This window comes from Dromaius novaehollandiae, chromosome 4, assembly GCF_036370855.1.
Source record: "Dromaius novaehollandiae isolate bDroNov1 chromosome 4, bDroNov1.hap1, whole genome shotgun sequence".
Classification (NCBI taxonomy): domain Eukaryota; kingdom Metazoa; phylum Chordata; class Aves; order Casuariiformes; family Dromaiidae; genus Dromaius; species Dromaius novaehollandiae.
Window position 1 is genome coordinate 66,705,237 of NC_088101.1, and position 72,089 is coordinate 66,777,325.

At 35.3% G+C, this 72,089-nt stretch overlaps 1 long non-coding RNA gene across 1 annotated transcript; it reads left to right on the forward strand.

Moving 5' to 3' along the window:
* The first annotated feature begins 17,796 nt into the window (after positions 1 to 17,796).
* LOC135328403 (uncharacterized) lies at positions 17,797 to 53,950 on the forward strand. The gene is made up of 3 exons (XR_010389236.1): positions 17,797 to 17,887; positions 42,437 to 42,757; positions 53,817 to 53,950. It is a non-coding gene; the product is annotated as an uncharacterized LOC135328403 (long non-coding RNA).
* Positions 53,951 to 72,089: the final 18,139 nt, after the last annotated feature.

Genomic DNA, 72,089 nt, shown 5'->3' on the forward strand with positions numbered 1-72,089 from the left:
CATGCAAGTCTATCTGTCTTGTGGGGGGAGAGGAAAAACAAAACCAAACTCTTTGAATTTTATGGTGCGTGTGATTATTCACCTTTATCATTAGAAGGCTAGTGCAGTCTTTGTTTTCTATAAACATTATTCAGTGCCACATTCTGGATAAGACAAACTTCTGGAAGTTAGATAATTGCTCTATTAGAGCAATTAATCATAAAACTTCTAGACACTTACATATGCAAACTTTTCAGTCTTTCTAAAATACTGTGTTATTAGGCATTATTCTATTAGAGCTAGAATAAACTGCTGACCAATTATCCACAATATTCACTGGATGCTTCTGCCCTTTGGCAAAAGTTAGCTGTGCTAGCATTTTACATCTTTGTTTTTTTTTAATGTGCATGAAAATGCCAAGCCCTATACATAAGGTTTTCTACAAGAAAAAAATGTCATTTTATAATTAGGCATATTTAAACTTTTCAATATTATTAGGGAAGATACTCTTAGTGACTGTTCATATGTAAAGTGGGGTCAAACACATGCATTTTATAATACATTCATGTTACAGTCACATGATTAGACAAATATAAAATTGATCTCTCCCTTAAAGGTTACATTGTAAATTAAATGGAAAGAATAAAACAAAGGGAGAGAAACATTTATGTGAAGACAGCAAATATTGCATTTGACAGCTAAGTGTTTGGGACACTATATATCTTTTCTCTATGTTCTAATAAATATAATATCAGGATGTTTTAATGGCTGAGATGAAGGTGAATTTATTTATTATGTCAATTTTAATTGTGATATAAGATGAAATCACTGAAGCGGTCACCTAAAATATTACCTAAGTAGGCTACTTGCTTGATGTAGTGGTTTATTAGTCTCCATTGTTACAGAGACTTTGTAACTTCAGGACCATTGCGATAAATTTAACTACCACATTTTTCAATGTACTAACTTCCTAGATTTTAAGGCTGGAAGGAACAGTTATAATTTTTTTCCTTATGAATAACATGCTATAAAATTTTACTCGGTAACTTGTGCATCAAACCCATAACTTCTACTTGATTGTCTTTCTAAAATATATGTTCTAGTTCAATTGTGAATCAAAGACTTCAAGTGACAGAACTTCTGTCACACCCTTAGATAAAGTTATTCCTACAGCTAATTATGTCCACTGAGGACATTTCTGGTTTATTTCCAGATTTCTCCCTACTGTTGTATTTTGGCTGCAAGGTGCCTACCCTATCAGAATTCAATTTCCCATGAAGACAGATACAGAACGTAATCAATTCCTACCTCTCAAAGAAAAGAATAAATTGAGCTTGTTTCATTTCTCTTGAAAGGAAGGTTTTCCAAGTCTTGAATAACTGCTGTACTGTTTCTGAACCATTTTATTTTTTTTCTTAAATCTTTTTTAGTTATAGATTAATGGGAAATAATTCTGATATATATCACTAAATTGAGCAGCATATCCTATGTGTTAAAGATCATGACAGTATTTGGGAAACATCACTGAGGCATATCTGAAAGGAAATGAATGAATTCAGAAACATGCTGGGGGTGGAGGAGATGAGATTGGTCAAGTCAGCCACAGTATGTTTTGCATCTTGCTCTTTAGGGTAAGCAGCTTGGTTGGATAACTTCTACTTAGAAGTTTCGTGATTTCTTTTGGAAAGGCTATGTTTTACCAAAGGTCTATGATTTTAGCATATAGAAGATAGTCTGATTGTAGAACCCATTCCGTAAGGTGGAAGAGAGTAATGAAACATCTAAATGTCTGCAATGTTTAAGTAGATGCATTTAAGGGGAAAATATTTAAATTTTCTGTTTTTCCAGAAAGCTGAAAATCAGCATTGGATTTGTTTTTTTCACTAGTGATATTGCTATGCAATACCAAGAGGCCTAATTTTAGGGGAGTCTAAGTCAATGACATTTACATTTTATTTGCAGGAATTGATTAAGATCCAATTCTCATTAAAATTGTGATATAACTAACTTAATGAGAACTAAATGAGATTCATTATGAACCAACTTGAAATATTGAAAAAATGTGCTATATGAACATATAGTTATAAAATGTCAATAAGGTCCATCAACTCTATATGCTTTTCTGATGCTTTATCTTGATTGCCACTGGGGAATTGAGTGTTTCTTCTGAATTAAGCATTATTTATCAATTTATTTTTTCTATCATCCCTTTTCCCTAAAACTAAGCTAAATCACTGGAAATCAGGAAGTCTAATCTTATGAATCAAAATATTAATAGCACATTATTATTGTGCTAAGCTCTGCATTTGACAAATATCTGTTGACATCTAACTAAATATATCAACTCTGGAGTATAAATAATTACATCAATTTCTTAATGTATTTTAAAATGTGAGTCTTATGCACTTTGTATGACTTAATATTCTCATTTTGTCGATTCAGTGATATCAAAGCACCCAGAGTAACATTTTTATTAAGGTATAGCCCTATTTGCAATTCAGCTCAGGTCCATAAATCAGATCAAAGGTCAGAAATCAGATCAAAGGGAACACATTCTTGCAGTAATTTCTTAAAGTATTTGCTGCATAGATAAATATATAAAGTATGAGAGAACCTGGTCAGATCCTGCATTCTCCATTTATGTTTTTATTTTCAGAGCCTTGGTACTTTTTAAAGCCTTTAATGTTTTGCCTGAACTGTTCTACAGTATTATGAATTTTGCTCAAATGCATATGAGCAGAAGCTATTTACAGCAATGTAAATGATATGTTTAATACCACTCTTTCATAATGTAGATAAGTGTATCCACACCGCTCTTCCCATATTCCTTCCTACTTTGCTGCTGAAAGAGCTAATAACATTGTGGTCCAGAAAAATCTAGAGGTGGAGAGCATGAGCAAGCAGGGAAGCAATCTGTTATGTAGGACCATTTGGAATATGGTGCAAATATCATCACTATATTCTTTATACTCAAATTTTAAGAGGATTCATTTTGTGTATTTTTTGACAATGGGTGACTACTTTACCTATGCCTATTCAAAGGAAGTATTTATCTTAGGATGCAGATATTCTATATAAGCTAAAACTTAAGTCTTGTACATTTTTCCCTTAAATATGTAACACATTTTCTTAGATTTTTCTATGATTTTTTTTTTTAATTTTAGTAACAATGAAAGAAGAATAACTGAGCATCAGGAATCCATCTGGCTAAGCCTGTGGCTACAGCAAGTCACTTGATAAAACTTTGCATGCATTGATGTTATGATGATATGATATAAAATATATGAATAATGCACTATACTGTTTTTCAATCTATTAGAAAATTGAGTTCTATGTAATTATACATGTTCTAACCTTTTAGAAATGGAAAACATATTGCCTGAGAATTGTCACAGCTTCTAAAGGTTTATCCTTTTATGTTATTATATGAGAGCTTTAAAACAAGTACAAGGAGCAGCTTCTTTTTAGATTAACATGGATGTACTGAACCAGGAAGATAGAAAGAGTCATTTTCTAGAGTCCTCTTTCTCCTCTGCTTCACTTTGGTCATTTGACCTATAACTCATAATACAATTCTTCAATTCTACTTCCTGAAATAAAGTTCTTGCACTTAGAGGAAGAGAAACTGTCCAGCACTCTTCTCTAGCCACAGAAACCGTAACGCCTTTAACAGAAAAGTTAAGGTCATGTTTCTGTCTTCGCTTTGCCTGCAAAGCAAAACCATATGAAACTGTTCATGTGGTTTTACTTTATAATTGAAATAGGTTAAAGGGTACCTGAAAACTGCCTAAAGGATGTTTTTTGTCTTCAATAATTAAGACAACTAATACAATGAAAGAAATTGGTCTCAAAGTTTTATCTGTTTCTGTGTCACTAACATAAGAAGATGCATTCGGTAAGGCATAGATTGCTGAGAAAGAATTCCATTTCTGCAGGGAAAGCAAGGTTCAACAGAGACCCTTTCCAAATAAAGAATATGTAATTTTGACTTAGTGATTACTGTTTCCAATAACTTTAAATTCCAAAGTCCCTAGCTAGAGCAATGACCATTTTTCTTTGCTTATTTGATGTTCAGTAGACAATGTCAGTTCTTACTAGTTCTAAACATAATGAACTGTGATTGAGTATTTGGTGTATTTATCTAGATTTTTCTGTTATTTCTGTTTGGCACTTTGCATAAGTATTTTCGCTTTAATCTGAGGTGTAAAGATTGTGTGTTGTTTCAGATGCTAGTGGGGACTAAATGCCATTCTTGGAAAGATATGCTTTTGAACTGACAGGGAGAGAATAAGTGGCACTGAGAATACGTAGTTTTTATGTCAAGGTTGTCAAACCTATTTTGCTGCCAGCTCTTGGCTAGAATTCTACTTAACACCAGATGGCATTGTTTTTTAGATGTTCTTGAATAGAGTAGATCATTAATTCCCCCTGGATTTGCTCAGACACCTTGTATGGTGAAATTTCCTGCCCACATGCCTGTGCACTCTGTATAAATCTGTTTCTTTCTTTTCATTATACAAACAGCATTCATTCTTAGAAAATATATTCTATATAAGCTATGCAGCAAACTTCACACGTTTTAATTTTTGAAGGAGTGTTTTACTGTTTCCACACACAATTATTTGTAGGCACAGTTGGCACTATTTGGACACCTAACAGCACACCTAATTACCTGATTGTTCCTACAATCAGATGGCAAAGAGGCTTACAGATATGAAAGATCCTTTCAGCTGTGTGAATAGACAGTTATCTTCCAGCATAAGAGTTGGCACAAATCGAATGACTGATCTGGTCTCTTCAGTTCAGGCTGCCTGAGACTGCTTCTCCAATGCTTCATGCATTGTATATTCGCACTTGGCTTACTCAGTATTGGATTGTAATAGTGAATTCCCAGATTTAGAGGCCATGAAGAGGGCTTTTGGTAGAAATGGTAGCAATTGGTAGCAAGGTTTCCTTTGCCAAGAAAGCACGCAGTTCAAATTAGCTAAAGGGCCCAGCGATTTTGCCAAGGTAGGCACTAAATTACTTATACTACTGGAGGAGTTTTAATAACAAAAGTTGTCTTTTTCTTTACAAATTATTGATGGAAATGTAGGAATGGAAAAGTACTCCCCCTTGAAGGGGAGTGGTAACAAACAAAACCAATTGAACACTGAAAAACAAAATGGTTTGTAACAATTTCCAAATATTACCAGCAGAGATAACTGTTTCTCTTACAAGATGGTCCATAACCACCTTCAAGATCAATCCCCTAGTCTGGTAGGTAATGGAAGGGCTTCACTTGCTATTTTCTGTTCTTCGAGGCTTACAAGTTGTACAATCCCTGCTTCAGTTTTCTGTATCACCCATTGCCATTTGTAATCTGGTGGTTTGTTTTTACCTCCAGCTAGGTCTAAAACAGTCTCCACATTTTTAACTAACATCCCACCTATTTCTCTAAGTTTCAGGAAGTGTCTGGCCTTAGAGGAGCTCAGGGACGGTGCATAAACACAAAGCTCAAAATAGGGAGCAACCTGGGAAAGCCAGAACAAAATCTACCTTGCTACTTCTCCAAGATAGCTTCTGCAGATGAGTGGAAGTATCCGAGCATGACCTTCAGGTCATTGTCTTTAATCAGGTCACTATCTCAGAAGTCTCCCCAGTCATTTCTCCCCTCTAGAATAAGAGCATACTGTCCTTCACAGCCAGCTTTCTACAGCTCTTCTTTAGAGACTCCTGTTGTTCAGGTCAAATGGGTAGGAATATTTGAATAGATTTTGCCAGTCCCTAGACCCTTAAAATATGCTAAGATGCGTGACAAGATATTGTTTCTGCCAAAGGGATTTTTTAATCTAAATTGACAAAAGAAAAAAGAACCTCTGATTCTTCATCTTATATCTAGCAGTTGAAGTCCTTTCCAACCTCAGCTATTCTGTGATTACTCTCCAATTCCGATACCACAGAATTTGGCTTCCGCTTCCTTTTTTAAAGCACTTAGTCTAGTATACCAAGGAAAGAAGTAAGACAGTGGACAATGCTGAATTTTGTATAGTCACACTTGCTGCCTTTTGAATGATAAGTTTTTTAAATACCTGATGATTTCTATTCAAAATCTCAAAGACTGTACCAAGGAGGCTACTTGACAGTCTTAAGCACGCACTAATTTATGAGCAGCTGTTTACTTCCAGTCTGTATCAAATGAGGTTTAATGGAGAGAAAGAGTCTGAGCATCTTGTGAAAGATATAAAAAGTCTTGAATAAAATTCTTTCTTGATTTCAGAAGAAAATTTAGTAGCATCTGAGGGATTTTAGGCACCCCAAGCACGCAACATTCTGCAAACAACTCAGGGTACCTCTAAGAGAACACTTTGCTGTAACAGCATCATAATCCTTTCAGTGAACAGAATATACTTTTTTTTTTGCCCTTTCACATATGCACACATTAGAACTATGTTAATTTGGAGAAAACAAATCAAAGAAAAGCTTCATCTTCATTCATTTTTCTCTTTTGGATTCCTCTGTTAGATACAGCTATGCTTTTTGGCAGAGGTTTTTCCTCAGGCAGTCTTCAGGGATATAAATGTGATGGTTTCACCCAGTTTTCTTCTTGTAAGTCCAACCATCCTGAGCTGTATGTTTTAAACTTCATTTAAAACATTAAATATGGTGTCATGTCTCTGGCAAGGCCAATGCATATTGAAAAGTAAAATGCTAGAACTGCATCATTCTGAAGTGTGAGAGATGGCTGGGAGGGAGGAGGAATGCAGAGATACCTCTGTCTGCTCTGAGGCGTAGGAGAAGGCTAGCAGTGCTGGCCATATTGAGTTCCACTGTGATGGTTCCAGTTTAGGAGACAGATAAGTTCCCCATGTTTTTTTTTGTTTGTTTGTTTATTTTTTTGATATCTCAGTACCACAAGAAAAGCTTTGTTTGAGAGAAAATCCATTTAATAAAGCAAGAGAAGAATAATCATATGCATATATTTAAATTCTAAATGGATAGTTGCATTCTAACATCTTGTGCATGTCTGTTTCAAACTCACTAATACCATTAACAGCTGCAATAGCCAACCGTCATCCCAGTATCTCCACCTACTCAGTTATGAGTCTCTTTTGCACACATTAATACACAGAATAATTCTACCACCAACTATTCATTTTGGTATTTCCAAGGTACCAACCTTAGTCATCCTTTTGTGAAATTGTAATTTAGAAAATATTTCCAATGAGGTATCCTTATCAGACAAAAGAAGAGTGAAAAAGAGAGGGTAGTTTTACCATAATGTACTACTTTTAATCTCAGTTAAATTTAAAGTCTTTTGAAATACAAAAGCATACAGAGATTTGGAAAAATAATTTCACAAGATTTGAACATTTCTAAGATCATCTTGGTCAGTTCAGGCTACCAGTTCCATTGCTCCATCTTGCTAGCCAGGATCATGAGCATTTTCCGTAACCCCTTCCCACGTGGGCTCTTGCAGTGCAGCCCTGGTAAGACGGAGAGGAGCTGACAGAGCTCTTGCTACAGAAGCAGCTCTCTTCAGCACTGCCAGGGAAAGTAAAGGCCCCAAAAGATGATGTTTGTTCTGCATTACTGCAGAGGGTCTCCTTCTGTCCTCTTTGGCAGGTGGAGTGGGTGTCTTCACCCTTCAGCCCCGTAAGCACCTTGTCATCTCTAGCATTCGTCCTTGGACTCATCCTTTAAGCCTGCAGGCTTGAGACAGCAGTCTGCAATTACGTTACCACTCCCTGCAGTAATTGTAAAGCTGACATAATGCCTAGCAAATTCTTTTGACACAACTTGATTTGAAATACCTGTATGTATTTAGCTAACAGCATCAGCTGGTGCAATATTGTGAATGATACCCTAATGGCTATGGCAGGAATATTTTAAAGAAAGAAAAGAAAGAAAAAACTAAGAAAGCATTCAAAGAGAGATGACAGAGTAAAGAATGTAAGTGCAAAGACCAAGACCCAGTAAGACTTAAATGAGGCAATTGATGCCTTATAAAACAGTTTATTTTCCTTGTTGTCTTGGAATGTTTTAATCATAATTAATAGATTATTTCATCTTCCCTTGCTAAGTCAGTTCCTTGCTTCATATACATGGATTAGATTAGATTTTTTTTTAATGAACTCTACTCTGGAAAAAAAAATTTTCACGTGCTAGAAAGTCGGTCTTCATTCTAATAACTTTGGCTGATCTTAGCTAACACTGTTATTCCCCCCACCCACCCCCAGAAATGGAAAGCCATATACCCAGGAAAAATGTTTACTCCGTTGTAGTAATAATAATAATAAAAAAAAACTTACCAATTTTAAAAAGTATAATTATTATTTTTATCTTTAATATTTTATGTGAAATAGACATAAAGAAACAGATTTAATAAACCAGTCATTCTGAATAAAACTTTCATATTCTTAATGTTGTTGATAAATGATACAGAACATCAAAGAGATTTGGTAATACATCAGTTTAATGTATTCTTATAATGGAAACTCTTATTCACTAGTATTATTTTTGTAGCATGTCTTGTTCCTTCAATAGCTGTCATTTAAACATGAAAGGTTCCTGCAGTGTATTGCCTTAGGATATGATTTTCCAGTTTTATAAATAAATGATATCCAGACTAAAGTGATGGACTATTGGGCAAATGGAGGAAAATGCTTATGGAGTACTGTCAGTTTAAAAAAATGGCAGTAGATAAAATCTGCATGGGTAAAATATATTAATTTAAAATAGAATATAAGTGTTCATGATTTAAAAATGGAATTTGAAATGGAGAACTTCAGATATTAAAAATGTTTATTATTTTATCCAGCTACATGTTGTTCAGGTTTTTTTCACTGTCTTCCTCTGCTTTTCAGTAGTTGCAGGACAAAGTATTTCAAAACTCACTAGTACTAGATTAATGTGTGTCAGAAATCTGCTATACCTTAGCTGCTGTGGCACATATAACATGAAACATCATTTTTTTATGTCATTCAGGGCTTAGATTTAAGACCCTTATTTTTGCTGTGACTTCATCCTAGCTTAATTAGATGGGTGTGCTGTTCTAAATGCTCACAATTTCACATGTCCCTACAGCTAGCATTATATTCAAAATGTATGTATTACTTTGAAAAAGTTCACAGGAATTTTGCTGCCACTTCGGAACAGACTTTTAAAGGAACTACAAGGTTCAACGTTAGAATGAGAGGACTTGTGGTGCATCTAAATTAGTGTTTTAGTTTGGACTAGAAATGTGTGTTTGAAACAGGCTTCCTAATTGTCCCCACTTACTGTGCTGCAGTGATCAGAACCAAACAGTCTGAGTGCATGAGCTGGATTCCCTTTGAATGAAACTAAACTGGGAAATGTGCTCCAGGAGCACACCTAGTGCATTCCAGCCACAACTGGACATTCAGACCAAGGGATCAGATCAGGGAGAGTCCAAAGTTTAAGAGAAGAAAAACAAAAACCAGAGATGTGCGTCTGTCAGGTTCTCAACACCAGCTACTCTGCTTTATAGATCTGCTCCTGTTGATCTGCAGCATTTGCTAAAGTAAACACAGAGTAGTGTCAGCTCATGTCTTTCATGCGATATTCAGGTCTTTAAGGCATTTTATTGAACACTGACCCATTTGCATACAGCTAATTCAAGGCCTGCTGTTGTGCAAGTTTACAGAAGAGATGGAGCAGGATGTAGGCGGATTCTGTCTAATTGGCTGTCCTGCTCAAGGGCAGTCGAAACAACATGGGCCACGGTTTAGGCTGTTAGATATTTCTTCGCTCTGAAGACTCTGTGGACAAGACAGGAAAATGGTGAGAGTTTTTCACAGTAGGGAAAGCTATCTGTATTATTCAAGGAAATGGCTTACAGTGAATATTTTTTTGTGTGCACCAAACACTTCTAGCACAGCTTTGAATAGACAGCTCTGGCCCAAAACATTTCCAGCTGCCCAAATTCATGGGCAGTTTATGCAACTGAGTTCATAACTTTTCAAACTGTAAAAAGTGAACTACAACATTTCTACTGTCAGCTTAATGGGAAGATAGTGCACAGTTACTCTAAAACCCTCTTCTTTAAATTTCCTATACTTTGGTAATATCTAAACAGTACCATATAGTACTAGAAGAATTAAAATCACTGTGTAGTAAAATGAGCAATGTACTAGTTTTCTTAGTTGTCTTCATGGTCTTGTGGGAGGTCATGAAAACACCTGAAAGGCAGATACAACCAGAGTGAAGGCTCATTTGGATACAAAGTTTTGTACCGTCTCAGACAATTTCTGAAAGCATATGCCTAGGAAAGAATATAAGAACAGAGTAAGAAAATATATATACACACACACACTATTGAACTAAGTGAAAGAAAGAAAAAACTGATGAGGATTGGGCTAATTTGAATGTTTAAATAAATCCTGAAAGAATTATTATCTTATATTTGAGAACACTTTCTATTAAAAGCAAAACTTCTATCATAATGGGACCTGCACACTAACTTAAACCATAACAAAACAAACCACTAAGAATAGCCTTCACATAGCCAGAAGACCTGCAATTAGGTTTCTTGTCTGGGATATCAGAGACCCAGATTTAAATTGCTTTCCTGAATAATTTGGTGACTGTATTTGCAATGCAGCTTGCATTTCTGTGAAAGGACCTACAGAGTTGTACAGGTTTTTTTTTTGGGGGGGGGGGGTTCTATTTCGGTAACTAACTCAATTGAGCTTCATTGTGGACACTGAGATTGAAGGCAAATGTATGCCTCATAATTCAGGAGGATAAGTAACTTGTCATTCCTATGCAAAAGCAGGAAATGTGGAAAAGTGAAGTTTTCCATCAAAGAAGAAATTTTGGTTCCCATATATCCCTAACACTGAATAATACTGGCTGTGTAGTAGCTACAAACGTATAGCCAAGTGACTGAGAAAAGGCACTTTATCCTACGCTATAGAATGGGCTAAGAGCTTGGAGATAAAATAAAGAAAGGGAAAAAAAGTCAGCAAATCTCTGGAAAGCTCATAGGAAGTTAACTCCTCAAACAGCACGCTTTTTAACTAGCCTGTTGTATGGCTTAGCTGAAGATTTTTGTCTAGTAAGTCGCCCATTATATGCCTTTTAAAAAGACAGTATTTTTATTTTTCTTTATAGATAGAAAAATATAAACATATCTTTCTTACTATATTTTTCATAGAAGAAATGGTAAGTTTGCATCATGTCTAGTAAAAGGCACTATGTTTCTGGTATCACTATGTTCCATGGAAGTTTGACATAGATGCTATTGACAATAGTATTACATGAGGACAGAAAGGCAAAATGATAGGAAAACCGTCTTGTTTCATTCTTGTTTAATTCTTTTTGGAATTAACAAAACATTCAAGAAACAAACTTTGGGCTGCAGGGTCACCCTGTGGAGTCCAAAGGGGTCCCAGGGCTGTGTCCTGTGCAGACATGGACATGAGCAGCCTTTTAAAGGAGAGTAGAGCAGAAGCCTGGCTATGGGCTTCTTTAATTCAGCCATACAGGCACAACCAATGGAGTTAACTGGCCTGGCAGATATACTGAGCCTCCTTAAAGGCCTTGGGAGAGTCTGCAGAGATATACTGACAAGAAAAAGTAGCTAGCAATATTTTACTTCTGCCAGCGAACATCGTTCTTTCTGCACACGTTTGCCTTGGGTCTATACACGCTTTCTATGCTTGTTCTTGTAGTGCAGCTTTACAAGTGACACGTTTCATATGACAGTGTTTTCACTTTTTTTTTTTTTTTTGCTTCTGACCAGGAACCTGAAGCATGATTGGCAATCTCTTCATTTTCACTTTAGAAATTAAAATTTGCCTGTTTGCACAGAAAATACTCATTTAATTTAAAATGAGACTGATTAAGAAGCAGGGGAGAGAAGGTACCCTCTGAATATAGAACATATGTGCAGAACACATGAAAATGTCAAAAAATACAATGACATTAGAGATTTAGTTACAATTGATAACAGGCAATGCCTTTCCTATCGAAGAAATCTTTCTTATCTCTCAGTCATTTGCAGCAACTTTCCAGTTTGTCCAATCTTAAATAACCTCTTAGTTTAAATTTTTCACTCTTTTCCCTTTAAAGGTCTGATCATTGTAATATCTGACACCCTCATCAAATTGTTTATATGTATGTATTTTCTGAGAAGATTATTGGCTTTTCTTGTTAAATGTTTATTAAAATTGTTCTCTGCTATGAAGCTTGACAACTCAGTATGGCATTTTCTTTCTTCTGTTACCTTTATTCTTCAGATTTTTACTAACTGTTTGTCCACATTTTAGCTGGCTTCTCAGCATGGATTGGTATTTCTCTGTCTTTTGACAGATAACTTGTTGGGAGTAACTCTTCAGATGCTAATTAACCTCCTGTCTTGATGACAATGCAGTCGTCAGCTGCTTATTTGCCTGGATTCATCATCATACTAGATGCATGTATTTTTTTTAATGTATTTTTTCTATTTTATCTAGAGTTTGTACTCTAGATAAAATACAGATCAATAGTATGTATAGAACCAATCTGCCATTCCCTAAAAAAACCAAACATTACTTTGCTGATTGTAAAGCCGCAATAAAACCTAATTCCTAGGTCTCTCACAACTGGATATGCTTGCGTGGGGAAAGGTAAAAATTTCATTTTCAAACTGAGAAACATACTCTGTGTAAAGATTATCTGCAATGTCATTGCATAAAAGTTGAGTTGTAGTAGGTGGTATAAATATGCTACAAAAGTTGAGAGCCACTTGATGGGGGATAGAAAAGAAAAAAGAGTAATGGCAACCAATGTTAATGTGTACAAACATAAGAAGCTTTACTGAATTTTGAACTCAAACCTGTGACTTATTGTAGTGCTATAGAGGAAAAAACATTTGCAAATGCGAATAGACTGAAAAAGAAGTTGAGAGCCTTTCAAATACTGGTGGCTACTATAAGTTAATCTGTATACTCCTTGGAATTGTCTTGGCCTATAAGCAAAAAAGCCACTGGAAAAAATGGAAATCATTTTGCAAACAGGTACGTCTTAGAGTGGACAAAGTAGAAATTGTGGATGGAAATTGTCCCATTGGTCCACGTCTCATGAATTACATAAGAATTATGTTAAACACTCCCAGAAGTACCTCTTGGTGTGATAGCAGCATAGAGGAGACAAATGCATTCCCTTACACAATCAGATATTAGCTGTCCAAAACATATAAGCAAACAAAGAAACAAATCTTTCTACTTGTATTTGTGCCACCACTTCAAGTTCATTCACTTTGGGTAATATTTACTTCCTTTGCATGTAATTCATTTTTACATTTGAGTTATGAGACTTGGATATTACTAATTTTTAGATTCAATTAGCAAAAGAAGGCATTTAGAATGTAATAATATCGCATCAAAAGTTTTTCTTGTTTTTTTCTGTGCTTCCATCATTGCCATTTCTGCTTTGCTCTTGTTCTCATTATCTAGAAAATAATGAACTCATTCTAATTATTTTCACCTTTTCCCTGATACAAATTTTCCAAATGCAAAAGCAACTAAATATAAGTATTATGCTGTTTATCCACTACTACAACATAATAAACTCACTTAGAGTCCTCTCAAAAGCCAATGTTTTTACCATTTGTGACTGTAATTTTGTTGGTCATTGACCACTAGTTTAATCTTGGTATTTGAATGTGAGGCTGTAAACCGCAGACAACTGAGGAGCAATTTCTGAATCTAAATTATTTTTAGAGCTATTATTGAGCTGTCCAGCACTTCATGTCATATTTATGTAATCAGCTATGAAGCAATTTCCAGTGCTTATTCCCAGGTCCCGTTTTAATGACAGACTCTGAAGATTGTTTTTGGAGCCTAGAACTACTGCTAGGAGAAGACTATGTCTTCCCTGACAAAATATGTGCATTTACAGACTAATAATTCTGCAAACTAGAATTCAGCAATTCAGTAGAGTGGACTGTGTATGTCACAAAGCAATTCAATCACCCTTTAGTAATGCCTAGGTTTTAAAGAGCTAATTACTCTTTTCTTAGGTAATCTTTACATTATTCTCCTTCTCCAGAAAATGTATTTTTCCACAGATGTTAATATATATTATCCTGGAATGCCTAATAATATATTAATAACTACCAGCAGTTGAACATTAAAAAAAAATTAGAAATACTTATTTAAGAAAAACTGAATTTATGAGTTTTTGGAAAGGAAAATAATGATGCTGGTTAGACGACACAATTATTTAATAGAAGCATTTAAAGACAATTTATCAAAAGGAAAATAAAGGGGAAAAATCAGGTGTCAGTTTCTAATAATATTTGCAGGTAACATTAAGTAATGCCTGATATATATTCCCATAAGATAAGTTCTAAATGAGTCTCTTAGATCAAAAATAATGGAGGAAGAGAACTACAATAGTTCAAGAAAAGACATCAGCATAGTTTATTTTGGTAGGGAATAGGATTACCAGGTTTTTAGGTGATATATAAATAATGTTATTTGTTCAATTGGAGAATTAATGGTCAGCTGACTTTGCTTAAGCTTTGAGTACAAGAGGTCATTAGAAGTCTTACCCTAGCAGCCCATAACAGCTTGAGACATAGAAACGTAGGATTTGTAAAGACATGCTTGTGACAAAAGTAAAAATGACAGTTGAAAAGCTAGTGGGGTTCAAGAACTCTATGAATCTCCATTTCTTTAATATGAGAAGGAATTGGTTTCTAGGCTGCTCCTAGAGTGATGATGGCTTAAGCTGGCTTTGCATACAGAAAATTCAGGATGGCTGTATGTCGTCTTGTGCCTGGGCCAGGATATTTTTATGCGGCCATTATAATGCATGAACGGACTGGACTGTAGCTTAGCATTCAAACAGCAATATTGCTTTATTGAATTTTTTCTATAATGACAACTGTCACAACCGAGCAAGATCATTCATTGCCTAAGGGTATGTCAAGATGTACCTGAAATGTGGTATGCTATGGACTTCCCTTAATACACTATCTTCTACAGATTCATTGTCATGAAAACTGATGTAAGAACAAGCTGTCAAAAATCTTGACTTCTGCTTTAGCCTGCGTTTTTGGAGCAGTATATGGTATGTAGTAGTCACTGGTATGTTCAAGGTATAACTACTACAATCGTGTTTAAAAAAAAAAAAAAAAAAAGCGTTATGATTGTTGTTTTGAATGTGTCCATTACAATGTAATCTGAGGTTTTCTGTGCAGCAGCATTGAAGGCAGAAGTCTATCATTGTCTCCTAGCTTTAGAAAAGGTGTAAGCCAGCTTCCAGCATCTTTCATTGTAAAGTTTAGTCTTTTCACAGAAATGGGTCCTTTTCTGCATTAAGAGTTCCTATCAATGTTTGCATTTCTGTCTGGAGTCATTACTTCAGTCTTGACAGAGATTTTACAGTATTCTTCCTCTTAGCCTTTATTTCAAGCATTTTATGTACTCCTGGACAATGTAAAACTGCTTACAATCCTGACTAAGAGTTGCATAATTTAAAATACTAGAAGGACTCGTCAGTTAACTTCAGCTATACTTAGAATGTCCAGTTAAGTGTGTTAGCTATTAACACAAACATTCCTGTGCCACTCACACTGTGAATATTTATTTTCTTTTCTCTTCTTCAAATGATCATTTCTTAGTCTGTATAACTGAAGTGAACTTCACAGGCATCTCAAGTTTTGTCATTATTTTCATTTTAAGTTGTTTATCCTATTTTCTTATATATATTTTAAGAACAGCCTTATTGACCAATAATATTATTTTAAATTACTCTGTAATAATATATAACATATAATAATGCCTGTGCTGTAACTGCTATAACTTCTGCTTACATTCTGTTTTTCAAAAAACACATCTCACCGTATGTGTTAGACTAATTATTAGTTACAGTGCAACCAGCAGGTACTTTCAGGTATATCAGGTGCGAGCACTGCAAGGGAGGCTGTAATGGTACTGACAAGTTATAGCATATGCAGGAATTTCTCAGATTTTTACAATATATTTATTTTGGCTAGCCTAGGTTTGTGTCTATACCATAAATTTGCCTCATTTCTTTTTTTTCCTTGAGAATGTTACAATTTAGCAGAAAAATCTCCTGCACAATGAAATGCACAGCATACTATTATGAACAGTCATAACTGTTGAATCAAAGGTGGTTTTCAGCAGAATCCTCAAATGCCTTCTACTTCCACAACAAATTTAATCTCCCTATCCCCAACCATTTTAGTTGTAGAGCTGTTCATAAAGTGCTCGCAAGATTTTTTTTTTCATAATGGAAAAATATATATTGTTCACTTTATAGACAGAAGAACTCTGAAACTTTGTTGATTCCACTTTCCAAAAAATTCAGCTCCAGGCAAAGACCAGTCATAGACAACTGTAAGTTGAAAATTTCAGAAGTTACAGCAAATGAAAACAGATTATTTAGATCCTCAACTGTTACCCAGTGTTAACTGTAGTGATCACTGTCATGTCTATACATGTGACTTTCTGAATAATAAAATGCAAAAAGATATAAAATGGGATTTTCATATAACTTTTCAAATAGTGCACATACTTTTAAAAAAGTCTTTAATATGCTCCATTTTCTTCAGATGAAGCATTTCTGCTTTTTAAAATACTTGTATGTAGGAGTCTCATTTGAGCTCTTGTCTGACAGAAACAGTCAGAATAAAAGAGGAAGCAGCAATAGCTGGAGGGTAGCCAATAGGGAAAAGAAAAGAAAATATATGCAATTTCATAAAATGTGTTTTCAAGACAGAGATGGCTAGAAAGTGATAATACAGGCACAAAAGTATACATTACTAAGAAATATTCCCACCTTCTTGTTCTCCCAATTTTTTTCCTCATACAGTTTTCTTTGCTATCCCTCCTTCAGCTGCTGTATCTATTGCTGTGTTCCTCTGCTGCTTTATGTAAAATTCATACTTTACTTCATCCTTCCTTCTCTCTCTTGTTTTCTACTGCACTCATCAGTCACCTCACCATCTCTGCTGAGGTTTCAATAGATATCATTTTCATTGCCAAAATTACCTTAAGATCTACTACTATCACTCTACTCCACACCTTTGCTATCAAGCTTTGTTGGTTCATGTCTTGCAAAAGGGCAATATTCAATTTACCCTCTGAAGCTCTGGAAGCTAGGTGCTGGAAGCACTCAAATCAACTAGCTTGTGACTAAACTCTGCATTTTAACTAGGACTTCTTGTTTCTCTGTTTTCTCTATAAAAGATTTCTTGGTTTAAAAAAAAAAGAAAGAGAATGCTTCTCTCAGAATACATAATCTGAATGCCAGATATTAAATGTTTATTACATTGGGGTGGGGGGAAGATACAGCATTTTTGGTTGAGTATCATACAGTCATAGTATATCATTACAAATACAGATTTGCTTGTGATTTCCTCTGTATTCCTAATATGTAGATGTAAATATTGCAGGTAATTATATCTAGAAACTAAGAAACTCAGGAAAAGGAAAGGCTGGATGAAGGGCAGTAATGCAAAGAAGACAACATTACTTAGCAGTAAGCACATCTGTGTTATTTAGTTAGCAACACAACTTGTTATATGTAGAGCATTGCAAGTTATAAGCTTTGCTGTCCTTCCTGACTTCCCTTTGAATGTGAAGTCTAGTTCAAGGTCTCTGCTCTGATATTCATTGCCCCTGGATGAGATTGGCTTCAACTGACTGAGAAATTGGTTTTTTCTTCCATGACCCACCAAAGACTTGAGGTCAGAAGAAGCCAAACTTCCTCAGAAGTGAGGCAGAAACTTTGTTCAGAAGTGAGGATGGAGCCAGCCACTGGAGGAGTTTAATAAGCATCTGTTTTGCAGGTGGGAGTGTGAGAGAAAGAGCTACCTATGATACCTAAGGCCATTCAAAGATTCACTTGCCTCGGGGGATTCTTGGACAGACTGAAAAACTTGAAAAAAGAGGTTTGTTCTCATGTACCATTTTGATATTACTGAATTTCTATATGTTGGCAGGGATCTTGCAAGAAATTTCTACAAGCATTTGGTATTATGTGGATGGTGTGTGTCTGTTTATAGATAGTGGGGAACTCAGAATGTGAGCTTGGGCCCAAGGGAAAACAAGGAACCTATTTCTGAACAACAAAGTACTTCAGAAAATGGATTTCATATTAATTTTGAAAAAAAACAAATAAATGAAAAATAATGTAATTTACACTTCATTAACAAATATAAAACCAGTATCATTTCGATAAACTTAGGATAAGGAAAGAATCTTAATGCAAATTCTGGGTTGCTGTAAAAATTGCAAAGATGCTAGTAAAAAACTAATAATTGGACAGCCTATTAAAGATAATTTTCTTCCAGACTTTAGATGTCAAGTGCAAGGGTCTCTTTGCACCACCAGGTGTGAACCTCAGTAAGAACATGACCCTCAGCATTAACAAGTTTATTATTAATTACTCGCTGATACAAATCTGCATCATTACCAATAGGATAAATAAATAATAGCAGTCTATATTTAATATAGATCATTTAAAATTACAAGTAGAGAAGTTTTGTTCTATTTTTTTATTTAGTAATTTGAATCTGGCTGACCTTCTTTTATGAGCAGTTTTTATTGTGGATTTGAGAAAGGTATTCCCCTTCTGGAGATTTTCATGTCTGACAATTTCCCTTGATTTTTCTTCCCTTGACAATCCTGTTTGTAACTTATAGAGCATTCAAAGGTCTACTAGAAGGTTTTCAAAAGTTTTTTTGTTTTGTTTTGGGGCTTTTTTTAGTATTATTGCAGCTCCTCTAGCATACACTGTATATATCTCCTATTTGTTCTTTAGGATAGGATTAGTCTTTTTACTCAGGGCAACATCTAGCATAATAATGTTTTGATCTATAGCTTGAACACCTAGGTATTGTTAGAAGACTTCAACAGTAGTATCGTATGGGTCTTATTGATTTTTCCTGATGTAAACAGACTTTAAAAAGCATGTTTGTTATCTTTGTGATATTATGTCATTGTTATCTTACCCAGAAAGCTTTGCAAAATTGATGGTGGTGAAATGATGGATGCAAGATTTATACTGGATACATGAATTGCACATATTAGACTCATATAGAGTTTCTTTTTGAGTGTGGTTGCTGTTTGCTTGTAGTGCTGACTTTTTTCTGAATTTTTGTCTACACATGGAGATGAGCAATGCTGGTTAAAACACTGTTAAGTACATTCTCAGCTCTAGCTTAAGTAGTTCTGTGATAATAAATAGTACCTGGAACATGTCCATATTTAGAGCAGTAGCTGGTAATTTTCCTACTTAGAATTGAAGGTAGGTGAATTATAAAAGGGAAAAATATTTGCAAACATCTCTTTGAATTTTATAATGAATTTTGCTCTTTATGCACACTCTTTTATCTGCCATATGTGAAAAGTACCATTAGAACAGAAAGCTGTTTCTTTTGCCCCATAAATTCCTGAAATGAGATTCTCATGTTCTGCTCGTGCTTTATATGCAAAACAAATAGATCTCTTTGCTGGCTCTGTGCAGAGCACAGCGGAAGGTTGAAATGCTCCCATGTTAGGGAAAGGCAAAAAATCCACTTTTACTTGGATCCTGTGACCACAGCTCGTGTAGCTGAATTTTTCTGACTGGATTTTCAGAGTAAGTTTCCTTTCACAGTGTCTCTAATTTCCACCTATGTGAAGTCCTTTTGCACTAAATAATATTTTGACAAAATTAATGTTTGAATAAAATGCAACTAAAATTTTGTTTAAAAAGTGGAAGGTTTAGTTTGAAAAGTTGGTATTATGCCTTCAGAGAACAAATAATTTCACTTGAAGGAGCTAAAGGTTGCCTTCCAAATAAAACATGGGACTAGCACAGTTCTAGGGCTTTACCCTTGACTATGCCCATGACTTCCTGTGTGAACAGGACTGCACTTAATGCAAAACAGGTGTCCTCTATTTAACTTATAAACACACTGGTGAAAACATTGTCCCTTATTATGTATGTGTATAAGATGTAGTGCAATGTGGCTATCGTTTTAGCTGCAGCCTCTAGTTTATTTGCCAACAAAAATGAAAATAAATGATTTATAATAAAACACAGTCTGGATTTCATAACACTAATAGCTTATGAATATTAAAAAAGTTTCCATAATTCAGGGTGTTATTTTGGGTTGGATATTTTTTGTTTGTTTTGTTTTACACAATATATATATTTTTTTCAAATAATGAAAATGTTGGATAGAGTCACAAGTAATTCACACACTTTGGGGTAATCAATTAGTGATCACAGCTTTATTTGGTGAACTGCTTTTAGATATATTGATAAAATACTTTTATCTTGTGTTTTACTAGTAGTACTTGGCAAAGATTGACACTTTACAAATAATTTATTTTCTTAAACAGTAAGTCTTTGATCCAACTTGACTTTTCTAAAATTCTTTTTAATTATAATGTTTATATTTTGATTGATGGGAATTAATACCAAATTGCTCTCTTAAAAAAAAAATCAGTCATGTGATATATGATGGAAGGTTAACAAAGTGTCCACAGCTTGCAGCCATCAGCATTTTAACAACCTGGTCTTTTGTCAGTCCTTATCAACTGGTGAACAATACTGACAGAAAAAAAGTGATAAAATTTTGGAGCAGTGGTAAGTCTGATCATTTCTTATGAATAACTTGTTTATCCTAGTTTGTGTTTCAAGCATAAAAACTAGATAGACTAGCAATTTTTTGGACTCCAGGAGAGACAGTAAAGGTGTGATTATAGAGCAGCAATTGAGTCTACTCTCAAACTAGCTTTACCATGCTGCTTAGTGTTCTTAATGCTTCATTGGCATTTAACAAGGATAGACTGTCAAAATACTGTATGTGATGTGGTAACTCACACTTTCGTGAGCTGAATTTTTGCAATACTGAATACACTGCTCTGAAAAAATAACACTATATGCATGAGAGATTCTCTTGTTGCTTGTTCATGAGAGTAGGAATCTGTGTTATAGCCAGGCTGTTTTCTGAAATACTACAAATGTGAGGGGAAAAGAGAAGCAGGCTTTTATAAAAGTGGAAAGCTAGATCCATATTTGATAGGGTAACACTGGTGTAGTTCCACTGATTTTAGTTAGGCAACTCCAACTTCTGCCACTCTGCATCTTAGGTATCTTGCTCAGTTGCTTACCTAAGCAGTTGCTCAATCAAAGAAATTCTGTGTACAGCCTTTAAAAAGCAGCTCTGTGGGAGATCAATGGAAACAGGTTAGCGGTCTGGATTTACAACTTCAATGTTGTATTTTGTTTTGGGTTTTAATGAAAACATTTTGTATCGTTTAATCAACTGAAATTCACAATCTCTTTTGTCTTAACTTTGCTTTCAGTGCGAGCTCATAATTTTAATACACTGTTTCTGTTCTCTAAATGCTGTTTCTAATTTTTGGATTAAGCTTGAAAATACTTGGGGATAGCAGATGATGTATTTGCTTTGTAAATTTAAAACATCCTTTACCTAAACTTAAAGCTGCCACATAAACCTGACTGCATTCTAACATACTGCATAGAAATTAAAATTCTGAAGATATGCTGGACAAATTTCAAGTTGCTTCAGGAGTACACTGAGATTGCTTATTAATAAAAGCTCTTATTTGAACCCAAGAAGTTCCAATAAAAATTTCACTTCAGAATTTTTTTCTTTAAGAATGTGTGCAATTTTTAGTGTTTAATTCAATGGAATTATTACAGATAGACTTGCTTGTAGTATCCGTTTTATTTTCAAACCATTGTTATATTTACTCTATTTTGTGCCATTGTCATACTTCTACTGTCCCTTTAGCAGATATGCTAAATTTATTTCTAAAGTGTTCCAAGACCCATTTTAGGTTTGGACAGTCAGTTTCTTTTCCTTGAAAAAAACCTTCTTGCTTTCTTTCCTTCTGTTTGAAGACTTTTCCTTAAAGAGAAAAAAAGTGCAGGGAGCTATGAGCTAAAACTCGTTGAATGTGTCCGTTTCACCCATGGAGAATGTGGATGTGGAATGAGCACATGAAATAACTAAGTAAGAAAAATTTTCACTGATGGAGGTTGGTGAAGTTGAAGTGATGTTCTCAGGTTTATTTTTTTCTGGAAGTAAAGTTTACGTGATTGGAATTTGAATTGTGCTCCTACATAGATATCAATAACTTAGAAAACTGATTAATCAGAGGACTTTCAAGTCCATGTGAGAGTATTCACTTGGTTTAAATAGAATGGTATTTATTATAAATCCTACTTGTGATTATTGTGTCAAATGCAGACTACAGTAGAATGGCGTATCACAAAACATAGACTTCTTATTTCACATAAAGTCAAATAGAGTGATGATACTGCCTTAAAAGTTTTTAAATTTATTTTCACTCAAATTAGTTATAACACCTAAAAATAATTATTCTAACAATATCACAGGGCTTGGGGGGAGGGGAGGTGCTTGTGTTGGGATGTTTTCAGTGTAGGGAGAACTCAGAATTGATGCTGGAATACTTTATAAATGTTGACATAACAGGGCATGGAGAGACAATGACACACAGCTAATCAAATCATAATCCATACCCATACAGAGAAGTTACTATTCTTGGGGTCCTATTTTGGCCTTTTGTATTGCTGGTCATATTATTTCTTACTGAAATTATATTTATCTGCTCCATTTTATGCAAAATGTGTTCTCATGCAGATTTGAAAGGGCAGTGCTTCTAGTGGAATGAAGCTTCCTGAGAGTTGCACTTCTGTACTGCTTTCAAGAAAACAAGAAGGTATTGCAATAGAAATTATGCTAAGAAAATACTTTATTCCATTCTGCCACAGGCTAAAAACTGATTTGCAACTCCCAAGTCATGGCTAAAAATTTTTCAGAAATTAATGTTGTCTTTAAATAAGTTAATGAATAATTTCATAAGCAAGAGACTTCCAAGATTTGGAATTGTTTTCATATTTAATTCAAAAGCAGTGGCTCAGAGAAATTGGATTTTTTTGTGACAAAATGAAGGAACCTTCACAGCCTTCAAAATTTTAAATCACAAATATTTGTTTCTATACTCAATGCTGCTGAAAAAAAGCATTATCTGTATTTTAGGATATATCATTTGCTCGTGAAAACTTTCTTCTCTCCTTTCTCATTGTCCAATATTATTGTCTGAGCACAGGTGATAAATATTATTTGCATAAAAGCCATAATGTTAAGCTTAATAGAAAAAAAAATCCTATAGTATGAGGTTCATTTTTTTATTAAATGGTAATTTTTAAGTATTTCACATGAATCAGGAAGGATTAAATCTAACTCCTTGCTAGAACTCCAAACACTCACTGATGAGTGAACTCCATGATGGGTTCTTTGCTAATTACTTGCTTTACTTGTTAAGGAAGTTAAATTTTGTAGCTCATGTTCATCATTTGTTTTTCATAAAAGTACACCTTTTATGAAATAGGGAAATCATAAGCTGCTATAAGTATGTAATGTGGCCTGAGCAGCAGATGAGAAAGGTCATGAATAATTGTGCATGAAAAATATTCCTGTATGGGGAAAAAAAAAATATTAGATGCGCCATGATTTCACAGCTGGGAGAAGGGATAAAATATTATCACAAGATATAGTTTATGTAAAATAGTAGTGTTCTTCTTTTCATGATCCTCTCTGACAATAGGTGAGGAGAGTGTCACAGGGAAAAGTAATATTTTTCTAAGACCAGATGATGTAATCAGGGGAAGAAAAGTAAAACAAAACAACCACCTAACCAATTTAAGAGGACTTTGTGTACTAAGAAGCATCTGTCTATTCTTTCCAGGTACAATAGTTAGTTTAATAAGATACTACTTTTCTGAAGCCTTGCTTGCTTTAAATATTTTATTTGCCATCTAAGAACCTAATCAGGTTTTTACATACCTAAAATAGAAAGTATTTTTATTCAGCAGTTATTGCCAGTAAAGTGTTTATATTATTTTTATCTTCACAACAGTAAGAGTATAGTTTACTATATAGTGATAGTTTGGGAAGGACTTGTTTCTTCTCTGTCTTGGGGAGTGAGCTGGTTTAATTTTTAGCTCAAAAACATCTAAGGCAGCTTTTCTAAGTCCTTCTCAATAAATTTCAATTTTAAATTTCATCCAGGATCAACAAAAGTGAGCTGAAAGGATGACTGAGGAAAAAATAAATGGAAAAAGTAGCTGGCAATTAAAAAGCAAACACTTAAATACAAAACAACACTGCTGTATTGTCAGAATAAATTTACTGAACTTGTGTGTATATGAAAAGGAGAGGAAGGATTTTAATGGAAAAGGAAAGACTGAAGTAACCTAGCTATTTTGGACATAATTCATTAGAGCTTCAAGGGAAGGATCTGTAGTTGCAAGATGTTAAGTTGATGAGCACAGATATGTCTTTAGACAAGTGAATTCTCGGACAGTGACATTCTCGTCTGATGTTGTGTAATCTATACCCATGGAGGATTATAACTGATGGCTGGTGAAAGGAAAAAAGCAAGGAAGAACGTTAATCTCACCTGTCTCCATCTCCTTTGAAAAGATTCCTGCTGGAAACAGCAGTAGGTTGGGATGTTTCAAATTTCACAAGCTAATTATGAATTGTAACTCAGGAGGCTGAGTTCTTTGGGTGCTTTATGCAGTTTGCCTGCTTACTACTCCATGGAAGGCCAAACACACTCTGCCATAACTACCTTAATAAGGACGTCATGTTTTTCTGGATTGAATTCCCTTTTACCTTCACAGACACAAGTGCTGGTTTCAACCCTACGCACTCAAAATCCTGTTATGGGCAAAAACAAACAAACAAAATTTTTATGCAAAGCCAGGAAATTTTTAATGTAATGGAAATCTAGAGTCTAACCAAAGAGATATGAGTACAGATGTAAGTATTGCAGAAAAAGTTAAAAAAAATCCAATATTACACAAAAAATCTAAATAATACAGTTAAAATTGTTATGCACTCACTTCCAGTTTCTACCCCTTTTTGTCACTGTTCTGCTGCCCTGCAGGATCTCAATGTCGATGTCTTCCGTCAGGTGTGGTGGGGTGCAGTGCGCAATCAGTTTTCCATGTCCCTCCCTAGGTGGAATATATTGAGAATTTCTTCCTCCTCCTCCTAGAATCTGGCTTGGGGTCATTTTTCTGTTCTTGCTAACACACTTCTATACCTTACTTTGTTGATTTACAAGTTCCTGTTACACCTGAATTCAACACATATGGTGCATTTTATATGTGTTAGATCCTCATCCTTTGTTCTCTGTGGCACCCCTAAAACTGGTGTTGTCCAGCTCTAGGTTTGCATTTCTTGAGCTGACCATGAGTGAGTTGCTTACTGCTGTGGAGTCTCCAGCGGCAGCCTGTGCCCCATCCCTTATCATCCGTGGCCTGAGCTCCTCCACGCCTCATCCTGCTTCTCTGCTTCTCACAGCTTCAGCTGTCGTACAGGGCCTGCATTTCTCTACTCTGCACCATTATTAGTTGTAAATACCCCATTCTACACACAGCAGGCTTAGCCATGTTACAATTAGAAAAATTGCGGCTACAGATAAGCCAATTTAAAAAAAAAAAAAAAATCACCCAGCAGTCCAAGACAATTTCAGACAAAGCAAGCCTGACAAGCCTCCATCCTGAGGCCTTGCAAACTCAGGGCAACACCTGTGGCCTGTTACTAAAAATGGCAGTACTGTATTGACTGGGCTACAGAGCTACAAAGTATTTTGTTTTATAAGGTTTTCTTGTCTATTTTAAGTTTTACATAATTCTTGTTCTTGCTTTCATACAGAAGGTTATAAATGGATTTTTTTTCAATAAGAAACTTTTTCTTGACTAAAACTCATCTTCTCTGTTTCAGAGCAAGTCAGAATGTAAATACTCCTTTCTTGCAAGTCTGTCAGAAGTGTTGTTGATGAAAGATGCAGTTGCACTTTCAGGCTTCACTTCTTGTATAGATTACACTTAAATGAAGGGATGCAGTATGCTTGAAAGGCATTGGTTCAGTGATTTTTAAATTTTAAAAAATACAATTTCAACATATCTGGTAGAAGAATTCCTGTTATTTTTTTCCTCTATGTACATGTTAGTGCTGTGCAGATGAGGACACTGGGTACTTTGTCTTTCTGTTAAGTTTTTTAAAACAGTTCCAAAGAATTGCACCATTAAGAATTACATTTAGACTTTTTTTGCTGTGTTTAATAATACATGTTAATAATGTATTTTCATAAGCATAAACTAAAAAAGGTATCAGTTTGGCAGGGAGCTTAGGTTACTTTCGATTGTATTAGTTTTACAGACATAAATAACTTATTTCTTCATGATCTGATGTATCTGTAGTCTCACTTAAAAAAGCAGGAACTATGTGTAAACAGCAAATGTGAGGTTATCTAAGTATAGTACTGTCTGTTCAGTTGTCTTGTTAACAAAGCCTTTACGTGCCTAAACATGCAAGTAGAAGAAGAGAACCTGGTATATGCACTTCTACGCTTCCCAAATAAATTCTACCAAGAAGGGAAAGGCATGATTTTACGTATTCCTCTAATTCTAAATTGCACTGAGGTCTACCAGTCTGCTCTTCTCCTGCAGGCATATTTGGGAGGTTAGTAAAATCAAAATGTGTATTTTCTTAAGAAAAAGACCATACTCATTTGGATTCGTTTCATTCCCAGTATATCTCCAAGAGGGTACTAATCTGAATAACACTTGTCCAAATTTTCTTGGGGAATGGTAGGGTAATCTGCTCTTTTTTGTTGTTAATGTTTCACTGCAGAACTGAGAAATAGTAAATATACTCAGAAAAATTTAATAGAAAATTTGAATGGCAATTTACAGTCTCATGTTATATCAAAAACATATATGGGAGTATTCAAAAAAAATCTATAGGTTCTTATGCCCAAAATTTCAAATTTTCTGGATCCCATATTTTGTTCTAATCAGTTCTAAAACCTAGGAACACTTATGAAGTCTACCTGACTGCTGTTTTTTCTAAAATTCAAGGCTTCATCAGTTTTGATTTGGAACATCTGTTTAAAAAAAAGAAATGAACATTCCCTGCTTCATAGTATTATAATTTTTACCATTCATTTTCTTGAAGCTCCATCAGGGCTCAGCCTAGTCATAGATGAAGAGACAATGAACTGTTGAATTTTCCTGAGGAAAAGTTATATCAGCAAAAGGTATTTAGTTTAGAAGGGGGCTTATAACGGAGGAAAAAGTATTTATATGTGGTCTGTTAAAAAGGGGACAAAGACAGGAATATGGCTACAATTGTATGTGTTCAATCAGTTTCAGCCAAAATTTTACAAGATTTGTAAAGGAATTATCTGGATTTTGCATGCCAAATAATTCTGAAGCTCATGGGGAAACTTCAAAAATTTTGCAAATGAAAGGCTCTGATTTTTGCTTCTCAACTACAATAAAAGTTTATCTTTGTATCTCAGGCAGTTGTAGCAACAGGCTTTCATGACCATGCACATGACTTTTGGCCTTAAATTGCAGTACAAATGCTATTTTTGTTAAATGAGGGAAGGGTTAATGAATAACCCAAATAGTATGTCAGAGCTATGCAATTGGTAAGTTCATCTTTAAAATCTCATCAAAGGTAAAGTTCACAGAATTTCATGCTGTCCTTTTCTGCATTCACTGCCTTTTCTGCAGAGTTAGGCTACAACAGGTTTTTTTTAAAAGTCAGTTTTACTTTTTCCCCCTGTGTAATAATGCTTTGTTTTATATGCTTTCATTTGATTCAGTTTCAAAGCCTATTTCAAGCCAATGATTCCTACTGCTTCTGTGGTGTTAGCATTTAGTATTAGCTGTGAAATGTAGCAGAGTTTGTGTAACTAGGAGGCCCAAGTCCTGAAAAGGATGTAGATATCCTGGAGAGGTACAGGCAGATATTAAATTTCTGATCTCAGAGAGTAATCTTGAAAAACACTGTTCAGCTACTGGAATTTGTTTATACTCCATATTTGAAATTCAGAGCATCCTTGACGAATGCATTTATGCTACTCTGTGCAACCAGACTGAGATCATCCCAGTTAGAAGAGGAGCAGAGTCGGTTGGCTCAGGTTAAGCTGATCAGAACCTGCAATCCCAAGACAAGAGCTTCTCCACAAGAGCTCCCTCTGGGACGTGCTTTCACAGGTCTTCTAAGAACACACCTGACACTTGCCAACCATATGAGACGTCTTCCAAAACGAAAATACAGAAGTTGCTTTCTTCTAAAACAGTAGCCAAGAGAGCAGTGCCCTTTTTTTTTCTCCTTTCTTTTTTTTTAATAATGCTACCAGTAATATTTTCCTTAACTCAGTTTCAGTTCCCTCCTATTTCTAAGGGAATTCAAATCCACAGCTTGCACCTCCCTGGAGAGTATTACAAAGACAGTGTTACAGACAGTTCTGAAATGGAGAGAGATTCTCTGTCCTTGTTAAAATTGTGCCGTGGGGAATAAAAATAAATTGAGAATTAGTGGGGAAAAAAGAGAGAACATAAGTCAGTGGCCAGATAAGGTGATTTTTCTGACATTTCTGTATCTGGGTCATAGCCCCAGACTTTTTATTCAAAAATTTTTAATACAAATACAGGAACAGTATTTGAAGAACTGGAATTGGAAAACTCCCGCTAGGTTCAGTGTCTCAACCAGCACACTGCACTCTTGTTCTGACTTCCTCTTGTTCTCTTTTCCTCTCCTTGGTTAGTAAGTCTTGATTGTTTTCTAAGCAATCACATAGCTTCAATAGTGGAGAAAAGCGCGATAGTTAAGGTAGAGCAGTATCTATAATGGTGAGAGAGGAAGAAGTTAGATCTGTCTTTGTGCCTCCTTGCACGCATATGCTAATCACTAGAAAATTATCTGTTGGAGGTTGAAAGATGACCTTTACACAGAAGTTTTAAAAGGGAAAAGCTAACTCTGTCTATAGCTACATAAGAAGTATTCGCCTGCGGATCTTGCTGGAACAATTACCTCCCAACAGCTCTAGAAGGAGTGGCATTTAAAACTGATTCTGCCTCAATATTTCTAGCCATATTTCTAGATAGCTTAAAATTACCAGAGATGGCCTTAAGTTATATCCTGCCCAATGTACAAGTTTCTCCAAGCTCCCTTGAGACCTTTGTTCTATATGCATCCTCAACCCAAAGCTGATAGTGCTTTAGTCTGACCAACTTTCAGTGGCATCCAGGATTTGTCTATGTGTGCAAGAGCAGAGAGAATTGAGCTTAAAGATTCAGTCTGGTCCAGAAACTATGCAATCTCATGTGCATGGTTCTTTGCTCATGCTTTATAGTAAAGGGTTTATTATTGCATGACATTGATGTATTTGTACTTTTTCCAGTACTTTTGTGGATGATAAGGACATTGCAGGTTCAGAAGCCCTACATTCTACTCTATTGCATGTTTCTTAAACCACACAGGTGCTTTCCCCTTTCCTCCTTACCTTAAATGACATGACATAGCAGAGGCAGAGAAGAATAGGACTATGTAGAACAAATAATTTTTGATCCCCAATCTTTTTCTCAGATCATTAAACTAGCTTTCTGCCTTATTTTTTCCACAGTCAAAAGTGAAATGAAGGAGTTAATAGAATCAATCCAAAATGTGAAGTTAGTCTGTAATGTAAAACATCTTGAAGGAAGATGTTGTATACAGATCTTACCAATTAGTTTATTACTATCAAAAGATTCTTACAATTAACAGAATGCTATATACTCTACCTACTCTGCATAAAACTTTGTTGCCACAAGGGAATATAATATCCTTTTTACAAGCTAACAAGACTATAAAATTAGAATTGAAGTTTCCCAAGTTTGAGGAAAGAAAAATAATAGTAAATATGGGAGAAGAATACAGAGAGCAGGTCAGAGCTTTATGCTAAGAGCTCAAACAATGCTGAAAAATGATTAGGTTTACCTGCTGGTCTTTCTTTGCAGTCTCAGCCTCACAGCAGTATTACACAAACTATTTTACACAGTCTGAGTAAAATCTTTTAAGGAGCCATCAATCCACTGGGACTTTAAAATGATGTCCTTCCTATTTATTCATACACACCATATGCATTTGCAGATAATGTATCCCAAGACACATGGTCTTTGGCCATTACTAGGAGAAGACCACAGGCTTTGTACTGAGGAGTGGCTGGGGCTTGCCTTGGCCTGACCTGGTTTTGACTCGATTGAGCAGTTGCCTGGTGGCCAGGTGACTGCTGCCTCACCTGTTTTAGCTGAAACTTTGTGAATGCTACCCATGGTAAAGCTGTGACCCACCGAGGTAGTCACTTCCCAACAAAAAGTAGCCTTTCAGTGCAGACCTGGCTGACAACTCCCTCTAAGCTGCCTCCTCCCCAGTTCGTAAGGAAGACTGGCACCATTGACCTTAGGACCCAGAAGTACACTGGGAGGTGAGTATAGCACCAAAAAAAGTGGTAGGTATTAGCAAGTTTTCTTGTATAGCAATTTTAGGGGTGTTATTAATACAGCTTTTCTGTATTAATTTGATGAGCGACAGTGTTACTGTACCTGGACTAAAGATAACAGTATTATCTTTTGATTAGACTGCTAAGGTTTTTAATTAAGCTCACAATACACTGGTTCCACTGTATATACAATGTGTTCCATTTTGCCTCTACCAATACTTTCTGTATGTATATGCATGTTTATTGATACATATATGTATACATCTATGTATATTTATCTGTCACTCTTTACCCATTTACTGAAAGGTTTGCCTTTAAATATCATGTTAGGAACTTAAGGTCTTCCCTATTATTCTGCCTTTACCACACCCCTCATCCGTCATCTTATTTAATGTGCTTCATCCATTTTTCACAAATCTTTCCATTGCAGGTGTCCATAAATCTGTTTGCTCCCAGGATATATTCTTAACCCCTAAGCTTATTAACTCATAGTCCCTGCTTCCTAAACTTATGAGCTAACAGACTTTCCTTCCCTCCCACAAATCTATTTTCTTCAGAAATCCATATGTGTTTTTCTCCTTCTCTGAGGTAGAAATTCCCTGTTTCACAAAGATAATCTGTTAAATATCTCTCGGGGAGCTACAAAGAAGGAAAGCAGACCAGTTTATTTCTGCAGTTGTGGATAGCAAGAATAAGGTATAAAAATGAAGCAGATTTTGTATTACTTGGGATTTAGGTTGCTTGATTAAATGAGCTTGGAACATAGTTGAAAAAGCTCCAAAATTGTTTCAAATTTATTTAGCCCTATCAATAGCAACCAGTAGAACACAATTCCTCTCACTATTACAAAAGCTGCTCATAGCTTTTTAGAAAGGATGTGTAGGTCAGAGTGATCCTAACGTCAGGAAGTGATCTTAATCTGTGTTCTTTGAAAATTAGCTGGATCAACCAACATCTCAGAGAACAGTTCAAAGATTTTTGAAGTGAGATTTTTGTTCAATAACAATTTTGATTTTAAAGGCTGGTATTTTGCAATGTATTTAAACAATCAGAGGAAAAGAAAAACATAACTTGGTCAAGCCAGTAGAAAAGCAAACAGAACAGCGATGGTAGTGTGAGACGGCACAAGAGATTATGATCTTGCAGTTATATTCATGATCATTCCAATGAGTATTGATTTTTGGACACAGGGGATCAGCTGCCATATATTGCAATATAGGGAATATCTGTGACCCTATTGGGCACTTGAAAGGATATCTGAATAAAGAGGGAAGCATAAGAAAATATAAAGCTGAAACTGAAAAATAAGTCTAAAATCCTATGCCCTCATATGAATCATTAAACTGCAAATTGTTCATCAGAACATCCTTTAATCACATCTACTTTACAGCATCACTGAGAGACCTTTCCACAGACATTTTTAATATAAAAAAGCAAGCATACTATGGTAAGATGGAGAAGAGAAAAGACAGAGATTTGTACTGCAATATGTCATCCTTGTGTGCTGTGAAATAAGTTATTTCAGTTTCTTCCTTGTTTCAGAATGTAGGCCTATTAGATGCTAAAAATGGTAAGATTACCCTTTAAAAAATCAGTCATTATGTGGTATCAAGTCTTGGAAGAGAGTCTAGGAAAAGAGTAGTGTACATTTCAATTTAAATGAGGTCCTGTATTGTGATACTTCCTTATAAGAAAACCCACAGACAAATCCAGTTTTAATGAGCCCTTAGACTATAAGGGGAGAGGAAAGCAGACAGATATATTTTGAAATGAACCATTAAATGGTGCAGCTAACCAATGAGAGGAAGCACAGAAAAGTCAGATTCATTGTCTAAAACGAGCTCTGCAAGAGGTGAAAGCATAAGATATAGGAAAAAATGTTCATCTTGATAACCTCTTTACAGTTTTCTTCATTCAAATTATCATTATAGATGCATAGCACTGCTGAGGATGCTAAATAACTGTGAAGAGTATATAGCTGTCTTTTATACCCATTATTATTTATTTGATTTACAAAAGAAGCCCAAAGATCTAATTAAGAATTTGGCCTGAACTGAGCTGAAGTTTGTATAGAGTCCCAAAGAATTTACTATTTTTGTCTGTGATGATGCATAGCTTGCAAAAAGAAAAGTGGGAGGAAGCAAAGGAAGACAAGGCAAAAGTAAAGTAATTCTGACTGGAATATAATTTTAAAGAAAATATAAATTTCATTCTATGAAAGGAATTTAAGGTTTTGAAATTTATTTTGTCTGATTTTAGCCAAATTCTAAATTTTATCTTCCTTCTCCAACTAATATGTCTTTGATTATTTAAAACATTCCCATTTAATTTTTACTTATATTATAAAAACTAGTACTGAAGTAAATATATTATTATTTCAAACCAAGAAAATTAAACTCTTAAATTTAAAAAATGGTAATGTGAAGTGCTTTTTGCTGTAATCGAGGTTGGTCTTTTTTTTTTTTTTTCCAAAGCAAAGTACTGCCAAATTCGATACAGGTTTGTGAAGAACTTTGATTTTACCAGAGCTTCATTTTCCAGAGGAAACTGGATCTGAGAGTGTTTTCCTATCCACCTCTGTGAGCAGGTATTTTCTAGAAGCATTTTTCTGAAAGGTTTGCAGAAATAATTTGAGACATCACCTTGCCAATGGAACCGTAACTATCTCTTGCTTTGAAAAAGGCTCACCCTCCAATAGAGGAATCAAAGGGAAAATGGTAATCAGTTTAGTTTTCTCACAGGAGGGTACAAAATTATGAACAGTCAGCAGTGAGAAAAGTATAAAGGATCTGCAAAGATAGTGAAACACCAATAACAAGGTCAGATATAACCCAGAGTTAAAATTAAAAAGGAACACAACTCCCTAGGCTTATATTAAAACCAGAAAGGGCTCTCCCTCTCCATCGCCAGTAGCAATAATATACAATAATAGGTTAAGCGTGAAGTGTTCTAACCACAGGCATATCAGTCCCTGACCTTGAAATCAAGCAGCTGAATGAGGCAAACAAATAGAAGTTAGATTGCATGAAAAAGATGGAAACAATGAGGAAAGGTAGCCAAAATAAAGTATTTTAGCATAGCTTGTAGATCTGATTCTTAGCCAATAACAGTAGCAGTCATAAGTTGTGTAGCCTGGAATTTTTTGTCTGTGATGTAGCAGAACTGTGTATCTAAGTATCGTTAGGTGTCTCACTGGGGCTTTCAGAGAAAATGAAGTGCTTCTTTCTACGGATGGCAGTGAATTTTGGAACTTGCTGCCACAAAAGGTTGTGGAGACCTAGAATATCAGCCAGTTCAAAAAGATTAAATGAATTTGTGGACAAGTCCATTAACTGACAGTAGAAAGACTAGGCAAATGGTGTATGCACTGAGATCTCTGATACAACAGCTGGGGGAGCACAAGGAGAATGAATGGCAGAAAATGGCTGGGCTTATTTGCTCTTCCTAAATAGCAACTCATGTCGTTGTCAGTAACAGATATGGTAGCCTACTGTCTGCACGGCAGAGCAAGCCTGATGTCTGGCCCAATTAGGACAGTTCATATGTTCTATATTCCCAAGCATTGGTAAAACAGGGAAAGTGTAGGAAAGTATCATCTCTTCCCACTACATCATTATCTCATAGAGGTTACTCACTAGTTGGCACTGGCATTCAAAAAACAATTTAAGAAAACACTTTCAGAATAATCTAATCAATTTTCACAGTAATACTTCAACCAGTACAGATAACCAGGCTTAGTCTATAAACATTTAAAGAGATATTTAAAAATAATATATTTAATGGATTTTCAACAGTAATCTTACTAAAAAAGCAGTTTGATACCATTCTTATGGGAAGCTACTGCAAATGCTTGTGTTTGAAATGCATCTATGTACAAGACATTTCTCTGTGCCCAAGATGTAGTTCTGAACTTCTTTATCTTATATCAGAGGTTTTGTAGATACATGGCAGCAGAAATTTTCCTGCTGGCTCAGTCGTTGCTCTGGGAAAATGCTTCTTCCATAAATGGAATACAGTAGTCCTTCTCAGCTGACCCAGAGAATACCAAAGATGTACATATTTGCTTAAATACTCTTGTTGTGGTGCAGATATTGGGTTCTTATTAATTATGCTCTTTGTACCTCCAGCTTTGTGACACTTGCAAAGGGGCCCAGTATCCTAGGCACTTTGTTGATCAAGCAGATGACCAAGATGACCATGTGTCATACATATTCCATATTCATTAATAGATGTATATGTTCATAATATGTATATTTTGATATAGTATGTATTTCTATATAAATGGTATAGAATGACTTTATTAGAGGATCTGACTTCTATTTTTCAGTCATTGAAATGTTGTCCTTTATTTACGAAAACTCTTCTAAAAGTTCATTGGAACTCTTCCCAGTGAACACATTGCAGTGGGGTGTATTTTATATGAATATGTCCTTGTTTACAAGGGATGTGTTTTGAGTGGCTGTTTGTATTCTTTTCTTCTCATTTTTCCATGATCTTTACGCTTTAAAAGTACTAGTGATGAATGAGGCCAATGATGAAAACTTTTTTCCACGTTTTCTTGAAGGAGGTTAAGTGATTGCTATCTCATCTAAGTTAATATGAATCTGTTGATGTTAGATATTTTTATACTTCTCACATAGAGTGTTTGAGACCTTAGAGCATTTACAATATTTACTCTCAAAACACTCCTGTGAGATAGAGAAGTGCTACTAGTCTCATTTTACAAATGAATAAGAAAAGAATAAGTGAGACTGTTGTGTAGACCAAGTGGTCTTGAAAAATCTGTATTTAAGCGACTCAGTCGTCGATGCATTGGAAGACTATAGGAGAGCAAAAATTAGTTTCAGAGTTTGAAAGCTGGGACTTTGTCATCTGGGCCTAACACCCTAACTACTAAATTACATGTTTAAATAAAGGTATTATATATACAGTACTGATACTTTAAATGGGCAAAACTTCTTTTAAGTACCTTTCACATGCATTATCAGTATGCAATACCAGGGCACTTAGTGTCTACAAAAATGAACATCCTGTTTTGCATATAAATAAATTCATCATGCTGAGGTCATGCTTTGCACGTGTAAAGGTCAATCTTCGAATAAAAACTTTGGGGTTTTCGGATGGGACGTGTGCATGTATAGAATGTACAACATATTTGAGATAACCTAAACAACTAATATTTATCTTCTTTTGTCAAACACAGATCTATAGTTACTTTTATACACGCACTTGTAAGGTAAATTATTCACTTAAGACATGATTTAGAATATCTTTCATGGGCTTACATTGCTCACACAGTTTTTGGCTTTAGGAAAGATGAGATTAGGCTGTTTAGGGAAATTATCATAAAAAGGGGGTTGATTATGTTAGTTTTTAACAGGGGAGGAATATCTCTTTGGATAGTGTTTATGATAGTATCATTTATCTTTTGTTCCAAAGGAGTGGAATCATGTTTTTAGTCCAGTAAGCAGAAAGCCATTCCTTACTTACCATTTTCTATATAATCCAATAGACATTTACTTGTTAAAATATTAAGTGTGAAGTATTTAGGCCAGATTTAAATGCAGTAATAAGTAAAGGGATTTGCATAATATTGGGCACTGCTGCCAGCTTTGAAATGTCAGCATCATTTTTCACAATTGAAAGCATGGTACCTTTGCAAAGAATCATTTATTAAAACCAAACCACTGTTTCAATAAAGCATTAGAATTTCCTGCATAGAATAGCCCTTGGGCAGCATTCTGAAGTAGTAGTGAATTGCTATTCTAATCCGCAATGGAACATTTTAATAAGTGTGATAAATGACTCACAAAGGGCTTCAGGTTTCAATGTCAGTAGAATTAGAATCAGGCAAAGTCTGGGTCTGGGTGATAGATGTAGGGGATTTTTGTAGTAAACAGTTTGCAATGTCAGGACAATACCAGCTTATTGAACTCTCGGAGGCTAAATTCCTGTCCATTTGTCACCTTGTTGCCGGCAGACATAGATGTACATAGAGCAATAGCCTTACATTCTTTATCAGCTAATACCTTTCTATAACTCCTGGACTACTCCAAAAAGATCAGAAAAAGACACATTTAATAAATAAGAGAAAAAATAAAAGATGAAAAAAACTAGAAATGCTTTAAATTAAATGATACAAAATCTTGTTGAAATTTGGAAGTTTTCTCTTTTCATCTCATAACTAGAAAACAAAAGCAATTTCTGGTACAACTAATACTCCTCAGTATTAGCTAAGCTAATACTGAGGCTAAGCCACTCAGCTTTTTGCAGTAGTTTCAAACTGCTGTGTAATGAGTATTTTTTGTTGTTTTTCAAGAGAAAAGAAGGAATAAGGTGGTCACAATAACTGTTGTTTTTTGAGTTAAAAACATTTTAAATATTTTCTATTGAAGGAGAATTCGAAAGAAATTTGCTAATTTTATGAAGCTTGCCATCTAGTGTCATACTGGTATTGGAGATAATAAGATTAAGAATTCAAACAATTTAAAGGGCTTAACTATGGATAAAGCAGTGGTGTCATTTTTTTCTGATGAAATTTTACATGATGAGATCCACATTTAGTGTGGATTAATCTCACCTAGCTTTTGCTGTCTAAAAATTCACGTAAACTAGTTGTCCAGGCTCCATCTGTCATTATGGGAAAGAGTAGGAATGGCAGCTCATCTTGTATATGTGACACCTCCTGCAAAGGTGCCTCCTTCTCTGCCTTCACTACACAGGAAGCCCATGGTAGTCTGGCTGGCTAACATTTACGGGATAATGATAGGTGAGATAATCCCCCCCCCCTGCCCCATACCTGAAAGACAGTGATAAACTGGAGTGAGTTCAGTGGAGGCCCTCCAAGCTGGTTGGGGCTGAAGTACTTGCCCTGTGAGGAGAGGCTGAAGGAGCTGGGCTTGCTCAGCCTGGAGAAGAGACGGCTTCAGGGGGACCTAACAGCAGTCCCCCGTTAGAGGTTTTCAAGACTCAAGGAAGTTAGCGAGAAGATGAAGCCAGGCTCTTCGCAGTGATGCGTGGTGGGAGGCTGAAGCATAAGTTGAAATATGAGAGGTTCAGACTGGGTATACAGAAAAACCTTTTCTCCATAAGGACTGGCAAGTAGTGGAGAAGGCTGCTTGGACAGGTTGGGCAGTATCCATCCTCGGGGGTTTTCAAGACTCAACTGGATCTAGTCCTGAGCAACCTGGTCTGATCTCACAGCTGAGCCTACTTTGAGCAGGAGGCTGGACTAGAGAACTCCTGAGCTCTTTTTCAAGCTCTATTTTTCTACCATGCTATGAACTAATAAAAATGGCTGTAATGTGCATGATTCTGATTAGGTAGCACTTTAAACATGTTTTCCACTCACACTGAAAAAGTAAACACACCTGTGGAAGAAGTGAAACCTTGACCTTAATAAATTTACATACCAGGCATTCTTTTGAAAACACAAAAATCAAGGGTAATACTTCTTGTTTTGAGTTTATCTTTCTAAATCACGTACATAGAAAAGACTCTAAGGCCAAAGAGTACTTGAAGTACTGAAAATAGAAAGAAAGTCCAATGGAAATCTAAGTTATTTATTGAATACTCATAGAACTTTGGCTTCTTCATCTCAAAAGATTTTGTAGATCTTTACTTGTGAGTTGAAGGATATATGGTATGGAAAAATGGAAGTTTCATTACCATTTTTTGAACTTCACTAGAAGACATCTGACAGAAATGTAAATTCTAATTTGAAGCCAAAGAATATTATATGCATTTTTATGTGCAAAAAATGGACTTTTGATAGGCAATTTGTAATATGTAATCACATACATTAGATGGATGCTTTTTTTTTTTTTTTTTTTTTTTTTGGGCAGGAGTAAACCTATTGTTAAAATTTATAAAATGTGGCCAGTGAGGTACTTTCTGGTGCAAATATAAAACTGGTCATCAATAAGTGGGACAATTTTAATAAAGCATAAGGAGAAAACATCACAATTGCATTTAATTTGACATGTTCAGATATGTTTTTCATCAGTCAATGGAAGAGCAGATGCATATTAAATTTATTTTCCGTCTATATATTTTTCCTTCATTTAACTTCTTTCATGTCTTCGCTTTTCTTCCTTCATGTCTTTTTTTCCTTTCCTGCTGCCTTTTTCTGTTCTTCACCCTAGCCATAGTGATGTTTTCACTTTCTGTCTTTCATCGCCCCATTCTGATTATGCTGACCAGTGGGAATTTTGGGTTCTCAGCTTCTCAGGATTAATCTCTTTGTCCCACTCAAAAGAACTGAAAGATTTGCAAGTTTTCAGGGTATTTGTCTGAGTTGCAGGTAGAACAGGAAGGATATGGAGATCCACAAATAGGGGAGCTATTTTGGTCAACATGGTACAACTAATGTGTAAGTTAATAAGCCTTGACTGACATTTTCATCATTGTAGTGATGGTTGAAGGGTTTGTTTGTTTGTTTGTTTGTTTGTTTTTACCCTGCCCCATGTACCTAACTTAGACTCAGTCCTTCTTGGCATACAATATCTGATCTAACATGCATACTGGAAAGCCCCTGAGATAAATTCAAGGGTTAAACAAAAAAACACGCAGACAAAAAATAATTCCAAAACTTTGCGCAAAACAAGGGATGAAATAAATATACAACTTCAAACTCAGCCTCAGATATAAAAATGAACAAAATACCAGAGAATTTTCCTTAGTTCAAATAATTGCTAAATGCAAGGGGAAGAGAACAGGTGGTTTAAGCTGGCATGATATCTGTTTCTGGTAATATATTTGTGCCTTATTTAAGTTAGTTTTACATTTCTGATATAAATAGTCTTCTATCAGTTCTTTTTAAGAACTCATAGATAATACAAATCCAATCAATTTCACATTTAGAAGTTTTTCCAAACATTCAGACTAATTCTTTCTCCATTTTCAATTCCTTCCCTTCACTTTTGTGAAGCATTTTAGAGCAGAAACTTACAGAAGAGCAAAGTAATTTTTTTTCAGAAGTCATACATTTTCGTTATCACTCGCCATGATACATATTTCTCAGATCCAGCCTTAATTCTTACTGAAGCAAACTACAGTTAGTTATGGTAAATCTCAATTATATCAGGCCAGTTTCATTACAGTAAATAAGATTTTATGTATTCTGAAAATTCTGCAATGCAGAAATTGGTCCCATAACTATATCAAAATGATTAACTAAAAAACAGGCTTTCTTGTAGACTATTGAAAAGGCAGAACAAAGTAAAAATTTGCAGAGTAAAGATGCTGCTAACAGGCAGAAACATATGCCCTGTTTGCATCATAGCCTCAGGACCAAGTACAGTACTAAATTTGAATTTATGAACCTGGAAATATGCAACGGAAATTTAAAAAAATCTGAGCAATATATAATCAGAATGTAATTATATTATCTACTTCATGGATTTCTCAAATATATGTATGCATGGGTTGAGGCTGGAGGATATGTCATAGCAATAGTGCTTGTGGTTAGCAGTTCATCAGAACAGTTCTTCCCTTCTATGTGGGCAAGGAGAAGACTGTAGACCTTTCCTCTTGCTTTCTTCCTCTGTTGGCTAGGTACCCTTAAAGTAGTCAAAAGTCTTTAAAAATAATAAATCTGAAAGCACAGATGTATGATAGGTAGGAAAGTACTTTTGTTGCAGTATCCTCATCTTAGCTTAGTGTTCCAGTGGCACATTTCAGTACATGATATTGACTGCATAGTTGCTACTTCACTGTGATTGACACAGATTTCCCTATATAGGGTACTTTTAATATGTACTTACAAATACACGTATTGTTAGTCCCAAGGATCTCATTAGGACTTTTCTAGCTGAATTGTTATCTTGAATTTGATGCCTTGAAATTTGGTTCTTTTCTTAGTTGTACTATCCGCTGAGCAAAATGCTTCTTGTTTAGGGGGGATTTTTTCTAATCTCAGCTCACAGGGCAATTTTGGCTAAATGTGCTTCACCTGGATCTGCTTATCTCCATCTCAAGTCCTGACATGCATTTATTACTTGAGAGAAATGATCTGATCGTAAGATTTTAAAGCTGCTCCTCTGATATTTCAATGTCTGTATAAGAGTGATTTGTTTCAAGGTATAGACTTGTGCTGGCAGTCCTGTGCCCTTGGCATACCAACAGATTGGTGATAAAAAGTTTAAATTCTCTATAGAGTTCTTATTACTCCCTCAAATTTCTCACTACTTGCCTAAAATTTTCGTGAAATATAGTAGGATGTTTTCTTTCCTAAGAAATTATGAATAGGACTGTATACTGTGTCCAGATGTGGCAAGTGTTTATTACAGTGTGAGAAACTGCATTTTTCAAAATAACAATAATTTAGACTAATATCACTGATTAGTAAGTTCAAAATCTACAATATTCACAGGCTTTTTTATCTTTGTTGGCCATGCTACTGACAATGGTAATATTGCTGCCAAATGTTTTATTTCAGACTTGCCAAAAAAATCCATAATTTTGAGGGATTTGTTAAATTGAGTGTTTCTTAAATACAGTGCTGGAATACTCCTCCTATGATAAAAACAACAGTTCCTAGTAGACAGGTGTTTATTCAAGGATAAAAGAATAAAATGGCATTACACTTTTGGTTTTCTGCAACCACAGACATGTTATTGGTTAGAAATTATTATTAATAACTTAGCGGAATTAGAGAGTGCGCAAAAATGTAGGCAGAAAGCAATGGATTTCACACCTGCAGTGCATCCATGATTTATTCAATGCAATTCTGCTTTGGAAAGGTATAATAAATAGAAAACTTACTCCTGCAGTTTAGGTGGTTTATTGGATTTATTTTTCTATATGTAGAAAATGAGATTCTTATTACTCCCCTGGCATGTGAGATGAATTGATAGTAATTTAAATTATACTTCAGATGTATAATGGTCAAAATGGAAGGAAACAAAACACAACTGAAAACTTAAAATGGTCAACATTAGCACTTCTTTGAGTTTTTAATATTGCCTCATTTATGGTGTTTGTTTCTGCTGTTCTTTGGCTTAAAGAATTTATTAGCCTGGGTGTTTATTCCAGGAGGGCACTATATCTACCTAGGGTACTGCCATACACCAAATCCAAAAAACATGATAAACCTCAAAACAGTCCTGACTGATCCAGTGATCCTCATTGTTCATATATTGTGTGATCTTTTCTATCTTACAATTTATCCATAAGAAAGAACTTTCCATCTTCACTTGGACCTCAAAGGATGGAGGGATTGTTGGACGGGAGCTTAAGTAATTATGGAATTCAAAATATGGGTATTCATCTGTCTTTTTTTTAACCAGCTACTACAATATTACCACCCTGTCTTCAGTTTAGACCTGAAGTTCCACCACCAATTGCTGCTATTCCCATATGATGAGAAAGGAACACAGTGAAAAATCTCTGAAGGTCAAATTTTATCACCTCAGACAAGAAATTCATAGATAGATGCTTTAGTATCTTATCTAGTTTAAAATGACCACAAAATCTGAAATGATCATATGAGCTTATAGTTAATACAGTTTCTGATGTTATTTACCTTCATAGTTCTTTGTTACAAAACTGGTTGTTTTGCTATGTTTCTTGATAAAATAGCTTGAAGGAAGTTTTGTGAAATCTAGGTTGGCTTGATTTGGTATTAAGCTACAGTCTTCAAGTTGAATCATAATACTGTCATTTTTGAAAATATCATCTATATTTAGGGTTGGTATCTATCTTTCTGTATAATCTTCAAGCTATTTTAAAATTCCGTAGTTAATAAACAACAAGGTTAAAAGTACTGTCTCCAAGCAAAATGGAATAAAATGAAAGATATGGTTGGTGAAAAGAAGAATGAAAAAGCTCTTTAAAAATTCTGGACCTGTCATATTCCCAGTTGTGTCAGTGTGACTTAAAGTAACCCCAATAATATTAAGATATATTATCATCATTTGAAAACAAAATTTATTTCTTTTGGAGTATAAATATAGAGCTTTTTTCCACATATCTTTCCTTCCTACTCCAATGCCTATTTCTCTTTAAAGGAATTCAGTTTGTCAACGATTTTTCAGATCCATTTATTGGCATTAGTTACCAGCAGTGTCAAGTCACAACACATTTCTGCTTTCCTTTCCTTCTCCTAGGTGACATGACTCCCTAGCGTGTTGAATTGCTACCTACTGCTACATGATACCTCTTTCTCCTAAAAAGAGAGATTGCGAAGCAAAAGAAAAGAAGTCAGACTGGCTACAGCAGCATTAGGTCTTTGGGGATTCCTCCCTGTAGTAATGCGTTCCCTTAAGATTCATGCAGCAGTGTCTGGTTCCTACCTCCAACTTCTCCCTCCATCTCTCTCTGAAGAAACAGTACTGCAACTGCAAGTTTCAACATGGAAGAAAAACATCAAAGTAATGACAGTAATATATAATATTCCAAGCAAATTAGGACCTGGACTGCTTCCTCAGGTATTGTTTGGCCTTTCTGAAAATCAGTTTTCTGTCTTCTCATCTCTGAACACTGTTTGAGAGTGCCTAGTTCAGACAAAAGTCATATTAGACAACGGTACAATCCCAACAGCACACATTTCATAAATGTCTTTCAGAGCCGGATTTTTCTTCACCTCTTGAAGACAGTATTCAGCTCCATAACTAGTCTCATTATCGAAATAAGACTATTCAAACACTTTTTATGAATGCTAGTGACAAAATCTTGGACTTTGAGAGGATGTGAATTAAAGTATTATTTTTACCATTAAGATCTGGATATTCATGTTCTTGCATATAATTGTCAAGGGAACTGTGCCTGTGTAAGGCTTTGTACCTACACACACAGAATTTTTGTATTTTATACAGTATTTTGTCTGTCTATGTGCATACATATATACACTATTAGGGAATAACTGACATTTGAGATAAAAATGACAGACCGCTTGCTATCTTTCAGCTATCACTAATGTGTCCTTTTTTTTTTTAATCTAAGGCAGGCTTTTTAGGAGTTGATTTTTTAAAAAAATTGTATTATCACAAAGTCTACAAACATAGACACATGAAAATAGACTTGGTATAATTAAAAAGTGAAGATTTGCATCAATTAATAATAAACTTCCGTAAATTTCCATGTACTGTGTCCCTTGAAATTATGAAGAGTCTCATCTGTTGCCAGTGTAAATTTGGAGGAGAGAATTAATCAGGATTTCTCATTTTCAGCAACTTCATCTGTCCACTGAAAAAATGTAATAGAAGAAAATAAAAAAGACATCACCATGGGTGTACACAACTGCCATAATGTAGAGAAGGCCTTTAAATAGCTTTAATTCTCTGAAGAGAATGTAAGCACACTAGGTACCTAAAGGATTATACTGTATAGAGAGTCATGCTCTGTAATTTTATTAAAGACAGGATTATGTTACCTGTTCATATTTCAAATTCAAACTCTAAAATAAAAAATCAATATCCATCTATTTGGACATATAAGTTTAAAAGGGCACTGTTTATTAAAAAATGCCAATTGCCCTTTAATCTGCAGGAAAGGAATTCTAGAAAAGAGCATACAGCAGCTGTTAATTCAGCATGTTCATGCTGCTGATATGGTCCTAACCCAGGAGAATATTAAATGAAATCATGAAGTAATGGAAAGGATGAGCATGTTAAAAGGGCTGAGACACAGACCAAGAGAGACTGATGATGCAATTACCCTTCGTCTAGGCTGTGAAGTACTAATGTGATAAGGGTCTGCATAGTTCAACAGTAAGGATGAAGAGGATAACAATAATTCTCATTTTAAAGTAGATTTTCTTTGTGCTAGTAAAATACCCTGCATCTCATTGATTAGAATGCAAAGAAAGTTCTGCACTGTGTCATGTTATTTGCAAAAGAAAATTCTAAAAGAGAGGTATTCAAATACTATTTAATGAGAAGTGAGAAAGCAGAAGAATGGAGGAAAAAACTGAACAAAAGTTAAGTTTAACACCATCAATACATTACTAACAACAATAACATACTGAATATTTATAGAAACAGTGGATTAGTAAAGCTCTCTGAAAATCCCTCCATTGTCCCTCACAGATAAAAAATTCACATTCAGAACCTGCCTTGCTGTCTAACAGTACTTGACTTTGTGAATATTTTTTGTGTAAGAGGTAATGCTGCTAGACTGACCAGTTCCTTCCTTTGTCTTTTATAATCTGTTATGATTTGTGAAACCGAAGCCTCTTTTTGAGCTGAGCGAAAATCCGCAGTGCTGGACGGACTAGTGAAACTGATGCAACTTCAATGAGATTTCTCCTGATATATTTCAATGCAGCCAAGTGCAGGTCTGCAGTCTTTGAGAGTAAATTATGCCCTGTGTCACACACAAGGCTTTTACAGTCATCGTAACACCCTTACAGGAGATCAGAATCAGTCTTCTTTTACATAAAAAGTTATATTACACCATCAGGAGCCATATTCTACTCTTGATAATACTAATGTAAACGTAAAAGAATTTCATCTGTTCATAATCCTTTCTTAGAGTAAAATTTGGAGAGGTTTTCATTATTTTTGCAAAGTTTCCTGAATAGGATGCATGTTTCTTTCTAACGTAGATATTATGGTTTGTTTTGTTGGTGCAGCACTCTTGAATTCCACATGGATAAGAAAATTTTATATATTGTCACCCATCTTTTGATAAAATATATGATATATTAAATGCCATAACCATTTCAGGTGAGGTTTTTTGAAGGACCTGAAATTCACCCTGAAGGGTAGAATAGAGTTGTAATGTCTTATAAGAGGATTAAGGATGAGGGCTCTGAAGACCATCATGGTTTCATTATACCTTGCTACGTTTTCCTCCTGGTTCACTAGCAAGTGGAGCATTCCTGCTTATCTCTAAATAATGACTTCTGGTTTCTTATATTCACTGTATTTTATGAGAAAGAATTCTGTGCACTGGAGGAACACAGTATTTAACGCTGTGTAAGAATGGAAGAGGCATCTTAACCTTTCATGTTTACGTAGCTTACTGTATAGCAGATTTATAGTTTTAACTGACTGAAGATTTTTACCTTCTCTAATCTCCTTGGCAGTCTAGGACTCAGTTTGGTCTGATTCCAGTTTCAATATTTATTTACACTTATTTCTTCAAAGCTGGGAATTGTAGGTGTCAATCCAGTGCTTTGGGCAATTTCTCCCATAAATTAGCAAACACAATCCAAGACAAAAATAAATGCCTGCCTATAAATATACCAGACTCTATCCACAGCATAAAACATTTGAACAAAAAAAAAGTAAAAAATAGGGGAGGACAGTTTCTGCATGCCCAAAATGTTAATGGAATTAATAAATCCAAACTCTGTAGATTAAAGCTGTCCCATAATATTCTCATCTGGCCTACCTGAAATTAGTCCTGTGAAAAATTGTTGAGCTCAGCAATAAGTAACTTATTTGCAGGTTCAGGAAATAAATATAACTGCAAGACGGTGATGACAGTACAGCTTCTCATTCATAAAGTCAGGATTAAGACATATTAGACAGCTTAGAGATGTGCATACAACATTGTATTGCACTGCTACACGCTAACAATGATGACTTCAATTTTCAGCATCAGCCATTGTTGAGACCACTCTTTCACAAATCATGTAAATATTCAGCCAGGCCGTCCCTTTTTTTCCCCATAAACATCATCAGCTGATGATCAGCTGAGCTCAATTTTCCTGAATTGCCCCTAGATAATGTCTGAATTATCTTATCCTCCAGAACGAGTTATGACCCAACATTTTGGGTCATGTTGACAATCTCTGTTATGACTCCCTTCAGGACCTGAAGTAAAGCAGAAGGCAACAAAGTTATTCAGTTATTCACATACATAGGAAGAAATCACAGAAGATCATTAATGGCTTACCTGTTGGACTGCCGTCCTGGAGTAGCAGTTTTTCACTTTTCACCCATATTAACTCATGCGTGGTTTTCACTCAAGGGAAATTGAAGAGTTTCTTCACTAAGAAACAAGGAACTAGGGTGAGTTCTCACTCAAAAATGGGAAAAGTACAAGATCTGGGCCAGATATCTTTCTCACCCCATCCTCCAGAAGTCAGATCAACTGGTAGGAGTTTACAGACTCCACAGGGCAGTGGTGACCCTCTCCAATGCAAGGATGAGGGCTCTGAAGGTGATCTGCTCACCCAGGAGAGCAGGCACTAGTTCTTCACACAGGCCTTCAAATGTGAGCCTCCTAATTCTGAATTTTCTGGGCCCATAGCTGGTCAGCCAATGCCTAGCAATGTTATTTCAAATAGGAGTTTTCGTGTCTAGGAAGACTATCTTAGGCCATGTTTCAGGGTTGCCGGTCTTTTACAGAGTAAATATGAGATCTAAACAAGAAATGATAAAACTGTCCAAATCATTGCCCTCTCTACATGCAGCCACTATGACCAGCTGGCCTCTCTGTCTACAGAAGGCCTGAGGTCACAGGTTTCCTTTGTTGAAAGCTCTTTCTTACAGAACTTAGATGAAGCCAGAGACATTGCCTTGTGCTTCTTTAATTAAAACAATCATCAGAAATCTGGACACATACAATGAACTCTTTTTGTAATACCATTTCCCAAAGCTGTTTGCTAATTTTGCTAAATAAGTGATTAAACATAAATTGTAATAATCTGACTACTAAATTCATGTGAGCCAAAAATGAAAAAAAAAGAAATACTTGCTATTCTACTCCTTATGTCACACTAACATTTATGCTACTTCCCCATTTTCATATATAGAATTCTTACTCAGACTTTTTCAAAATCAGGGTTTCAATGGCTGATACACAAACATTTATGCCAAGTAGGCCAATCCCACCAGCAGGTGCTGGTGTCCCTCTGCCAAACTTGTTATCCAAAACAGAGGCTGGTTCGAGCCCTGCCTTGGGTCCAGCTATCCCTGGGAGAAAGGAGAGAGGCAACTGATGGCTGGATCTCTGCTTTCATTATTGTCTAGGATGAAGAGAGAATCAATAAATCCAGGCTCTGCTGAGCCTTTTGCAGTGTAGGTCTCTGCAATCAGAGCACTGTCAGAATTACCAGTAGTGATCACCAAGTGCAACAAGATGTTTGCATTGTACAAAGAGGAAAAAGGAGCTGAGTTGTTGTGCCAGGTCTGGGCACTTGTCCAGGGCCTTCCAGTATGCCTGTATTAGAGAAGAGTTGCTGAGGCACAAAGGGTTGTGTTCTTTTTCTGTTGGGTGGCAGTTTAGACAAAAATTGTTTCCAAAAAGCAGACCTCCATAATATGCACGAGAGTCAATCCCGTACTGCTAGCAGCATGAACAAAAGGCAATCCCGGAGCTACCTGCTATAGGCAGTTTAGAGCTGCAGTACCAGCAGGGATGGCCATATAGGCATATGCCCTATGCATCCATTCTCTTTTCTTGCTGTTGCCAGGTCTTGCCTTTCATTAAATCATATTGCATATTGTTGTACTGTTTTGTTGACTAACTTTTATGCTCCTTTTCTGAATCAAAACTGTACAAGCACTTCATTATGTTCAGGCATACTAATGTCAAGCTTTAAGAATTCATTTATTTGGGATGCATGCTAGTAAGAATGACTATTTACATTCTCAAAAAATGGTGCTTAATGTGTCACAGGGACTGAGACATGTTCAAGGCACTCAGCCTAAATTTTGAATGAGCTGGGATTGAAGGCTGTGGTCCTGGATAATTCTTCTGAACAAATTCCTATTTTGACCTCTAAGAAACCATATCAAGAAAGTCAGACATGTACAACTGCAGCCACTTTTTTCTTTAGATCCTGTTTCTATTCTTCTGTTTAATTTGTTCACATTGCTCGTATGTTTATTTATGAGCACCGTGATGTAAATTATAATGGATACATTTTGCCATAAATTATGACTTCCTTGTAAAGTACCTTTTAGGTTAAGCTAAGCAAAATAAGAGCATTTTTTTATGTATGTATGTATGTATAGTATTAGCTATTTCATCATGATACCCAATAAAAATGCTAAAATATGTTAACAAAGAATATAATTAGGAGGGAATTCATCACTTCTTAACACTACTTATTTTTTTTTCCAGTGGTTACACTAGTGTGATACCAGAAATTAGTTTCCCAATACTTTATTGCTTAAACTCAAAGGAATGAAATACACTTGGCATCTTGTTCTACATCTTATAGCCCCACCATATAGAAGTGACTTTCCTTTATTAGTTTAATTTCCAAACATATAAAGAACTGGGGGGTTTTACTTCTTCTTTTATTATTTTGCAGCTGTCTTTTATTATTTTGCAGCTGGATAGAAGCATTAATGCTAAAGTACAAAACACAGATGTTTGATGGGGGTTTTCACATAATTTCCAAAGTTTAATACAACCTGTAAACTCATTTTATATTATAATCCATTTTGATCACTCACTAAGTAACGTATATAATATTTTTAAATATTCAGTACTTTACATGAAAGAGAAAAATCTCTTACTCTATCATAATTATTTGATTTCTTTCTTCTTTTACATGCTACTTACTATCTTTTCACTAGGAGTTAAAGAATCCAGACTCTGGGCTCAGAGTAGGAGTGGAATTGAGAGCAAACCAGAAAATATCACTGCAACACCATATAAATCTGGTGCAGAAATACTCATATCAGAAAAGCTGCTTGCAGATATGGTAACTTTATCTCTGAATGGATAATAGAGAACAAAAAAGAGTGTAAGTTAGTGTGAGAGAGACGATATGAAATAAAAGAAAATTATATGAGAGAAGAAATCCAGAGATGAATTCTTCATCTCAGAAAAAAAGAGAAGACTGTTCTGTAAAATATTGAAGAGTGCAATGAAATCATAAACTGATGAAGAAGATAATTATAGACGGCTGAAGACTACGTGCTTATGAGTCACGTTCTCATTAGGATACTGAATCACATGACTGAATCATATGTCAGTCAAGAGACAACATTCCCTAGAGAAGGGAATAGTTGCTGCATGTTTAGAGGGAAGGACAAGGGCAAGACTTGTTCTGAGAGAGAATAAGAAGCTTGCGTTCAGTCTTAGCAAGAAACAACAGTACAGATTAATATTGTATCACATTAACACTGAGTTTATATGTAATGCTTTACGGCAATTCTCATTTTTAATGAGAAGAAAGAGCTAATACTCTGCTGTTAGGAGCATTTGCTTTTTTAAAGCACAGAGACTACAAAGACTGTAGTGATACTCACCAGCTTGTAAACGTTACTCTTACCTGTATATATATTTAAAGAAAAAAAAAAAAAAACTCTGTTTTAGCATGTGATGATTATTTCAGATTAGAAACAAGAAATTAAAAATAACATATATCGGTAACAACAGAAATGTCAGCTCCAGCAGAAGAACAACAAATAAATACAGCAGGCGTGACTGCTGTGGGTCGAGGTGTTTGGTTTCCAAGCTAGTTGCTGTTGCTGTCGGGAGGAGTCGCCCATAGGGCTCTAATAGCTGATCCTGCACTCAGCCCAGGTAACTGAAGATGGAAAGCAACAACCTTAACCAAATATTTCTAATCCAAGGATCCAAGAATGAATTGCAGCTCACATGTATGTGCACACGTGTTTGTTTGTTCAACATCATATTTTAATGTTTTGGAAGCAATGACAGTTGCCCCTTTATCAAAGCTATGGCAGAGGAAAAAAGAAGTGATAGCAAACATAAGAAAACTTAACTTCTCTGTCATACTCCCAGACCCAAAAGGCAGCTCCTATCAGCAATCAAAAATCACCTTTCAAAAAGTTGCAGTACCTTCTCACTTATCCACTTATCAAGTAAGCTTCATTTATTTATTTATTTATTTATTTATTGCTGGCTGCACAGGCCCTAGGCAATACACGGCTCGCTCCTTCCCTAACGCACACGCATACACAGGATCTCTGATATACTATTTTCTCAAAATAAAATCAACAGAGCCAGAAGAAACAATAAGACAAAACAGCAAGAAGGAGTGGGAGAGAAGGTGCAGACAGAAAAATTAAACCAACTGGCAGAGCTGGGGGGGGGGGGGGGGGGAGAATCAAAATGGGTTTGAGAAACAGTTGACAAACACTGTGAAAGATCTGATAGAAAGCAAATGTACCACTGCATGTGTGTAAGAGATTAGAGAAATAGTCCCTCAGAAATACTTACCAGAGTAATTATTTTCTGTAGTGAAAATCTTTTATGATCTGAGGGTTATGCTGTACTTACTCAGGTACGAGACAGTGTAGCAGAGCCACAAACAGCACGAGCTGGTGGGTTACTTAGGTTGGTTTCTGGTATCCATATGTTGAAAAACAAGTCTCTGATTCCTACTGATTTTAGTGCAATTATCCTTGGAGTAAATTCAGTAAATTCACCAGAATCTTAATCTTTATAGCAAACATATATTTATTTAGGTTAACATGTATAAACGCAGAATAGCTACTCCATGCTATTGGAGTTAAGGGAATACTTTTTGGTCACTGATGCAAATAACATTCATTCAACCTGGTCCTCTGATTAACCCATGGACCTGGTCTGTATGGTTGTTTAGTTGACAGGGTATATTTATACTGACACTTTTTTACAGGGCCTTGAAGCATTACAAAGGTTGTGCTTTTTATTTTTACGAGGGAGAGTATGTGTGTGTTAAATAAATAAATAAAGCACATGATTATGGAATAAGTGATCTATAAAACTGCATTTAAAGGGCGGGAGGGAGGGACAATTTAATGCTGCACTGGCAACCTTTACACTGTGATTCCATAAGACTAATATGTTTGCAATGATGATTTTTTTTTTTTAATTTCTTGTACATGATAGCATTGAATGCAAGGGTCAAATTGATCCCTTGCATCCATTCAACCTTTAGATAATCAGGCCTGCCACAAGTAGGTCAGTAATATCATTTGTATAAAGTAGTGTTTGAAAGTCTAAGCAAGTCTAGCCTGGTATAGATATCTAGAACAAGCTGAAATGTAGCAGCATGACGAATGTGCAGTGTACTCTCAAAGAATACAGATATTTTTAATGTTTTTTTCCTACAGTGCAAGGCCCTCAGAATTAGATGACAATTAGTCCTCCAAAGTCCATTTCACATACAAACGTGTGCGTGTGGGTGTATGTGTGTGTGTGTACACACATATAAAAATTTAAATATCCAGAAGAAGAACAACTTAAAAAGAAAGGTTCTTAGATGAAAAAGTTTGGACCACATTTCAAAGAAATAAATGCTATTAATTACTATTACTATTACATGCTATTAATTAATGAAAATTAATGGTGGAATACAGGAGTCCATTAAAGACTAAAAAAAGAAAAAATGCTAATTATCTTATGAAAATAATGCTATGAGGCCAACTTCCTCTTTATTTATTATCTTCCAAAGTACTATTATCACATTGTAAAGAATATTTGCAAACTCTATGTCTTTCATGGAAATAGCTCTACAGCCTCTCTGCTGTCGGACTTTTTTTAACATTCTGCAGCACATCATTAATTCTTTTTTATTTAAAAATACTTGGTGTTATTATCTCCCAGATATTCTCAAATTTCTTATTCCTTTTCTACATGTAAATAACAACAACCGAAATAATACCAGAAAAGTAAAAGTAACCCCCTAGTCTAATAAAATCATAGCCAAGCAATTTTTCCCCAAAGATTGTGACTCCAAATCTGAAATACCAAGGATTCAGTATAAGCTGTTAAAAGCATCGGTGTTATTATGAAGCTTAAAATATAGGTAATTATGATAAAAAGAGTATTGATAACTTAATTTTACTTGATAATTTTATATACTTATAGATGTATTCGTACTTAATTTCCAGTGAAATCAAATTGCTAACTGCCAGGAGACTGAATCAATGTGTTCAGTATTTTTTTTTTCTTTTTCCACTTTGGTTTTTCTTCAGATTACTTATATTCATTAAATGAATTACTGGAATCCTGACAGTATTGCTTGAACAAACAATCACGGAAACGTCAAAGTCCATTCATAAGGTATTTCCGTATTAACTACCAGTAAAGGATTATAGCAAGCACAATAGTTGTGACAGAACAGGTGATTGCGAGGACAGAAAATGAACCACATAATCCTTATTATTGATAATTATGCACAAGCAGGACAAATTAGATTAATTTTGGAGTTTCAGGTGGAGTTGGCAAGCTAGAAAAATAAATACAAAGCATTTAATGAAACTAATAGGAGAATTAGGTTCACAAAAATGGATTTACTACTTGGACATGGATATATTTTTCATATTAGTCAAGTAAGTCTTACTGTAGTCTATTTTAAAATATTCTGGAGAGCATCACCTTTGAAAGTCTGAATAAAATGTTTCTTAAAACCTGGGAAAAGAAAAATTAATTCTGAATGGGAAAAGGACCATCTGCATTTAGTTGCTCAAATATTAATATTGTGAAGATAGAACTGTCAGAAACAGAAAATATGAGTAAATATTGACCGATAATGAGTAATGAGATAAGTATGAAATAATATCAGTAAAAAGTATGAGATAATATGAGTAAATATATATAAAAGTATGAGATAATATGAGTAAATAACCGACCAGTTGTTTTCTTGAAAAACACTAGATGTTATTCCACACAGATAATTTCATACAATAAAAAAATACTTTTGAATAGGGTTTATCTGGAAATTATAGAATTATATATAGAGAACTGTAGATAATACCACCTTTGTTTATGAACATAGTTCATGACTTCCATCAAGAACCAGCGAAAAAGCTTTTGAGTATAAAACGGTCTCCTGGCCAATGTGACACTAGGTAACGATGAACAGGAGTCTTGCTATGGGTTTCAGTGTAAAAAAGCTTCATCTCATACGTACGTGGAAAGGACAGTGGAAGACCAGATGAAATGAAGGCAAAGCTTTCTTTCCAGAAAAGTAGCCGTTTTGAAAGCTGCTAATTCTTTTTCTAGGAATAAGAAAGAAAGATTAAAATGATAGGCACAGACTTGCTTCATTTGAAAACCTGTCAGCTTTATAGGCAACCTACCAAGTTTACTAGAGTATATAATTAGTAGTCAGAGAAAATCTTCATCTCTCTCAAACTTGTTTTTCCATGTTAGAATTTGTGAACTATATTTTTATTTGGAAAACTTATTTACAATTGCTTTGACTTTGGTTGAGCAGTAGCCTGTTCATTTTTGCATCCCTTGGCACATACAGTTATAATGTGTCTACTATTTTGCAAATACAAATTTTATATTAAAAGCATAAATCATTCCTGCAAAATTCAGTTCTGATATTGTTTTTAAATGGAATGCTCCTTTTTTGTCTTTAGAAGAGGAATCTATGCATTAATTTCCCGCTAACGGCTCCAGTAAAATTAGCTTTGCACATAATGCATGCCAAGGAATGTTTATAAGCAGGCACTTTGCATGTGTAACCAAAAAACAAAAATGTTTTTCTCTTCATTTAAAAAAAAAATTGAGAGAAGGGTTTCTAATTTATTTAATGATAATCCTTGCTCTGTTTCTCATAGAATATGATGCCAGATATACTCTCATGACATTTTAACATTTCTTCCTGTCCTGCAGCATACTTTCCTACCTGAAGAGTGAATTTCACTAACACTGAGTTCCTGTGAAAGAGATACCTCTTGCCTTTAGGACAAGTTGATTTATATGGTATAATACTACAAGAGGAAGACTGCTATGCATGAAGTGCAGTGCATTGTTTTGCTGAATTTCAATATAAAAATCTAGCATCACAGATGACTCAGAAAGGCATGAAGTGAAATAGAAGAGGTACTGCTTCCAAGTGGAAGATGAAGTAATAAAAGCCAGTGTCAAATTTCAATAAGCAATCATGCACTAGTGGAAATGATAGATTAATTATGACATTGAACATTTTTCAGGTAATCTGGTATTCAATCTTTATTTTCTAGGTATGCATGCTTCCTTCTGAAGTGAAAGATAAGGAATATATTGACAACTCCTTGTGAAAAGTGTGATAGGTGATTTATTTTGTGATTAGGAGGAAAAAAAAGAGAGAAAAAGGAAAGTATGTGGGCATTAGCTGTCATAGTAATCTTCCACAGCCTTCTCTGGAATCATTTAGACAAAATACAGATGGTTAGTAGGCTACCACATGCACTTAATGACTGCTTCATCTGAAATTAATGATTATGAAGCATTACCGTTAATCAGGAGTTTATACAATCAGATTATTGTGGTTATGTGACAATTGCACATTTGATTTATGTTGGCAGACATTAAAAAGTGTTATGAAACTATGCAGTGAACCCTAATGGAGAAAGTGAAGGAGAAAGAAATGCTTTCTTATTACCCATAAGCCAGCTACATTTTTCTTTTTAAAGGTCAATCAATGACAGCATGAACTTTTTCCTTTTCAATACTGAGAAGCAGCAATAAATTGCTTTCACCATACATGGTGGATCAAGTACGCTGTTGGATGAGTTTTAATTCCAAAAATCATAATAAGTGACCTTCTTTATAAAATCACTATTGTTTATCTTGACTGAAAGATAGCTTATATGACAGTTTTCTTAAATTTTCACAATACTGATATTTCTTGTCAAAACGTCAATCAAAAAGAATTTATATTAAAATTCTTCATTCTTCAAAACTGTTCTGATATACAAGTTCAAATATTGTCTATAGTGACAGGGAGATCTATAACGTCTAAGCCATGCTATATACTGTAAGATCAATTTTTAATCAAGATAGGTAAACATTTGAAGAAAAGACCCAAACCAACTTACATTGTTTGCACATTTGGCCAAATCCTAGAGTAATTACAAACCTCTAGGATTTTGACTGAGTAAAGGCTGAGTGAAAACTGAGTAAGAACTTAAGGATATAGGATATAGTAGAACTTAAGGATTCATATACACGTATATTATATCCTTGTTTTGGAATATTGTGATGTACAATTGCTGACGTTGCTCCACACTTTGGCAGATGCGGTAGCACAGTTTAAGGTGAGTTTCATCCTAATATAAAGGATAATGAAACTCCAGAAGAAAAAGGAGGCTGGAAAAGACCCAAAGACTATATAGATACAGTGTAGCTATGGAGACTGCTTTAAATTTAAAGTTACCTTAATGCTTTGGGAACAACTAGATCCTATGGAGTACACCCTATGGGGTAGCTTTCTTGTCCTTACAACACAGACAGATCACTTAAGCAAAATATGAATGATTTTTAGTTCCTCAGGCTAACTATTTTCAATTTATTTACAGATGTCCTTAAAATTAAATTTAAAATACTTATTTTTACTGATTTCGTTGTCTCGTTCCAATTAATGAAAATGCTGATAACATGTATTTAGCATATATGCTAAGCCAGAGGGTATTTTGTGCTAAAGTTGGTCTTGGATTTGGATTTTTAGGTTAGTTTATTCTTCATTGTGCAAGATTTTAGTTTTTAAAAAGAGAACAATGTTAAAATGGGGATGCCGAAATATATATTCTATTGGAATATGGAAAGAGACTTAAATGTGGCACAGCGAGTCACAAAAACCTGTATTATCTGAGAAACTCAAAGAATAGTGTTTACTGATTTAACTTAATGGGGAAAAAAAAAAAAACAACCTTTACTATGGTGGGACAATAACAATAGTACAAGCCACTTTTCTGGGGGAATTTTCTCCCTAATTATCCTGCCAGTTACAATTAGAAGAATTAACATGGCAGCTAGAAGTTGCCGGCTGGTGCTTGCTGTCTGTTTTGCACAATGGCAGCCAGGAAATTACCTTGTCCATTACAATTAAGGCTGTTAACACAGTGCTTTAAGGTCACAAATGCTTTAGCTGAGTGGCGTAGGGTAGAGACATGGTTATATTGTTACATAATGTTTAGATAAAGGTTATTTAAATATAACTGCTGGTTAATTGAGTTGAATTTTTGGCCAACAAGGTGTCTCGATTAAGCGAGTTTTATGATATGTATGTGTTAGTGGAAAGATATAGAAAGAATGACAGGTTGCTCCTACCTTCTTGTTTCAACCCTCTAACCAAAACTGGCTGAAATCCCAGAAAAGGAGCCAGGCTGGAGTAGGTCAAGAGCTTGCACTACAGCATATCCTGGGGGAAGGAAAATGGGAACTGAAAGATGAAGGCATTTCTGTAATCTTTCTATGTATGTAAGATCCCCCATTTAGATTGCCCACAGATTTCGTTTCTTCCCACCATCCCGTTCACTTACACACATGAACATACACAAACACACACACAAGTGAATGGTAGGTTCCTGGTCCTTGCTGAGAGAAGAGTAGCTCACTCTCGTTTCTGAAGCTTTGGATATAAGATCATCAATTTTTTGGTCTATTTCAGGAGAAATAGTAATAAAAAATAGTTTACATTTAAAGTCATGATATATTTGCTATATGTAGTAAATGTGTATCAGAAATACATACCCCAAACAGTGCCTGAAAACAAATGTATCAGTTAATAAGAGGTAGGTCATAATTGTCTACTAATCTGTCTTCTAACCAGTCTGTTTCTGTATTTGTTTTGAGGTTTGGGTTTGTTGTTTGTTTGTTTGGCTGGTACTTTTTTCCAGTGTGATTAAATATGTTATAGAGCAAGCCATAATCACCTCCTTGATTAACTTAAAGAGGTCAGACTATTTTCCTGGGAATCATTTTCTAGAAATTTTCTAGTATCATAATGGAAATGTGAAAATATCTTATAGTAACTTTTACGTGATTTACTCACTTGCAACTACCATTTTTGTCAGGGTCTGGAGCGTGTTGCTCTAGGTAGGTGCTTCCATTTGTGACCCAACTTTACATTATCGATAGTATCCTGAGATGCTATGAAAACCTATACATGCATTGTATATGTGGGTGGGAGGTTCACAATAGGATGTGAATATCTTTCATTTCTAACTGAGGAGGTAAGTGATCTCCCCTCAGTTTGTAGGTTATTATAACAATATTATGCCGTTTACGTGCAGTTAGAGCCAGCAAAAAACAAAGACTAGGTATTAAATGCAGAGGGTGACTAAGCTCCTTTGCCCCTGTGAGAGGATACTGAAGCACATGGATATAACACAGTCCAAAGTAACCCAAACTTGCCATAGTGACTAATACAAAAGCACCTGACTGCAACGATGAGATGGACCACAACCCATTTGTCATTTCCAGCAGCTGTATCTCAAAAATGATATGAGTCACATCCAAAGAAATGGCTTGGGAAAGCCTGAGAAAGCACAGAGATTACAAATCTCTGTTCCACACATGTCTTGCACATAACTGTAAAGAATAGTTTAAGTCTGGAAGACAGACAGGATTTGGTTAGTTAGATTTTCTCCTGATCAACAAACTGCCTAATATTGTTAGGCACATATTTTCTGCATATGAAATTTAGATGAATAAGGTTCACAACTTCCATAACATCAGAAGCAAGATGCCTAAACATCAGGTGTAGCAATTCTCAATGTTTATATCTAGGTCCCTTGTGAATCTGGTCCTTAGCCAGTATTTTAGTTCCCATGACTTGTAAGCTGTAGGAATATATTCGGTTAAGGTTTGGGTTTTTTTTTTTTTCCTGCAATTTGTTTACAAAAATGTATTTTTTTCTGAATACAGACAAAAGTAAAGCTACGGGAAATATATTTTTATCTCACAATTTTATCTGTCACCTCCCAAACAGTTTCTGTTTCTTTTTTTCTCTGTTTTTTGCTAAGATTTTTCTGAGTTCTGTTCTTTCAGTTTTCATTCCAGATCACCCCATATTTTTCTTTCTATCTGCTCTGTCATCTCCCCTGATCTTGCCTCCTCAGGCTGTTGCCCCTCATACCCCACCTCTGCCCATACTGTCCAATTTCTGACATATATCTCCTTTTCTCAGGTGAGGACCTGTAGGATCAGTGTCAGCTTCTGAGTGCCAGAAAGAAACATGATTGTGTCTAGCTATTTTACCCACAAGCACACAACCTCTAGGACCCTCTCAGTTGAAAAAAAATGTGACCTGCTTGTCTCTGTAACTTAGTACTTGTGTGTAGATTTAGGAGACTGTAGAATTACTGACAAAAAAGCTTCATAATTCTTTTCGGGTAGAGACAAAAATTTTTAGGTACATGTCTTGCTGTTGGAATGTTTATTCTGATTTCTTTAATTTAGTAGAGCTGAAATGACTAAAGAAGTGATTTGTGAAAAAATACTGAATAGAAAATCCAAATGAAAACAACAATAAGAATTATAATAATGTAGTAAGAAAAACAATCAATCTCTCTGTCTGGTTACCTACTGAACTTTCTTCAATAACTAGTCTTTTGGACTAGTTATCAGAACCAGAACTGAAGGATTTCTGTATTTAATAATGCAGTGTATGCCCATTTCTTAATGCTTTTGCATAGAAATTGGAAGATTATATGTCGCAGCTAGATAATATCCAGTTTTACCCAGTCATATCTGAAAGCAGAGAACCTTTGCCCTCAGATCACAGAATTTCTGCTTATAAAAGAGCAAAGTAAAACACCAAGGCTTGCAAGTGAGTGTAATACAACCAACTCAAGAATATGTGGGTGTTTCTACTAGACGCTTTGAGCACTGTGGTTCTTTTATTCATTTTAAGATGCTAAAGCTTATTATTGCCCTCCTAAGTTCCATCAAAATGTTTCAAAGATGATAATTCAGTGAGAGTAAGGCAGAAGGACCTTGTTTGAACAACTATTTATTATGCAGAGAGCAGAAATGTGGTGTCATGACTACTTTATCCGATCAGCTATATGTTCTAATGAAAACTTGAAGACAAATCCGAAAAGTAGCTTAGGAAAGGGGAATTGTGAATTTTCACTTTTACATCCTTAAAGCGAAATACTGTGTTAGGCTTCCCTACCCAATTCATGAGGAGATTTAGGCACTTCAGCATTAGGTCCAAAAGAGCCAACATGCTGAGCCACCTTCAGACAAAGCACAGATGATGGAGTTGCCTGAAGATGATAGGTAACAGGGACAAGAGTAATGAAACATTGTTTTGGGGTTTCTTCTTATTATTATTTCTGGAGCTAGAATGTACTCTGAACCATCAGCCTCTGCTCAACCTGAACTGGAATTGAACCAAATATATATTTTCAGTTACCACTTCCAAAGAGTAATATGGCTAAAAATTTTTAAAGTGGTACCTTTAATAATGTCACCCTAAAACTTCTGTCTTTCCAGAAATAGACAGATTTCAGATTTCTTTCTGGATCTCTGCTTGGCTCATTAGCTCTTCCTCCCTCATGAGAGGAAAAATTCATATCTATTTCTTTGCCTTTCATTTCCTACTTCTTCAGCTTAGATTAAGAAGGTAAGAAGGGACTGTTTTGAAAAGAAAAAATAACTGTGAAAATGCAAGAAACTATATTTTGGGATAACAGGGATTCCAGATTGGGGCCGAGGAGGGGTTGATGGTGGTGGGGGTGGTGGTGTGAGAATTTACTAGTACTGCATGAGGAGGGCTCCAGAAAGAGCTCTGGTGAAGAAGGAGGAAGAGGGAAAAAATGCTATTCAATATACTTTCTGGCATATTCTTTAAAAATCTAAATTTTTTTCATATGGTAAATGTTTACTTTTTTTTTATTCTGGTTCTATCTAAACCAGAATTCACACTTTTCCATCTCAGTCATCTCCTAAACTTCTGACCCTGCACATGTATGAGGCACTTCCGTCACTTGCTGTAGTGTAGAATTTAGTGCCTGCCTCGTCTGCCTCAGACTGTGGCTTTCATTGCATGTTGGTGAAGGATGAGCCACTGTTGTGGCTTTTTGTAAAAGTCAAATAACTCGGGTGCTAAAACACTTAACTGCTACCTCCAAGACTGAGATTTAACTGAATCCCCTAAACCAGAAAGCAAAAGTCATTCTCAGTTTTTAAGCCAGAGTTTAGGTGCTTATGTGAAGAGAAGGACCCTACTCAATGAGTGAATAGTCATGTACCTGAAACATTTATATGGTATGATTCACATACTGGTCTCTTGACTTTTCTTCATATTTTGAAAGATTTTAAGATTTTACTTGATTAATTGCAACTGGATGGTTCTATTTCCCTTCTGTCCTGTCAGGCTCATGAACCCCTTAAAATGTCTAATGTTTTGTAGATGTATATAAATCAACTGCTAATAAAGTATAATATAACTTTAAACCATTCTCAATATTTTATTTTCCAAAATTTAAAGAGAAATCTGTAGTACATATATATTATACATAAAATAAATTGAAAATACATTTTTCCTAGTTGCTATATTATGGCAGACATGCCACAATTTATCTAATCTCACAGTGTAATATGAGGAAATTTTATACTTTTCATGTCAGAAACTTAAGCTGCAAAAAATTGTAGAGAGAAAATATGAGATAATACTACACATTAATGAAAGCTGCTGGAGCACCAGAAAATTAAAATCTGTATGAAAATATCTTAAACAAAATACTAGGGAAAGATTAAATGATTCAATCCATCTACTAATTCTCAGAATTTGCACTCATAATTAAGAGTAAAATTAGCCTAAGGAAAAAAAAGAAAAACAATAAAACAAAACTACAATTTCCTTCTGCTTTTGTAACTGAGGTTTAAGTGAAGAAATAACCAGACATATTCAATTGAGCATGACATTGATCAGTTTACTTTGAAGGCTGAAGGTCATTTTTTGTCTTGTTTTATGATCTATATATACTTCATATTTTTTCACTTATTAAAAAAAGTACGTCTCAGAAGTATTTCATTATCAATTGAAAGTAGGCATATTTTCTTGATCTACTCATTCTTGCCAATTATGCCATTAGGTAAAATATCAAAAATATATAAAATATATTTTCATGTTTCCTTTTTTTCTCTCTTTTTTTTTCTTTAAATATATTATAGGAAGAGTAAGACATCAGAATGCCCATATAATGCAACATCTGGATCCAAAGATCTGTGCCTATTCCTACATTATTCACCATTTATTTTAAATGCTGTGAGAATGTTGTCCTTGGTTAAAAGAAAGATAATTAATTTTAAATTATAATATGACATTTAATGAGATTCCTCTGTATTATAGGACAATAACAGCATGATGAAAACTGTGAGAATATGTCTGTAAAGCTTGTAGAAATGTAGCTAATTAAAGAAATGGACTTAACTATTATGCAGGATGTATTCAAACAATTTATTTAAAATGACTACATGTGATTAATTCAAAGAAATAAGAACATAGTTTCTTGACAAGCTGCTTAACAATAGTGAAATAGAATTCTTAAGAATTAGAATTTTTATTAGTCTGTTGTATATAGGAAAGTATCGATCCATGTTTTTAATTTAACTGGTATTGTTGCATGACATGGAAGAATTCAAGGAATAAATTAACATTCCTAATATTATATTAAATAATGTAGCAGAAAAGTTTACAAAGCTAGTTTGTTGTATTCTGCTAATGAAAGCTTTAGAGTCTTTAAGCATTTTTGCACATTCAGTTTCCAGTCCTGCAACTACTTGCATGTTTGTAGCTTTACATATTTTGGGCTTCAACCACAGGCTTCTAAAGTCAATTAAAAAAAGAAATTTGAAGTTATAAGCCCATACTGTGTACAGATGGCAATAGTTAATTTATTTCCTGACAAAAATGTAATAAATAGAAAAAAAGGATAAACTTTCAGGTACAGTTAGGTATTAAATTTTAGTCTTAATCATTACTGCATTGCATCTTTCAAATTTTGTGATGGGGTTTTAGAACTTTGATCTCAATATTAGTAAGATAGAAATATAGATAGAAAGAAAACTTTGTATTTGTATTTGCAATATGGAAAATATGCCTTCAGCAACACTTCTGATGAGTGATCTAGTGCACAGTTATATTTTTAATGGGACAATACTGAGGCAGGTAAGTATAGGTAACTGCCTGAGAAAGTTTTAAAAATAATTTAAGAAGAGAAATGTCTTTCAATAAATTAAATGTATTATTTAAAAATAAAAAGGGCACTTAAAGTAGATATCAAAACAGATCTTTAGCATAAAAAATTGTAAGAAACAATACAAATCACATTCTTAACAGACACTTTGCAGCTATCAGATACAATTCATATTAAGTAAATTTCTCTAAAAAAAATCTTTTTTGATTATTTTTGTTGATGTTATTTTATTCTTTTCATGCATGAGTGACTCAACAAGAGTTTCAGTCTCCTATGTCCTCTTAACATAGATCTATAAATCCATAATTGTTCTCAAATGCCTCAGCACATTACTTGAAAAAGTTCACTATTACTGAAATGGCTAACCTAAAAGCAGCTCTCTACTGTATCCTTTGTATTTGCTCTCCTTTCAGAAGACAAGCTTCAGGAATGAGATTGCTAGCGTTAAGTATCATGTAATCATTCTTCCCTAGGTTATTGATGTGGAAACAAATATATGATGTGATGGGAAAAGACAAGATTATATGCTACAAGAGCAGGAAAGCACGTGGAATTCACCTTTTTGTACCTCAATGTGGCATATGACGACACAGACTGTGGGTAGTGCACTACCGTAGGGTAGTGCAAAAGATCCTTTATTAAAAACACAATGGCTGGTTATATAGCAACCAAGCCCAGCTACTCCTCCAAGTATCTCCTAGGCATTGTGGCATCTTGTGATAGGTAGGAAGACGTCTTCTGATGCCTGGCAGGTGGGCAGGACAGTCCAGCAGGACAGGCCCACCGCAGCTGCTGGCACGTAGGCAAGAAGGCACACCGTGACTGCTGGCACATAGGCAAGAAGGCACATGATCACTAGCAACTCACATGCACACATTCTGGCCACAGATCATAGTTACCACATCATCACTTTCTGCTTTAAAGGTTCTCTGCTGTCTTACACGGTGCCATCCTGTTTTGGTCCCCAACACCTCAAACTGAGGCACAAAGCTTTTTGGCTGAAGAAATGTACTCCAATCAGATGATCACTGCCTTATTGGTTCCCACTTCTTTCCTCAAGCTCTGTATGGTCCAGACTACACCGAACTGACCTCCATAGTCAACATATGTCAATAGGCTCATTGCTTTCAGTGCACTTTCATTCATGCAAATACTTGCCAGCTCATGTAAGAAATTCATAGTCTGATTCAGTGGCCAGAATCACTTTTTCATCTTTTCTAGGTTCCAAGTCTGAATAGCAAATTTAATAGAAAAGGCAAAAGGGGGCAGTACTCCAAACCAAATCTTATTTTGTTTGTTCATGACATATTCTTAAATAACTGTCCAAACTTTTCTTGCTATTTAATAAGAAGGTGGTAACTATGGATAATTATTAAAAATGCTATGTTTAATTGTCAGTTTATTCTCCTTTTTTGGTTTTTTTTTAATAATATAATAATAGTAGGCTGAATCTCAACTGACACCATTGAAAATAATGAAAAACTTAAAGAAATAGATCAGCCAATGCTGCCTGCTCCAGCAACATTACAAGTACAACCTGTGTGAACTTAAGGTTTTGGATTTACAGTGTGGACACAGATTAACTCTACATCATATTTCCAGTAGATTTTATATTTGAAGGTTAAACTCCGTTCCAGGGTAATCCAGCATGCTCTAGCTGCTTGAGTTGTTTTGGGAAGAGCTGAAATCAATTATTGGAAAAAGAGTTGAAAGTCAGAAGATTCATTTGTATTACCTGGCTTACTTCCAAACGAGGCATCATTAAACTGAATGGTCAATGAGGATTTAGTACAGTGAGGCACCAAAAATCACTGTTATATCAATTCACTTTCCTTTGTTCTGTGTGTGTGTGTGTGTGTGTGTGTGTGTGTGTGTGTGTGTGTGTAGGGTTATGTTAGGACCTTTTCCTTATCAGTAAAACACAGAGAATGAAGGTCCTCATGAAATTCAGTTCTTTGTAACAACTGAAATTTAAATCTAGACTTAGTTTTACACAGCACTGCATACTCTGAACGTAAGGGCTTATAAAGTAGGAAGAATATGAACTGTGAATGCATTTTCAAAGCAAGTGAGAATGCTATCCAGTGTTTAAACTTTTAAGGAGGAAAAAAAGGGGAATTTGTGTTCCAGCTGATGATTTTTTTTATCAGTGGTCCCTGAAGAATTTGGGGCAACTAGCACTGGAAAAAAATACGTAAAACTGGAGGGTTGGGAGGTTAAGATTACAGTGTGGGAAGGAGTTAAGACTCTAGTTATGGCCTGTGTTGTGTAATATTTATTATAATGATGTTTTTCACCTGTGAAAAAAGGAGTAAAAGACATGAATTAGAAATGTCTTCATTATCTTTTGCATTCTTTCTTGGGTTTGAGTTAGAAATACTTTTCTATGACTAACTGTGGTCTTCCAAATGGCATTTTTTAAAGGAGGGTAACAAATAAAGGAGAAGGAGAAGATACATTGCTGACGGGAATATTTTGTCTGAATCTAGATACACGTAAACTCTCATGACACAGTCTCTGCAGAGCTAGCTTGCTTGCTTTCTCTCTTTCTTTTTCTCTTTCTTTCTCTCTTTTCTGGCTGTGGAATAAAACACAATATATAAATGTTGCTTCTGACAGAAAATTTTTATGAATACCTCCCCATCAATCCCCCCCACAATGCCTGTATGAATTCTATGCACTTCCATTAATCAGTCACATTTATATGTGCCCTGTTCCCATCAATCAGCTATGTGTGATTCCTGGTTGTTTCCCATCAATCATCCAGGTGCGTATGCCCCATCAATAGTTTCCCTACGCAGTGCATACACTTTTAGTTATTTAGTTAAAACTGCCTCTCTAGCAAATTCTGTGGCCACAGATGTTGCTGCTGAGGACTTTTAACTTGATAAGGTGAATGAAGAAAAGTAAGAGTGCAAGAATAAAATAAGATGGAACACAAATGGAAAGTTGAATAGCACTAGTGAAATTAAGAGTTACAATTTTCAGTCTGTTTTTATTCTATCTGGCATAGGCATAAAGAGATTTAACATGGCTGGCTCATGGGCAAACATAGGAGCAATACTGCTAAAACTCACAGAATCAACCGACAGAAGCTCGATCCAGAAGACACTAGTTTTGAGCTATTTTGTGAATCTGAGTATTCCTTGGGAAGTATACTGCCCCGATAGAATCAATAGGGCAAGGATAGATAGAGCTGAATGTCACCAAAATAACAGTGATGAATTAGCCCATTCCCTAGGAAGATTGAAGCCAATGATAGATGGATGATAGCAATCAGTTTTGTGAGCAGGCTATCTCATATGGAAAGCAGCTTTCTAAGACAGATAGACTATAATTTTTAAGTAATTTCAGGCCTACAGTCTCCTATATATTCACCGTTCCCTGAACTAAAAAAGATTTGCATGAATAAACTCAAAGAAGAAAATACTGTCTTTGGTCAAAATATGCAGTTTTAAAGGATTATAAATATATCATTGCCTGAAAAATTCACTGAAAAATTAATAACATTTACACACTTAAAACCCACAACAAAGTATATGCTATTCCTTATGGACTGCTTTTGGCGAATAATACTTACCCCTCTTGGCTAAAGAGGGCACATATACATAAATCCTATCTTGCACGACCAGCAACTTGTGAGTAGATATTTATATGAGAGGAAGCTTTCATCTCTTTCTTTTTGACAACAGGGCATACTGGCAACTATATTTAAGTGCTGTATTGCATATTATCTCAAAGGGTTGTAATTAAAGCTTTCTGCAAGACATGATAAAATGAAAAAAAACCCTGCCTCACATTTCACAAAAGCATATCTGATTCTAACTGTAGATGGAATCAATTTGCTATTAATATTGTTTTATATACAGTATTATTTAGACAGTTTCACCTTTAAAAATAATTTATATTTTACAATATACCTTTATATTTTTCATACAGAAATTAAAACCATTAAGAAATACTTTCTTATGCAATTTCAGATTATTAAAGTGTAATGAGATTTGTATTTTTTGCTAGCAGTATTTATTAAGTATATCTAAAGTTACAGAAATAAGATTAGCTTATTCGTGCAGTGCAATTAGACATTGAGTTGCAAATTGGATTCAATTTTCTATGAAAAAATAATAGTGATATATTTAACTATTTGCTCTTTTAGCATTATTGTCAGCTATTAATGCCAGATTGTGACAACTACATGAATGCATAAGGTAGGGACACTGGAAAATTAGCTTTTTCAAGTGCTTAGTGATAGGAGTTAGGAGTCAGTCTCTGGGAATGTCTCTATAACACCAGAGTTGCCTAAACAACCTCTCAACAAGCTGATATGTGTTTCAGAAGTATTTTAGCATGCATGGTATGGTATAGGGATATATTTTAGGTTCAAAATGGTGAATCAGAGGCACCAAATTCAATTCCTCTGAGCTCTGCCATTCAGCCAGTTCTCAATCCACCTCACTGTCCACTCATCTATCCCACACTTTCTGAGCTTTTCTGTGAGGATGTTATGGGAGACAAAAGCCTTGGTGAAGTTAAGGTAGACAACATCCACTGCTCTCCCCTCATCTACCCAGCCAGTCATTCTGTCATAGGTTATCATATTGGTTAAGCATGATTTCCCCTTGGTGAATTCATGCTGACTACTCATGATCACCTTCTTATCCTCCATATACTTGTCCAGGATGAGCTGTTCCATCATTTTTCCAGGGATGAAGGTGAGGCTAACTGACCTGTAGTTCCCTGGGTCCTCCTTATCCCCTTTGCAGATTGGAGTGGCATTTACTTCGTTCCAGTCCTCAGGCACCTCTCATGTGCTCCATGTCCTTTCAAAGATGATTGAAAGTGGCCTAGCAATGACATCCACCAGCTCCCTCAGCACTCTTGGGTGCATCCCATCAGGGCCCATGGACTTGTGGATGTCAAGTTTGCTTAAGTGATCTCTAACCCAAGCAAAGAAAAGTCTTCCTTTCTCCAGACTTTCTCCCTAGTCTCCAGGGTCTGGGATTCCTAAGAGCAGGTCTTAGCAGAAAAGACTGAAGCAAAGAAGGCATTCAGTATCTCTGTCTTTTCTGTATCTTTTGTCACCAGGGCCACTGCCCCATTCATTAGCAGGCCCACATTCTCCCTTGTCTGCCTTTTGTTGCTAGTGTATTTAAAGAAGCCCTTCTTGCTGTCCTTTACATCTCTTGGCATATTAAACTCCAAATGGGCCTTGGACCTCCTAGTCCCATCCCTGAAGACTCGGACAACATCCCTATATTCCTCCCAAGTGGTCTGACCCTGCTTCCACCTTCAGTACACTTCCTTCTTCTGTTTGAGTTTTGCCAGGAGCTCCTTGATCATCCAAGCAGGTCTCCTGCCCCCTTGCTTGACTTCTTGCTCATTGGGAAGTACTGTTCTTGAGCTTGGAGGTGATCCTTGAGTATTTACCAGCTCTCTTGGACCCCTCTTCCTTCAAGGCCCTATCCCCTGAGATTCTTCCAAGAAGATCCCTGAAGAGGCCAAAGTTTGCTCTCCAACTTGCTTTGACTATGTGCAGACTTCAAAGCGTACTACACTTTTTGCAATGAATACTACAGTCCTAGTCTATCATAGTCACAGTGATAACTTAATCAGAGCACTGCATTTTGGTCAAATTCCCAGACTTCTTTTTCCTGAAATTGAGGTTATAAAAGAATTATTAGGGACATAGCTTTCGTTACCTGACTATTTCATATTTCTTTATCCATGTTTCCTCTTTAAAATAAGGATGCCTTTTTTACCAAAGAGAGAGATTTGTCCTCTTTCAAGTCATATTGAGCTAGCTGCCATCTGAAGTGACCAGTAGTGTATGTGCATGGTATGTGGCCAGCTATGACTTCCTCTGCCAAAGATGAGCCATTATTCTATGCATAGTCATCATCATACATTGATAAATACATATTGATAAGTATCTACAATTAAAATTACATATCTCCAGAACCACATCTTCAGTCTGCAAAAGCCAACATAGCTTTTTTTTTCCTTAATATGATATATTCATGTTGTTTAGTTCTGAATAGCTTTGTTTTGCTGCCAAAACACAACAAAACAAAACTAGGATAATAGTCTTCCTATTAGCAACTGAACTGCTTAAATTTCTTCTATTCCAGGAGTCTCACTCTTGATTATTGGAATACAATCACTATACAAATTCAGGCTAGCTTTAGAAATGATGAACAGAAAAATCTTTTTTTTTGTAGACATGGAGGTAGGGATGAGAAGTTACCGAGTTGTTCTGTTCATCTGACAATGGATAGAGTTATCATCTGATGCACTCATCTGGAAAAACACAGGCAACTGACTGATTCAAAAAATGTCTGTGACTAGAAGCGGAAAACTTCCAGCCATCATTTTAACTTCAGCATATACAGCATGCCCCCATCTCTTGCAAATTTGCAGTTCTTTCTGAATTTTTGGTAAGATGTACTGATAGAATGCAGGATTAATTAGACTCAGTGACGAAAACGATCAAGAAGTAGATCAAGAAGAATATTTCCCTTTAAATTGGTTTAGTAATCTGTTCTCCTCTATGTAGAAGCTAGAGGAAAAAGACAGGTAATATGTTCACTGCCTGGAGGATGGGCAAGTCTCTTGTGCCATTCACCTGTGACCTTTCTAGCTGAGGAACAATAGAATATCTCCAGAACTAAAGAGTATCTTTCAGATAAAAAAAAGGTTGGATAATCTTCAGGACATAAGATGTGTTACTATTCCTTTTCCTTTATCTTCTCACTTTATAAATGGCTTGAATAACAAGTGGCACAGTGTTGCTGATACTAAAGCTATTTACTTAGTGTAAAAAAAGGGGGAAATGAATTTCTAAAAGGACTCTGATGTAATTAAGATAAGGCATATTCTTCCAAGCTCATTTTCCCCCTATAGCTATTGACTATTGTTGCTGTTTGCATGTTGTGCAGTGACTAAAGCTAGTTTCATTCATTAAAGAATTAATGCTAAAGAAATCTATCCAAAAGCCTTGCTGTTTACTCTGCCACATCCAGCATAAGCAATGCATGTCTTACACAAATGCCTATGAGATCATTCACCTTAATAGTTTCGTGCAAAGTGAAGAGGAATGTTTAGCAGACTTAATAGCTCAGCTAAGTCTGGGTACTTTTAACTCCTATTGTCTCAAGTAACATGCATGATTACTAAAAAAGAGATTTAAAAATAAACCTATTTTTTATTTAATTATTTTAGCTCACTTGGTGGATTTGACATCTAATACTTTGGTAAATTTCAGCCACTCTTCTGCTTGTTTGGGGTTTTCTGGACTATATGGCACATAAAATGAGTAAAGTTATCTTTATAGAAAAATAAATCACCCTCAAGAAGGTTTAAATTTGTTGGCCAAGATAACTGGGCTAGCATTGAGGGTCTTAGAGATGGCAGAAGATACAAGGAAAAAGGAAATTACTAGGCAGGGGAAGGCAGGATAGGAATCGTGACTCTCTACACTATCCTACCCCTTGAACAGTGCACCTTTTATAGTGGTGGTATTTTTAGCTCAGTATGAAAAAGAAAGTCACAGTCTAGCCAAAAATGCAGAATATAGCAGACTACCAGATCTAAGAACAAGTGGGAATATTCTAGGAAATGAAATGTTATATAGAAAATAATATGGCATAATATAGGATATATATATTTAGGGAAAAATAGTCAGGTAGACAAATCTAAAAGAAAATGTACAAAGTTCCATGAATTTTTTTAAATTAAACTGAAGAATTTTTAACTCCATACCATACCACCACCATATTTATTTTCTCAATGTTTATATTTGCCTAATTGATTTCCATATTTGGTTTTACATTTCCTTTTCTTTCACGCATTAAACATATTTCTTGGAGTCATGCAGAATTTAAAAAAATGATCTTTAAAAAATGACATTAAAAATGCTTATCCCTGTTCAGGCCATTCTGACTTCAGATAATAGTTTAGCTATCAGAAAACAAACAAACAAGCAGACAAAAACACCATATAAATAATGGTGATAACTAGCAGTTATTAAGACAAAATAAAGAAATCAGTAATACAAAAGTGCATGTCATCTGAGTCATGATGAAACTGCTAAGGTGTTATATTTTTCCATTTTATACCATGAGGTAAAAGACTAGCATTAAATTACCATTATTTTATATTTTATGAAAACAATAATACACAATAATAACTGCAATTGAAGAACCTAGAAGGATAATCAGACTTCACCCGTTATCTATTGTATATAGCTTTGTTCTTTCAAAGGAGTTAAGATCTTATAGTGATAGTCACCTTGTAAGCACCCACATAAACAGAAGGATAATTAAGCACTCACACCCTCATCAAAACCTTTCTAAGAGAGATTTTTTTTGAGGATCTCTAAAAGGAAATGATAAGAAGTTTTAAAAAGTATATGAAAGAGATTTAACATTGTCCAGTGAAGACACTGAAATATATTGTGAAATGTATTAATGACATGCAATTTTAAAACTTTTTGTGGTATCTCATTGACAATATTTTCATGACACTGTGAAATACCAGAAGTCTTTACATTAAGATAAGTAAAAATAAAGTTCAAGATTACATTCTTCGTGCACCAGGTGTTTGGAATCTTACGCTCACTACATCTCACAGTTTGTAAGGGTCTAGTACAACAACAGACTTTCTTAATACAGCTTTCTCCGTGCGAGCTAGTTTCCACCCCTCACAAGAAGTAGTAAATACTTTAGTATGAGATGTTGGCTCCGTGGACTAGTTGTCATCACAGTCACCTGTATCTGGTAGTTGTAGGTCTGTTCCCACTGCAGCTGTAGTCAAAAAGGTATTTCAAACACATGCAAAAATGTATGGCGAATACCCTTAAAAACTAACTTGACAAAAAGTTTGGGCTTATTTATTTATTTTGTGTCAATAAGAATAAATTTTCCAGGTTTACTTTATTGATAAAACTTTTTGCACAGCCTTCGCATCTTTGCACATACCACAGTTTCCTGGAACCAATACTGCATGAGATAATTCATTAGGAACAGATGATGCAAATTCACTGGCTCAGCATATCCCCGGTGAAGATGTTGCACTATTAGATGTATACAATTCTTTTGTTCTTCTTTCTCAGCAGTTATCCTTACTGATACAGTCAGTGTTTCATCTCAGCATGAAATAACATTAGATAACATTGCATTCTGAGGGAGTGGAAAAAACAAGAGCTTCACAAACGAGAATGAATTAGAAATGCTCTTGCAGTAGAGGCCCTGGAGTTATAAACAAGAAACTGATGAATGTACTTAGTAAGGGACTTTACATAAAATCTTTCTTCTGCGGTAAACTTCTTATTCTTTAGAATATTCTGCTACCAAAAGGCATTTTTTGACAAATGCTAAAGCAGAATTTCCATACACTATCCAGGTTTTCCCAATCAGGTTAGTTATTATTTTTTTAACGAGAAGTGCCTGGCCAGAGGACATATTTCAGTATTATTGATATTCTGAAATTGGATATGATTTTCTTTGCAGTTTCTTGTGCACTTTTTCACCAGTTTCTCTTGTGGAAATACATACAATGAAAAAGTAAATAATATGATTAAGATTCAAAGCAAAAACAGACCCAGGGATAGGATTAATCTCACCAGACTTTAAACATTTACTAAGATAACATCTGAACTCGTTGCCCAGGAACGGATCATAATCGATATAAATTTTGAGGAACTAATTTTGGATGCATACACTAGGATAAGATGAACTGTGTCATACAGATAGCTCCATTACCTACAGGAAGAGTCTATGGTGGCCAGCTCACATGTCAGCATCTATGTTAGGTCAGATGAATCCCGGCAACAGTTTTTGTTAATACCTGCTACAAAATTGTAAGCTGTTTTTTCAGAACAGAATTGGTCCAAAACTGGACATGGTTTATGAATTCATTTCATTCAGTCTGTGGCCACAGAAAACTATGGAATAATCTTTCCCCAGCATAAAAATTT